At 45.8% G+C, this 71,890-nt stretch overlaps 3 protein-coding genes across 5 annotated transcripts; 2 read left to right on the plus strand and 1 right to left on the minus strand.

Annotated features, from left to right (window-relative positions):
• The first annotated feature begins 2,128 nt into the window (after positions 1 to 2,128).
• LOC144695836 (uncharacterized) lies at positions 2,129 to 21,945 on the plus strand. The gene is made up of 2 exons (XM_078566857.1): positions 2,129 to 4,374; positions 19,114 to 21,945. The coding sequence occupies exons 1-2, from the start codon at positions 2,605 to 2,607 to the stop codon at positions 20,212 to 20,214; spliced, it is 2,871 nt and encodes a 956-aa protein (XP_078422983.1). The 5' UTR covers positions 2,129 to 2,604; the 3' UTR covers positions 20,215 to 21,945.
• On the plus strand, positions 16,674 to 60,365 carry LOC144695815 (class I histocompatibility antigen, F10 alpha chain-like). Of its 3 annotated transcripts, XM_078566825.1 has the most exons (8): positions 16,706 to 16,724; positions 39,355 to 39,456; positions 44,853 to 45,113; positions 51,258 to 51,533; positions 51,648 to 51,926; positions 56,656 to 56,775; positions 59,666 to 59,731; positions 59,842 to 60,365. In XM_078566825.1, the coding sequence occupies exons 2-8, from the start codon at positions 39,405 to 39,407 to the stop codon at positions 60,018 to 60,020; spliced, it is 1,233 nt and encodes a 410-aa protein (XP_078422951.1). In that variant the 5' UTR covers positions 16,706 to 16,724; positions 39,355 to 39,404; the 3' UTR covers positions 60,021 to 60,365. The 3 variants fall into 3 exon arrangements, with proteins under 3 accessions (XP_078422952.1, XP_078422951.1, XP_078422953.1); XM_078566826.1 differs by lacking the exon at positions 39,355 to 39,456 and having other exon boundaries at positions 16,674 to 16,724; XM_078566827.1 differs by lacking the exon at positions 16,706 to 16,724 and having other exon boundaries at positions 39,247 to 39,456; positions 51,741 to 51,926.
• Positions 28,825 to 30,026, minus strand: LOC144695455 (uncharacterized). Its single transcript, XM_078566341.1, has one exon. It carries the CDS (start codon positions 29,692 to 29,694, stop codon positions 28,825 to 28,827), a length of 870 nt encoding a protein of 289 aa, XP_078422467.1. The 5' UTR covers positions 29,695 to 30,026.
• Positions 60,366 to 71,890: the final 11,525 nt, after the last annotated feature.

Consider the following 71,890-nt stretch of genomic DNA (forward strand, 5'->3'; position numbering starts at 1 on the left):
TAGAAGAATGAGAGGGGATCTGATTGAAACATATAAAATTCTAACAGGGCTAGACTGACTAAATGCAGGGAGGATGTTTCCCCTGGTTGGGGAGTCTAGAAGCAGGGGCCACAGACTCAGGATACAGGGCAGGCCATTTAGGACTGAGATGAGGAAACATTTCTTCACTCAGAGGGTGGTCGACCTGTGGAATTCTCTACTACAGAAGGCTGTGGAGGCCGGGTCACTGAGTGTATTCGAGAAAGAAATTGATAAATTTTTGGATATTAGGGACGTCAATGGGTATGGAGAGAAAGCGGGAATATGGTATTTAGATAGAGGATCAGCCATGATCATATTGAATGGCAGAGCAGGCTTGAAGGGCAGAATGGCCTACTCCTGCTCCTAGTTTCTATGGCTCTGATTAGGGGACTGGCTGTGTTCTTGATCCTGTCGAGACTTCAGTGTTGTAGATGTTCCATGCGTGTGAGTGGTGAATATTCCATCACACTCCTGACTTGAGACTTCTCGACAGTGGGGAGGATTTGAGTGGTCTAGTTTTAGGTTCTGTCCTTAGTCTACTTCCCTAGTGATGATTAACATGGTGAAATACTCATTCATCAGTTGGGAAGGGGGTGGCAGTTTTCCTTGAACTTGTTTGACCTGAAGCTATGAGACTCCATGGAGTCAATATTGAGACTTCCCCACCTGCCAGTGGGATGGGACATACCCAGGGATGGTGACGGAGGAGTCTAGGATGTTTCCAGATTGATACAATTCAGTGAGTATCACTGCTACTTGACCAGTCTGTGGGGCAGCTCTCCTGACTTGGGTACTTGTCCTCAGACCTTGGTAAGAGAGACTTTACAAATTTCACTGGGCTGAGATCACCTTAATCTTATTCTGACACAGTGCCAGGATTGTCCAGATCTATCTGATTTTCCTCGTATTATTGGACTTTGTAGTGATTGTTTATCATTGTTTGCTGGGCCACTTCAGAGGGCAGTTCAGAGTCAACCATATTGTGTGGGACTGGAGTCACACATAGACCAGACCAGGCAATTGTCGCAGGTTCCCTTCTCTGAAGGACAATATTCAGAATTCTAGGACAACCTGAAAGTTTTCATGTTTGCATTTTGATTTTATCCCACAAATTTCAAAAGGTAATTCACTTTCACAACATGGAGTGGTTGAGGTGAACAGCATAGATACCTTTAAGGGGAAACCAGATTAACACATGAGGGAGAAAGGAACAGAAGGATAAGCTGATCGGGTGAGATGAAGAGGGGTGAGAGGAGGCTCATGTGAAGCATAAACACCAGAATGGACCAACTGGGCCGAATGGCCTGTTTCTGCACTGTAATTCTATGTATGTAACTTTCAGTGGTTGGATTTGAACTCAAACTCTGGATTGTTAATCCAGCACCAGAGCAATTCGGTTGCCATACCTGGAGACACATTAATTGAAATATCTTTTAATGCCCCTTTAAAGATTTTCCCTGAGGCCTCAGTCTTTCCCAAAAGCCTGGGCTTGGATTTGATAGTTTTGCCCAGTGCTGTGGCTGATAGCTGAATTTGGAACATGCAGTCTGAGCGAGTGCAGTATATCTAATTTCCCAGGATAAACCGGAACCCTTCAATCAGCTACACTGAAGCAATATTTTCCTTAGCTTCTAGCACTTCCTGTCCAGTGTTTTCTCCAAATAATTTTGGAAAACAAGGGGAGAAATTTCAAAACCTTCATTGAATTAACATTTCTCCTGAGTTTTTTTATATTAAACACATAATTTAAAGGTAAAACTGGTCTTTGGTGGCACAATTTGAGCTCAAAGTGAATTGATAGCCCGTTTTACACTCCACCCGACAGTCTTTTCCATTGTCCTCACGGTGCCTGGGAAGATGGGGGTCTGGGTGGAGGAAAGAAAGTAGCCACGTTGTCTGCTCCTGGTCACTATCCAGTGTCCCTTCTGGAAACAGAGGGTGTGTGACAGTCAAGTGAGGGGGAAAAAATTGTATTTGATCTGCCACACAGAGGAATAGCAGACTGGCACTCACTGTGGAACAGTCTCTAACTGAGGAGTCAGTCCTTTCAGCAAAGGAGGAGAGGGAATTGGGTAAATCACATTTCCTTTTCCTGTTTTACAGAAGGATTGCACCGTACTACTCCAGAGAATACAGAGAGGATAGACACCACAGATAGATCCTGAACATCACCCAAGGAACAACTGCACAACTGTGGGAAGATATCCAGTCCCTTCACAGCATTGCTCAACACAGAGAAGGTTGGGCAGTGAAACCATCATCTGGAAATCGGTCGGGTCAGGGAAGCTTTGACATATCATTAGATCTGAAACTGGTCAGTGGTGTGGAACCTTCCATCAGAACCAACCTTTCCGAAGGTTCGGCTGTGGGTGATCAGTCAGGGTGAGGCTGGGAAGAAGTGTGAGTGGCTCCAAGTGTGGTGAGAGCTTCAATCATTCATCGAGCCTCATGAACCACTGACTCATTCCTACAGGTGAGAGGCTGTTCAAGTGTGAGGTGTTTGAGAAGGATTCCACGGGCTCATAAGATCCCCGAACACGCAAGGTGCATCTGTTGTCCCACCTCTAACACAAGGACTGCTACATGGAAGAGAAACCATTGAAGTGTGAGGTATGCAATCAAGCCTTCACACAGTCATCGATGCTCATGAACCACCGTCGCGTCCACAACGAGGAGAAGCCGTTCAAGTGTGAGGTGTGTAACAAGGGCTTTTCTGAATCATCAGCCCTGCTGAAACACTGGCGCGTTCACACTGGGGAAAAGCCATTCACGTGCAATGTGTGCAACAAATCATTCTCGGATTCATCATACCTCCGGGAACACAAGCGCATTCACACAGGGGAGAAACCGTTCACGTGCGAGGTGTGCAACAAATCATTCTTGTGGTCATCAGCCCTCTGTGTACATCAACGCATTCACACAGGGGAGAAACCATTCACATGCGAGGTGTGTGAGAAATCATTCTCGCAGTTAACAACTCTCCGCAGACACCAACGCACTCACACCGGGGAGAAACCATTCACGTGTGCGGTGTGTGACAAATCATTCTCGCGGTCATCGGACCTCCGTCGACACCAACGCATTCACACTGGGGAGAAGCCGTTCAAGTGTGAGGTTTGTGACAAGGGCTTTGCACAATCGTCAGCCCTGCTGAAACATTGGCGCGTTCACACTGGGGAAAAGCCGTTCATGTGCGAGGTGTGCAACAAATCATTCTTGTGGCCCTCGGCCCTCTGTGTACACCAACGCATTCACACCGGGGAGAAACCATTCACGTGCGAGGTGTGTGATAAATCATTCCTGTGGTCATCGGCCCTCCGCGCACACCAACGCATTCACACAGGAGAGAAACCGTTCACATGTGAGGTGTGTGACAAATCATTCTCAGTGTCACTGGACCTCCGCAGACACCAATGCATCCATGCTGGAGAGAAGCCATTCAAGTGCGAGGTGTGTGACAAATCCTTCTTGTGGTCATCAGCCCTCCGCAAACACAAACGCCTTCACACAGGGGAGAAGCCATTCACGTGCGAGGTGTGCGACAAATCATTCTCAGACTCATCATCCCTCCACGTACACCGACGCATTCACACAGGGGAGAAACCATTCACATGCGATGTGTGTGACAAATCATTCTTGTGGTCATCGGCCCTCCGCAAGCATCAACACATTCACACAGGGCAGAAACCATACAGGTGCCAGATGTGTGACAAATCATTCTCTGATGCATGGTCCCTCCGCGCACACCAGCGCATTCACACAGGGGAGAAACCGTTCAAGTGCGAGGTGTGTGACAAATCATTCTCGAGGTCACGAGCTCTCCGCGAACACCAACTCATTCACACAGGGGAGAAACCATTCACCTGCGAGGTGTGTGACAAATCCTTCATGCAGTCATCGACCCTCCGGGCACACCAGCGCATTCACTTAGGGGAGAAACGATTCAAGTGCAAGGTGTGCAACAAAGCATTCATGAAGTCATCGACCCTCCGCATGCACCAACGCATTCACACAGGGGAGAAACCATTCACGTGCGAGGTGTGCGACAAATCATTCTCGAGGTCTTCACACCTCATGCTTCATCAGAGGATTCACACGGGGGAGAAACCGTTTACGTGTGAGGTGTGTGAAAAATCATTCTCGGGGTCATCAGACCTCCGCGTGCACCAACGTATTCACACAGGGGAGAAGCCATTCAAATGTAAGTTCTGTGACAAAACATTCTCAAACTCATCGAACCTCCGTGTACACCAATACATTCACACAGGGGAAAAGCCATTCCGGTGTGAGGTGTGTGACAAATCATTCTCGCGCTCATCGAAACTCCTGGTCCATCAGAGGATCCACACTGGGGTGTAACCCTTCAAGTGTGAGGTTTGTGACATCTTCTACCCTCCTGGGCACCATCACACAGGGGAGAAACTCTTCAGGTGTGATGTTTGTGACAAGTCTTTCACCCACTCCTGAAGCACCAGTGGATCCACACTGGTGAGAAACCATTCAGGTGTGAGGTGTGTGACAAGGCTTTCACACAGACAGCATATCTCCTGGTCCGTCAGAGTATGCACATGGGAAAAATCCTGTTGATTTTGAGTTCTGTAATAAAGTCTTCACAGTTGTTGGACCTCCTTGGACATCGGTGAACCCACACGGGTGACAAACTCTTTCATGTGACGTGTATCAGAATTGTTTTACCCAGTTCTCCTCCTCTCTCGCCATACACCAACGCCTCCACACAGACTTAGAGCTGTGTCACCTGTTTCCGTTACACTGAGAGTTGTCTGTGTTGTTTACCCTCCAGTGCTCACACAGGGGAGCTTTCGTTCCAAAGCACTGTCTGTCTCAGCAGTGTCTGTCTCAAACCTCTCCCACCATCAGTCCAATTGTTTCAAGAAGGCCAATTTAACCTTTGACCAGATCACCAAACATCACCAAAGGAAGACATCTGTGTCTATGTCTCTGGGAGGATTTCCTCAGCTACAGGAAGTAGGTGATTCAGGAGAATGTGTATCAGGATTTTCCCTGCTCTGAACAAGAGGGAAATACCTCAATAGTTTCCACAGTGTGATTTATCTCCCTTCTGGAAGATAGTTACAATTGTCACATTCCTGTTGTCAGGAATGCATGGTGGGGGAGAATTATTTTTCCTTTCAAATCCATAGTGTATGTGGAGTTTTGATGTGAGCAGAAGTCCACCAGCTTTGAAGGCCTCAGCTGGAATACCATCGGGGCCACAGGCTTTGTCATTTTTCATCTGTTTGATTGTTTGTTGCAGCTCTCCCATCAATGGTGACTCACCCATGGATTCTACCACAGGCACAGGGGGATAGACTGGAGGATATCAGCTGTCACTGTGGTTTCATAGTTAAGGAGTTGTTCAAAATGTTATTTCCAGCGTTATGGATGGCTTCAAAAAACCACGGGTAGAATTTTCACCCTGTCGGGGGATTGTGCAGGGGCGGGCATGCGTAGACCCAATCGGCGCCCTTGATCAGGTCCACGCCGCCATTTTACACCCGCCCAATGTGACACGCACCGGGAAGCGCTGAGTGCTCCCTGTGCGGGCAAGGGGGGCGGTGGTTCCCTGAGTTGGGGCCTGCACTCTTTCACGCATGTGTGCGAAAGAGCACAGAAATCTCTCTGAAGCACAGAGGTGACTTAGGGAGATTAGTTTTAAGTTTTAACAGTTCAATAAAATGTTGAAAAAAATTTTATGACACGTCCCCTCATGTGAAACTGTCACATGAGCTGGGACATGTGCATTTCAATAAAAATGTTTGAGAAAATTTAAAATCATTCATGAAACCTCATCCCGCCCGTGGATGAGGTTCCATGAAAAGTGTGAAGGTCGCCTGGGTTCTTCACCTGCCCCCCAACCTTAAGGTTAAATGGGCAGCTCCGTTAATTATTTTAATTGTTAGTTAAATGGCCTTAATTGGCCTTTGACAGTTCGGCGGGTGAGCAGCTGAGTCGGCTGCATGCCCGCCGAACTGAAAATCTAAATGACGCGTGGTGACGTTGGGACACATGCCCGACATCACCCCCCGTCATTTTACACCTTGGCGAGCGGGCCCCGACACCACTCACCAAGCCGAAGAGTCTTCCCCATGTCACAATGATCAGCCTATTGTTGGATCTCTCGGGTTTTCCCTTCCCACTACGTTGTCTGGATTTTCTTTTGGGCATCAGCCTTGAGCTGTTGAAATGCTGCCTTCATGATTTGTGACCTTGGGTTGTTCTACCTGACAATGAAAGCTGATCGTTTTTGTTCCACAAGGTCACATGGTTGAGCATTATTTTCGTTGATGACAACAATGCTCAAATCCAATGGCCTGGGCACAGGAATTTAGTACAGCTGGCTTTCTTTAATCCCACTGTTTGGGAATTGAGTTGGAATTGTGACAATTTTCCAGGAGTGTGAGCGGCACCTGGAATTCCTCTCTTCGGTAGGCTGTTTTAGGGCTGAGACATTGATCTTCCTGTTCAATCTTTGGGCCTTGTGATGTCTTGGTGCTGGGTAGATGGTCATCACCGATCAAACAAGTGGATGACCTGTCCAGCAGGCATGGATGTCCCCCACATGGATCGAGTAATACAGGCATCATTTAGAACTTTGACTTGGCTTTAGATCTTCCAGAGGAACCTCCAACATGGTCTTTGTTTTCTGGACAAAAACAAGAAAAATATCGAGAACAACGCCAGGAACTCTTCATTACATTCATCAACGTGACCAAAGCATTTGACTCAGTAAATCGTGAGACTCTGTGAATTGTGCTCCAATGATTTGGATGTCCAAGAAACTTCATCACAATCCTGCAATTGCTTCATGATGATATGACTGCAACTGTCTTGAGTGGGAGATCTGAAACAGAAGCCTTCAAAATCCAGACTGGTGTCAAGCAAGGCAGTGTGATAGCCCCCATTCTATTTACAATCTACCTGACAGTGGCTATTCACATCCCATGAAAGAATAAAAAAAACTCAGAGTCAACAAAAGCCCCAGCACATAGAGAAGTTATCATCACCAGTCTCCTGTACTGCAGTGAGATCTAACTGTGTATCAGCAGCACATAAGAAAGCTAGAGAAATTCCCTCAGCAATGCCTCCTTCAAATGCTCCGGATTCAATGGTATGACCATCGAACACATGCCAGTGCCCTTCTTGAAGTCATGTTCACAAGCATTCAGGCAAAACTCCTGCAAAATCAACTGCGATGGACTGGACACTGTCTGGATAGCCAAAAAATAGTCAACCCCACCAGCTCCTACTTTCTCAACTTTCAAACGGACAACATTCCAGTGGAGGACAAGGAAAACATTTCCAAAGCGCAAGCAAATCCTGCATTCTGGATCCCACTATCCCCGCGGGACGTCCTGCCCCATGTGCCTAAAGATCTGTGGATTGAGAATCAGCCAGGTCGGTCACATGACACCCATGGCAGAAACTCACGACTCTGAATAGACAAGATCCTTGAATCGACGGACAGCTGACGGGGAGGAACAGATGACTAAAAGTTTGGTCAAAGAGATGGGATTTAAGGAGGGTGTGAAATGGGAAGAGAGACATAAAGATGCAGAGAGGTTTAAGGAGAGAATTCATGAGCAGGGAGCCTGGATGGCTGAAGACACAGTTGTCAATGGTGAAGTGAAGGAAGTGGGGCGGATGTACTAAAGGCCAGAATTGGAGGAGCTCAGAGATCTCGGAGGGGGATGCGACTATAGGTGACAGGGACAGGGAGGGGGAAAGGCCACGGAGCAATTTGTACTGGAGCATGAGAATTTTAAATTGGAGACACTGGGGGACTGGGAACCAATGTAGGTCAGCGAGCACAGGGTGATAGGTGTGTGAGTTAGGATAGAGACCGCAGAGTTTTAGCTGACCTGAAGTTTCTGGAGGGTGGAAGATGGGAAGCTGGACAGGAGAGCATTGGGATGGCCGAGTCTAGTCGAGAAGCAATAACAGCATGGATGAGGATTTCAAAAGCAGATGCACTAATGTAGGGGTGGGCGTGTTGGAAATGGGCGATGTTACAGAGGGGGAAGTAGGCGATCTTTGTGATGAAGAGATGGGGTCAGAAGCTCAATTGGAGGTTGAAGAGGATGACACTGACTAATTGTTGCTGGAGATGAGAGTGGAGAGGGCAATGGAGAGGAAGTTAAGGAACATAGGAACTGGAGTAATCTTTCAAGTTAGTTGTGTCATTCAATTAGATAATGACTGATCTGTATCTTAACTCTATCTACCTGTCTTGGCTCTGCAACCCTTAATCCCCCTGCCTAACAATAAACCTATCAATCGCAGACTTTAAATTTTCAATTGTCTTTCAGCCTGAACAGATTTTTGTGGGGAGAGAGTTCCAGATTTCCAGTCCCCTTTTTGTGAAGAAGTGTTTGCTGACATCGCCCCTGAACAGACTGGCTTGAATTTTAATGCTCTGCCCCCTTGTTCTGGTCTCTCCCACCAGAGGAATAGTTTCTCTCTAACTACTCTATCAACTCGTTTAATCATCTTAAACACCTCAATTAGATTACCCCTTAATTTTCTACATTCAAGGGAATACAAGCTCAGTCTGTGCAACCTATCCTCAGAATTTAACCCTTTTAGCCCCAGGAACATTCTGGTGAATCTACGCTGCTGTCCCTCCAAGGCCAATATATCCTTCCTGAGGTACGGTGCCCAGAACTGAACACAGTTCTCCAGATAGGGTCTAAACCAGGGTTATCCAACTGTTTTCTCACTCAAGAGCCAATGAGCAAGTTTCAGAAAGATGAGGTTTGGCAAACAATAAAAGTGAGTTTCAAAAAAAAGTTGTGATATTAAGAAAAGAAACAACCTGCTGAATAAAAAACAAAAACAATGTCAAAGCAATAAACGATAATTTAAAAAATTAAAGATGACCTTTCGAGTGAGAGTTTGAGGGTGTGTGTCCTGTTCACTTGCTTTCTCAGGGTGCTTACTCACCCGTACACCCACTGTGTGAGTGGGTGTGTTGATGTGTCGGGGTGAGGGCAAGTGAGAATCTTTAGACTGGGAGTGAGCCAGACATACATACACATACTCACTCTCTCATTGATACACACTCACACATGCACACACACTCTCTCACAGACAGACAGACACACACACACACACACACACACACAGTCTCTCAGACACACACACAAACACAGCCTTTTACAGACAGTCACTCTCATTCGTATACATGCACACTCACTCACACTCTGACACACACACACAGTCTCTCACAGACACACACACACAGTCTCTCAGACACACTCAGTCTCTCAGACACACACAGTATCTCTCAGACGCACACACAGTCTCTCAGACACACACAAACACACAGCCTTTTACAGACAGTCACTCTCTCATTCGTATACACGCACACTCACTCACACTCACAGTCTCTCAGACACACACAGTCTCAGACACACACACAGTCTCTCACAGACACACACAAAAATACAGCCTCTCACAGACACAGTCACCCTCTCTCTCTCACACACATACCTACTCTCGCACATACTCACTCACTCTCTCTCTGTCTCTTACACACAAACGCATACCTGCCAACCCAGGTGCTTTGGAGATTAAAACGCTGAGGAGAGCTTTGGTACAGCTGTAGGTTCTTTCCCCATCCTGTCCAACACTCCAGCTGCCCTGGGTCCTGTTGTTGCTGTTGACGCTCCGCCATCTTGGCTGCTTTAGGGGTCTTGTCTTCCCCCCAACCCCAGCAGTCAGTCACCTTTCTCTCTCCACTCCTTCACCGCACGGCAGGTAATCGCTCTTCCTCCCTCCCTGGAAAGCCTTTCTTCCACAGCAGATTCACTGCCACCATCGGTGTTCAGGCCTCAGGCTACATGAAACCTGTTTGCTGCTCCCCCAATCACAGACTGTTTCTCTCCCACTTCACCAGTGAGCCTATCAGAAGCAAATACAGGAGAGAAACAGCCTTTGTTTGGAGGAGCAGAATCATTCACTTCACTTACCTCTATTTTGAACAGTGAGTGTGCAGGCCAAATGTCTAAACAGAAATAAAAACAGAAATACCTGGAAAAACTCAGCAGGTCTGGCAGCATCTGTGGAGGTAGAAAGTGTTAACGTTTTGAGTCTATATGCGTTTTCTGTTTTTACTTCAGATTTCCAGCATCCGCTGTATTTTGTTTTTATCCTGTTCAGAGCTCTGTACAGCTGGAACATAACTTCCACAAGGACACAGTTGGTTTTGGGGAGGAGAAGTTGTGGGTTATCTTTTCTCTTCGGGATGATCCTGGAGTAATGAGCAGTTTTGGCAGAGGAAAGCAGGACCACTAGTGCTTGATGTGGTCCAGTCAGATCTGGTGATTGATGGCTAAACCAGCTGTGAACCAGATACGCTCAAATATTCATCCCTTGAATTTGAAAAGCAGGGAGATTGACCAGGAAGGAAGAGATTAAAGGTAAATTTTGGGAGCATGGGTGTAGAAGGTGGATATGAGGCAGTGGTTAAACCAGATTGATGGCTACAGGAGCATTGTGGTGAATGGAGGTCCAAAAAGGCAGAGAGTTGGGAATTTGAAAGTGCTGTCCAACTCACTGGAGGAAGAGCGTCTTCCAGGAGTGGAAACTGATTGATCCATGGACCCTCGTGACCACTGGATCTCTCTATCCATTGGTGGGTTTGTATGAGGGAAATGAGCTCCATCCTGTGTCAGTAAAGTTCGGTGTCATTTCTGACCATCGGAATTGGGAGCCAGACTAAAGCGCAGGGATTTTAAAGAAACCTCTGTCTGTAGTATTCTGAGAGTTTCTCCTGATGTGTGTGTGTGTGTGTGTTAGTAAAGTGAGCCAGCTCTCAGGAGTGGGTATAGGGTAGAATCAGACCCTGCTCTAGTCGGTGATGTGAACTATAGACAGATCCTCTTTTGGTGATGGGTGTTTGACTTAATACCGTGGGGAATGTTTGTACTCTCCTGTCTGGGAGGACAGCTATCCTGAGTATGGTGAGGGAGTGGGAGTGAGTCTCTACAGACCCGAGTTCCCTCAACCCATCATACCTCGATGTAATAAACATTACACTCTTCCAAGATTCTTAACGGGCAGAATTTTATGGCGGTGGGATATTATAGTCCTGCCGAAGGAAATGGACTTTTAAATGGCTTGCCGGATTTTACGGTCTTGCCCCAGCACCACAGAGTTATAAAATGCCACCTATTGTGATGCTGATTGTCTGCTGTTTTATCATTCCTCTGTATGGATTTATAACTCACAATAAATTCATTTATCTTAACACAAAATACTCAGCATGGTGTTCTTATTCACTGAAACGCTCTGGAGCCTACAGTGAGTCCTGTGCACAATAGGTTGGTCAATGTCACTGTGGGCTGGTTTACTTTCTCCATCAATGGGTTTATAATTTCCAGTTTACAGGAAGCATAATGTTTCCTGAAGAAAGAAACAAAGACTTGCATTTATATATCAACTTCTACAGACTCAGGATGTCCAAAAGCACTTTTACTGCCAGTGAAGTACTTCATGAAGAATAGTCACCATTGTATGGTAGCAAATGTTGAAGCCAATTTTTGCACAGTAAACTTCCACAAACAGCTATGTGATAATGACCAGACAATCTGTTCTGGTGAAATTGATTGTAGCATCCATAGACCAGAACACCAGTGATAGCTCCCCTGGTGTTCCATGACATGTTGTCATGCGATCTTTTCCTTTCACTTGAGAGAGCAGACTGGGCCTTGGCTTAACTCATGTGAGAGACAGTGCAGCACTCCCTCAGTACTGCGCAGGGGTGTCAGCCTCAGTGCTCAAGTCTCTGGAGTGAGACTTCAACTCACAACCTTCTGACTCAGAGGCGAGAGTGCTAAGTCACGGCTGATAATATATTTCTGCTTTATTAGGTTCAGTTTCTAAGGGGTTAAATCCCAAGGCTGTGTACAGAATGCTTTTCCCCTGTAAACTGACAGCCTGAAAGTTTGATTTGATTTAAAGTGGTAACTAGTTAGAGCTGCAGGTGTCAGTGTTGTCTTTGTGTCTGGGTTCCTGAAGCTGTGAAAGGTGGTAAAGTCCCTGGTGTCAGCTGGAATGGACATCTTTAGGGATTGTCTTCAATCAGTACTGCTGATTAACCATTCTGCTTTCATTCACTCATGAAAGTTCTATTGTTTAGGCACAGTTCTAACAGTCTGTCAGGAATAAAACTCGAGGAATAGCCCACTCTTCCCAAGAAAGCTCAGTGTTAGTTTTAGAGAGATTTTTGAGATTGTTCAAATCCCTCCATGGCCTCTCCCCTCCCTATCTCTGTAATCTCTTCCACCCCTCAGTCCTGCACTGGAGTGTCAGCCATGATCTTTTGTGCTGAACTCCTGGAGTGGGACTTGAACCCACAACCCTCTGACTCAGAGAGCAAGGTTGTGGGTTCAAATCCAAATCCAGATGGATTATTCCATGAACATGGATTAAAATTGTTGTCAGGGCCACACGAATAATTCCTCAGGCTCTGGGCTCCCTGTACAAACCCCAACCACCATTTATTGAAACACAAACATGTTGTAAAAAGAGTGAAGAAATTATCCTGTCGATGTTTACACACTGCATTGATCATGAAACCAATCAGATCACAATGTACCACCCGTGAATAAAACTGCTTCAGTTGGTCACAAACATTTTTAAAATGGTTGTTTTGAGTAAAACTCATTATAAACATGCAACCAGAAACACATCAGTTGCTGCTGAGTGTTTACACTCATTTTTTTTTAGCATAATCCAGTTCAAATTGACCATATCAGGAAGTTTAAATGTAAGTTACGTCAAGCGTAAATCGAACTTTTGTGATCGTTAACGCTGGCTTATTAAACATCTCCCAGGAAGCTGGTGCCAACCACAGAAATGACCACGGCCCCAGATGGGAATAATGAGAGTGGTGAGTTTCTGCCGATTGCGCCTGTTTGAGGCGGCTCTTCAAATTACACTCAGGGTTTCTGGTCATTCAGGCACCAACAGTCAGTCATATTCATGGCTCCAGTCTACATGCTGTGGCCAGCAATTACTACAGGCCCACAGATAATAGCTTACTTCAGATCTGTCATGTGATGTCAATAAATCATGAAAAGAAATCAAACTGTGTGTATCCAAACTTCATTCTTTTTTTGTTATTTTAAATTGGGCTTAGAAATTAGCTGCTACAGGTCACATGATTAAAGATCGGTAACTGGTCTGGAAGCTACCAACGGAGATTACAAGAACAAAAGAATTCCACTTTCATCCTTGTGTAATGTCAAACCTCATTGTAAGCCCACATCATAATTAGGATTATAATGTTATATTATAACATTATACACATTATAATTTGTTTTAGTTTGTAATTACCAAACTAGATGAATAACAGATGAACTGACACCCCCAGTCGGGGGATGACTACAAAGACAGACACATCAAAACTCGTTACACCCGACCAAGTGGTAACAGCCATCATTTTGCTCCTAAAGGAAACAACGGATTTTGGCCAGAAGCAAAGAAAATTGCAATGTTGCAATTAACTCATCAATGGGCGATGCTAAATGGCCCCATGTTAGATCGTTTTAATATTATATTTCAGGCCTCACAGCTCAGATTGCTGACTTAACATCAACCGGAAAGAACTCCTGACTAACCAGCTGCCCAACAACTCTCAACTTCTCTAAACCTGTTTGGCTTTAAAAGTCTGTGATTACTGCTTGCCAAACAGTTTAAGCATAGATATTCCATGATGCTACATCAACATTCGGTTCAAGGATTTTGCTGTTGCTGTCTACAAACAGAAGCTCATTTAGACTGAACTCCACACTAGCTGATATGCGCAGGATGTGTATGTGTGTCTGTGTGTATATGCATATGGGAGGGTGGAGGGATGGTGTGTGTGTGTTTGTGGGGGAGGGAGGTGTGTGGGGGGGGGGCGGGGGGATGGTGTGTGTGTGTGTGTGGGAGGGGAAGGTGTGTGGCGGTGGAGGGTGTGTGTGTGTGTGTGGGGGGGGGGAAGGTGTGTGGGGGGGGGTGGTGTGTGGGGGGGGATGGTGTGTGTGGGGGGGAGGATGGTGTGTGTGGGGGGGAGGATGGTGTGTGTGGGGGGAGGATGGTGTGTGGGGGGGGATGGTGTGTGTGGGGGGGAGGATGGTGTGTGTGTGGGGGCGGTGGTGTGTGTGGGGGGTGGATGGTGTGTGTGTTTGTGGGTGGGGAGAAGGTGTGTGTGGGGGGGGAAGGTGTGTGTGTGGGGGGGGACAAGGTGTATGTGGGGGAGGGATGGTGTGTGTGTGGGGGGGGGGATGGTGTGTGTGGGGGGGGATGGTGTGTGTGTGGGGGATGGTGTGTGGGGGGAATGGTGTGTGTGGGGGGGGGTGGTGTGTGGGGGGGGGCGATGGTGTGTTGGGGGGATGGTGTGTGGGGGGGGGTTGGTGTGTGGGGGGGATGGTGTGTGTGTGTTGGGGGGGATGGTGTGTGGGGGAGGTTGGTGGTGTGGGGGGGGATGGTGTGTGTGTGGGGGGGGGATGGTGTGTGGGGGGGGGTGGTGTTTGGGGGGGATGGTGTGTGTGTGTGTGGGGAATGGTGTGTGTTGGGGGGGATGGCGTGTTGGGGGGGATGGTGTGTGGCGGGGGATGGTGTGTTGGGGGGGATGGTGTGTGGCGGGGGATGGTGTGTGGGGGGGGGATGGTGTGTTGAGGGGGAAATGGTGTGTGTGTGTGGGGGGAGATGGTGTTTGGGGGGGGAAAGGAGATGGTGTAGGGGGGCAATGATGTTTGGGGGGGATGGTGTGTGTGTGTGTGGGGGGGAGATGGTGTTTGGGGGGGATGGTGTGTGTGGGGGGTGATGGTGTTTGGGGGGGCTGTGTGGGGGGGGATGGTGTGTGTGTGTGGCGGGATGGTGTGTGTGTGGCGGGGGGGGAGATGGTGTTTGGGGGGGGATGGTGTGTGTGTGTGGGGGGGAGATGGTGTTTGGGGGGGGGGTGGTGTGTGTGGGGGGAGATGATGTTTGGGGGGGATGGTGTTTGGGGGGGGATGGTGTTTGGGGGGGGATGGTGTGTGTGGAGGGGGGAGATGGTGTTTGGGGGGGGATGGTGTGTGTGTGTGGGGGGAGATGGTGTTTGGGGGGGGATGGTGTGTGTGGGGGGGGGAGATGGTGTTTGGGGGGGATGGTGTTTGAGGGGGGATGGTGTGTGTGGGGGGCGGGAGATGGTGTTTGGGGGGGGATGGTGTGTGTGGAGGGGGGTGATGGTGTTTGGGGGGGGATGGTGTGTGTGTGTGGGGGGGGGGAGATGGTGTTGGGGGGGGATGGTGTGTGTGTGTGGGGGGGAGATGGTGTGTGGGGGGGGGAGATGGTGTTTGGGGGGGGATGGTGTTTGAGGGGGGATGGTGTGTGTGTGTGTGGGGGGGATGGTGTTTGGGGGGGGGTGATGGTGTTTGGGGGGATGGTGTGTGTGTGTGGGGGGGGGGGAGATGGTGTTGGGGGGGATGGTGTGTGTGTGTGTGGGGGGGAGATGGTGTGTGGGGGGGGGGATGGTGTTTGAGGGGGGATGGTGTGTGTGTGTGTGGGGGGGATGGTGTTTGGGGGGGGATGGTGTGTGTGGGGGGGGGTGATGGTGTTTGGGGGGGATGGTGTGTGTGTGTGGGGGGGGGGAGATGGTGTTGGGGGGGATGGTGTGTGTGTGTGTGGGGGGGAGATGGTGTGTGGGGGGGGGAGATGGTGTTTGGGGGGGGATGGTGTGTGTGGGGGGGGGGAGATGGTGTTTGGGGGGGGGATGGTGTGTGTGTGTGTGTGTGGGGGGGATGGTGTTTGAGGGGGGATGGTGTGTGTGTGGCGGAGGGGGAGATGGTGTTTGGGGGGGATGGTGTGTGTGTGTGTGTGGGGGGGCGGGATGGTGTGTGTGTGGGGGGGCGGGGGTGCTGTGTGTGTGGGGGGGATGGTGTGTGTGTGTGGGGGGGCGGGGGTGATGTGTGGGGGAGGGGGGGGATGGTGTGTGTGTGTGGGGGGGGAGGGGAGATGGTGTGTGTGTGTGGGGGGGGGCGGGGGTGATGTGTGGGGGAGGGGGGGGATGGTGTGTGTGTGTGGGGGGGGGCGGGGGTGATGTGTGGGGGAGGGGTGTGATGGTGTATGGGGGAGGTGGGGGGGGCGGTGGAGCGCTGGTTAAGGAAGGTCCATTGGCGGTGGCTGCGATCCTGGTCCACGCCGCCCGGGGCTGGGATTTACAGGTGCGCACCTCATAATCCAGCCCCGCCCACGTGACTTCCGCTCGCACATCGCGCTTGCTCAGATTCGAACTCCAGAATATTGGACGCCAACCGCCGCTGCGCGCGTCAGAACGACAACCCCCAGCAGGCCTCGCGGGCTGGAATTCTCCTTGATTCAATTCTATTGAACCTCACTGAGCAGGCGTGGTTCCATGGGTGCTCTGTTTGCCCGCGTGTGTGAGCCTGTCTCCACAGCGCGTGCGTGAGCCTGTCTCCACAGCGCGTGCGCAGAACCCCCTAACGCACTGGGTCGATCCGCCGCACCCTTCTCTGTGATTGGCTGAGTAGCCTGATTAACATTTTTATTGTGGGCGGGTTTGTAATGTATTTCTGTCGTTGATTGGCTGCGAGGGACGTCAATCAGAGAGCCCCACCCATTCTGCCCATTCTCTCCTCTTCCCCTTCCACAGCTGGTTCACTTCCTGTAGGGACTGAAAACCAAGTGAGGAGATGGTGAGTGAAGGAACAGAATTTATAATAATTACATCACATAATATCCAGTTGTAATTCTTGACCAGATGTGGGATCACTGGTCACTGAGGATCTACACTGAGTCTACTTCCCTAGTGATGATTAACATGGTGAAATACTCATTCATCAGTTGGGAGGGGAGAGGTAGTTTTCCTTGAACTTGTTTGACCTGAAGCCATGAGACTCCATGGAGTTAATATTGAGACTTCCCCACCTGCCAGTGGGATGGGACATACCCAGGGATGGTGACGGAGGAGTCTGGGATGTTTCCAGATTGATACGATTCAGTGAGTATCACTGCTACTTGACCAGTCTGTGGGGCAGCTCTCCTCACTTGGGTACTTGTCCTCTGAGCTTTTCTTCAGTCTAAATGTCACAATCAAGCACAAGGATGGGTGAAATAATAGTGTTTTTTCATTTGGAGGTAAGATATGGATTGGTTAACTGGGAAACTACTGTGCACATGTTTTGCTCCTAGTCCTGCTGCTCATGTTCTTGACTACAAGTCACAGGCCTTCATATCCTTTGGAGGTTGAGTGACAGAATTGTAAGATGTATCTCCTTAGAAGTAAATGCATATCATAGAATAACAAATGCATATGACTACTATTTGATCGGATATGGGGCAGCTCTCATCACTTGGGGATTTGTCCGCAGATGTTGGTAAGAGAAACTTTCACTGGACTGAGATCAGCTTAATCTTATTCTGACATAAAGCCAGAATTGTCCAGATTTGCTCTTATTATTGGATTATTTATCATTATTTGCTGGCCACTTTGGAGAGCAGCTCAGAGTCAAACATGTTGTGTGGGACTGGAGTCACGTGTAGACCAGGCCAGGCATTTGTAGCAGGTTCCCTTTCCTGAAGGACAACGTGAAAGTTTTCATATTTTTATTTTGATTCTATTCCACAAATTGAAAAATTTAATAAATTCAGTTTCACAACATGGAGTGATTGAGGTGAATATCATAGGTGCCTTTAACGGAAAATTGGATCAGCACATGAGGGAGAAAGGAACAGAAGGATATGCTAATGGGGTAAGATGAAGAGGGGTGAGAGGAGGCTTGTATGGAGCATAAACACCAGCATGCACCAATTGGGCTGAATGGCCTGTTTCTGCACTGTAATTCTATGTATGTAACTTTCCGTGGTTGGATTTGAATTCTCAATCTCTGGATTGTTAATCCAGCACCATAGCAATTCGGCTGTCATACCTGGAGACACATTTATTGAAATGTCTTTTAATGCCTTCCTTAAAGATTTTACCTGAAGGCATCGGCCTTTCCCAAAAGCCTGGGCTTGGATTTGATAGTTTTGCCCAGTGTTGTGGCTGATAGCTGAATTTGGGATGTGCAGTCTGAGCGAGTGCAGTGTATCTAATTTCCCAGGATAAACCAGAACCCTTCAATCAGCTACACTGAAGCAATATTTTCCTTAGCTTCTAGCACTTCCTGTTCAGTGTGTTTTCTCCAAATAATTTCGGAAAAGAAGGAAGAAACTTCAAAATCTCAATTAAATTAACATTTCTCCTGAGTGTTTATTTTTATATTAAGGGGTAAAACTGGTCTTCCAGCATGACTCGAGCTCATAGTGGAGTGATAGCCCGTTTTACACTCCGCCCGACTGTCTTTTCCTCATGGTGCCTGGGAAGATGGGGGTCTGGGCGGAGGAAAGAAAGAAGCCATGTTGTCTGCTCCTGGTCACTATCCAGTGTCCCTGCTGGAAACAGAGGGGTGTGTAACAGTCAAGTGAGGAAAAAGAAAGGACTTGCATCTGATCCCCCACATAGGGGAATAGCAGACTGGCACTCACTGTGGAACAGTCTCTAACTGATGAGCCAGACTCTTCAGCAAAGGAGGAGAGGGAGTTGGAGTAAATCATGTTTCCTTTTCCTGTTTTACAGAAGGATTGTACCGTACTACACCAGAGAATACAGAGAGGATAGACACCACAGATAGATCCTGACCATCACCCAAGGAACAACTGCACAACTGTGGGAAGATATCCAGTCCCTTCACAGCATTGCTCAATATAGAGAAGATCGGACGGTGAAACCATCATCTGGGTCAGGGGAGCTTTGACATATCATCAGATCTGAAACTGGTCATTGGTGTGGAACCTTCGATCAGAACCAACCTTTCCGAAGGTTCGGCTGTGGGTGATCGGTCAGGGTGAGGCTGGGAAGAAGTGTGAGTGGGCTCCAAGTGTGGTGAGAGCTTCAATCATTCATCGAGCCTCATGAACCACTGACTCATTCCTACAGGTGAGAGGCTGTTCAAGTGTGAGGTGGGCTCCACAAGCTCATGAGGTCTCCTAACACACAAGGTGCACCTGTTGTGCAGCTGTTGACGCAAGGGCAGCCGAATGGAGGAGAAACCTTTCAAATGTAAGGTTTGCGACAAAGGTTTTGTGACATCTACGAGGCTCCTGATTCACCAGCGGATTCACACAGGAGAGAAACCCTTCTGGTGTGAAGTTTGTGAGATGGCTTTCACCCAATCCTCCCATCTCCTTTCACACCAGAGGATTCACACAGGGGAGAAGACCTTCTCATGCCGGGTGTGCGATAAATCATTCTCACAGTCATCAACCTTCCTTGATCACCAACGCATTCACAGTGGGGAGAAACCATTCACATGTGAGGTATGCAGCAAATCCTTTGCACAGTTGTCGACCCTTCGAGTACACCAACGCGTTCATACAGGGGAGAAACCATTCATTTGCAAGGTGTGCAGCAAGTCATTCTCACAGTCATCAAATCTCCGTGCACACCAACGCATTCACACTGGGAAGAAGCCGTACATATGTGAGGTGTGTAATACATCATTCTCATACCCATCAAACCTCCGCAAACACCAATACCTTCACACTGGGAAGAAACCATTCAAGTGTGAGGTGTGTGACCAAGCCTTCGCATTGTTAGCGACACTTGTGACTCACCAACATATTCACACTGGGGAGAAGCCATTCAAGTGCGAGGTGTGCGACAAATCATTTTCGCAGTCATGGACTCTCCTTGTACACCAGCGCATTCACACCGGGGAGAAGCCATTCATGTGTGAGGTGTGCAACAAATCATTCACGCGGTCTTCGACCCTCCTCCAACACCAACGTATTCACACCGGGGAGAAGCCATTCACATGCGAGGTGTGCAACAAATCGTTCTTACGATCATCAACTCTCCTTGAACACCAACGCATTCACACTGGGGAGAACCCATTCATGTGCGACGTGTGCAATAAATCATTCTCACGGTCATCAACCCTCGCCATACACCAACGCATTCATACTGGGGAGAAACCATTCGCTTGCGAGGTGTGTGACAAATCATTCTCAGACTCATCGAACCTCCGGAAACACCAACGCATTCACACAGGGGAGAAACCATTCACGTGTGACAAGTCCTTCTCAAGGTCATCGAAACTCTTGCTCCATCAAAGCATCCACATGGGAGTACCCCTCCAAGTATGAGATTTACAATAAAGCTTTCACGACATCTTTGACCCTGCTGGCTCTCCAGAGGATTCATAGAGGGAGAAAGTATTTTAAGTGCGATGTTTTTAACAAGGCTTTCACGTAATTTCTCCAATCTTCTAAAGCGCCAGAGGATTCACACTGGTGAGAAACCATTCCGGCGTGAAGTCTGTGACAAGGTCTTCACACAGCCAGCATATCTCCTGGTCCATCAACATAGTCACACAGGGCATGAACCCTATCAGTGTGAGTTCTGTAAATAAAGCCTTCATACAGTTGTCAGATCTCTTGGAACATCAGTGAACCCACATGGGAGACAAACCCTTCCAGTGTGACGTGTGCCAGGATTGTTTCACCTACTCCTCTCTCGCCATATACCAACGCCTCCACACGGACTTGGAGCCGGGTCACCTGCTTCCATTACACTGAGAGTTGTCTGTGTTGTTTACCCTCCAGCGTTCACACAGGGGAGCTGTGGTTCCAAAGCACTGTCTGTCTCAGCAGCGTCTATCTCAAACTTTCCCACCATCAGTTCAATCATTTCAAGAAGATCAATTTAACCTTTGACCAGATCGCAAGACATCACCAAATGAAGATAGCAATATGCATAGAAGCTCCTGTATAAACTCAGCATCCTTTCAGTGCAACGTCAAGTACAAGTCACTCACTGACTCTCACTCTGACCATGAAGGCAATCAGATACTCGGTGGTTAGAAAGGCTTCAGCTTCTGATCTACCAGCATAAGCACCCTGGAGAGGAGCCATTCCTGGGATAGTAATGGAGGGACTTCAGTTAGCCTTAGTATCTCTGGTCTATGGAGGGGGAGAGTCAGCCAGGAATCCCGTTCCTCATCGGTGACCCCAGCTGGGAATTCAGGGGGAGGGCAGGATGTGTCTCGGCTGTGACAGTCTCCATTGTCTCACATTCACTGTCTGGGTCTACACATGCTGAATGGCCACTCGAACAGAGCACTAGAGGCCAATCAATGTCCACAGTCTGTACTGCAGGTCAGTACCTTGAGGACTGGAGAGAATGTGAGATGGGAAAGAGGGCATCAACTCTTCAACAACAACTTGCATTTATACAGCGCCTTTTAATATAGTAAAATATCCCAAGGTGTTTCGTACAGACATAATCAGAGAAAAATTAACACTGAGACAAAGTAGGAGATATGAGGAGGGGATGTCACTGTGTCTCGGGGAGGATTTTCTCAGCTACAGGAAGTTGGTGATTCAGGAGAATGTGTGTCAGGATTGTCCTTGCTCTGGACAAGAGGGAAATACCTCAATAGTTTCCACAGTGTGATTTATCTCCCTTTTGGGAGATAGTTACATTCCTGAAGTCGGAGTTCTTTTTTCTCCAAAATTCCAAGGATGAGTTCACGGAGTCCTGATGTGAGCAGAAGTCCACCAGCTTTGAAGACCTCAGCTGGAATACCATCGGGGCCACAGGCTGAGCCTCTGTGGATTGTGCTCCAATGATTTGGATGTCCAAGAAACTTCATCACAATCCTGCAATTGCTTGCAACCGTCTTGAGAGGGGGATCAGAAACAGAAGACTTCAAAATCCTGGCTAGGGGAGGCAATGGCGTAGTGATATTGTTGCTGGACTAGTAATCCAGAGACCCAGGGTAAAGCTCTGGGGACCCGGGTTTGAATCCCACCACAGCAGATGGTGGAATTTGAATTCAATAAAAATCTGGAATTAAAAGTCTGATGACCATGAAACCATTGTCGATTGTTGTAAAAACCCACCTGGTTCACTGATGTCCTTTAGGGAAGGAAATACCTGGTCTGGCCTACATGTGATTCCGGACCCACAGCAATGTGGTTGTCTCTTAAATGCCCTCTGAGCAAGGCCAATTGAGCTGGCCTAGCCAGTGACGCCTACATCCCATTAATGAATTTTTAAAAAAAATCAAGGCTGCGTGATATCCCCAGAAAAGATTCACGAGAATGGCTCCAGGGATGAAGAACTTTAGTTATGAAGAAAGATTGAAGAAGTAAGGATGGCTTTCCTTGGAGAAAAGATGGCTAAGTAGATTTGACAGAGGTAGTCAAAATCATGAGGGGTCTGGACAGAGTAGATAGGGAGAAACTGTTCCCACTTGCGAAAGGTTCAAGGGTGAGTGGGAACAGTTTAAAGTAATTAGTAAAAGAAGCAAAAGCAATATGAACAAAAACTTTTTCACGCAGCGAGTGGTTGAGGTCAGGAATACTCTGCCTGAGTGTGTGGTGCAGGCAAGTTCAATTAAAGCACCCAGTAAGGAGTTAGACAGTTATCTGAAAATGAAGAATGTGCAGGCTTACAGGGAGAAGGTGGGAGAATAGCACGAACTGAATTGCACATTCAGAGTGCTGGTGCAGACATGATGGGTCGAATGACATCCTACTGCACTGTAACTATTCTGCGAGTATTAGTATTAGCCATTTATCACTTGATAGAAGTCTCCAGTGTTCTGAAGTGGGTTAATTGAGGATCTCCAGCTCAATACATCTGCTCTTCTATGTGTAAAAACATCTGCAATCAGGGGAGTTGGTGACCTAGTGTTAACATCACTGGACTAGTAATCCAGAGGCCCAGGCTAATGTTCTGGTGGCAAGGGCGCAAATCCCATCACGGCAGCTGGTGGAATTTGAATTCAAGTAGTAATCTGGAATTGAAAAGCTAGCTTCAGTAATGGTGACTATGAAACCATTGTCGATTGTTGTAAAAACCCATCTTGTTCATTAATGTCCTTTAGGGAAGGAAATCTGCCGTCCTTACCTGGTCTGGCTGGGACTGCAGACCCACAGCAATCTGGTTGACTCTTAACTGCTCTCTGAAATGGTGTGGCAATTCACTCAGTTCAAGGGCAATTAGGGATGGGCAATGAATGCTGGCTTTGCCAGTAATGCCACATCCCATGAAAGAATAAATTAATTTTAATAAAAGGTGATTATCCCAGAGGCAATGACTTGATTAAACTACATGCTGTAAGGGTCAATTTCCATTCAAAGTTCAGTGATCATCCTAATCGTTTCAGTTCAAATGTCAGTCGCTTCTACTTTGAACAAATCCATGTACAATACAATAATGCATCTGTTTGGTTAAAAGACATTTAAATATGAACATCTTTTGCTTGTGTAGAGAGTTAGTCCACATCCAAACCACCAAAGGATGTTCATGGAGGGGACGCATGGATACTCTTGGCCTTGGCTCGCATTGGTTAATATGTATGGTTATTTGGGATGCTTTATGAATAAAATTGGTCCTATTCAGTCACTGAATTAATGGCCCTGATATTTGTCTCAGCATGGCACTTAAAAAAGCATAGTATGACTAGAATAAGCCAACATGGTTTTCACAGTATCACAGTATCTTGACAGTGCCGAAGGAGGACATTTGGCCCATCGAGTCTGCACTGGTTCTCTGAAAGTTTTATAAAAGGGAAATCCAGTTTGACAAATTGATTTAGAGATTTTTGAGGATGCATCTAGTAGGGTAGATAAAGGTGACTGATAGAAGTATTATACTTGGATTTCCAAAAACACATTCGATGAGACGCCACATAAAAGGTTAATATGCAAAATAAGAGCTCATGGAGTTGGAGTGATATATTAGCATGAATAGAGGATTGTTTAACGAATAAAAAAACAGAGAGTGGGCATAAACAAATTGGCAGTTTAGTGCGGTGCTGCAAGGATCAGTGCTGGGGTCTCAGCTAATTGCAATCTATATTAACTTAGACAAAAAGACAGAATGTATTTAAGTTTGCAGATTGATTCCTGGGATGGCAGGATTGTCATATGAGGAGAGATTGGGTCGACTAGGCCTTCATGAAATTCTGACAGGGCTGGACAGACTGGATGCAGGGACGCTGTTTCCTCTGGCTGGGAGTGGTAGTCTAGAACAAGGGGTCACAATCTCAGGATACAGGGTAGGCCATTTAAGACTGAGATGAGGAGAAACTTCTTCACTTAGATGTGGTGAACCTGTAAAATTCTCTACCACAGAGGGCTGTGGAGGCCAAGTCACTGAATATATTTAAGAAGGGAATAGATAGATTTCTAGACTCTAAAGGCATCAAGGGGTATGGGGAGAGAGAGGGAGTATGGTGTTGAGATAGAGGATCAGCCATGATCATATTGAATGGCGAAGCAGGCTCAAAGGGCCGAAAGGCCGACTCCTCTTTTCTATGTTTCTATGATCCAATGCTAGGTAGAAATGCAAGCTGTGAGGAGGACACAAAGAGGCTGCAAAAGATATAGATAAGTTAATTGAGTGGGCAATAAGGTGGCAGATGGAGTATAATGTGGGGAAGTGTGAGGTTATTCACTTTGGTCATCAGAATAGAAAAGCAGAATATTCTCTAAAAGGTGTGAAACTTGTAAACGTTGATGTTCAGAGAGACTTGGATGCGCTCCTGCAAGGAACACAAAGTGAGCTTGCAGTTACAGCAAGCAATTGGGAAGGCGAAATCCTTTATTGTAAAGGAATTGGAGTACAAAAATAAATAAGTTTTAAGATGACATCTGGTATACTGTGTGCAGGTTTGGTCTCCAAATTTATGGAAGGATATACTTACATTGGAGGGGGTACAACAAAAATTTTCTAAATTGAGTCCCGTGATGAGCGGGTTGAGTAAATTGGGTCTACATTCTCTGGAGTTTAGAAGAATGAGAGGTGATCTCATTGAAATATTCAATATTGTTTTATATATCAGTATTGCTGGGGAAGCAGTTATAATTCAATGTTGAAGGCAATAATCCATTCAATGTCTTCAGCTGACACAGTGTGAATGGTTGTGACACCATCAGGAATGGATTGCTCAGGGCAGGAGTTCAGTATATGAGCAATAGTCTTTGGAGGACCACAGTCACAATCTGAACTGGTCCTCTTGTTCTGTTTGTAGAGCAAGTGGCCATATCTTCCGTGGCCCGTCCTCAAGCGGCTGAAGGTTGTCCACATTTTTCATGGCAGGTTGAAACCTGGGACTTCACCCACTCGGGTCGATTGCCAGGTTGGTGATGTTTGCAGACATCCCGGAGGTGTTCCTTCGAAAAGTGGGGCTGTCATCAATTTTTAGGGTGTGGGGTGTATTCCACTAGGGGCTACGGGATTTCACACAGGTGATGGGGGTTTTTTTGAGGTCCTGTGTCAATGGGAGTGCTGTTTGCTTCATTGGCTGTCAGCAGATGGTGTTCTCTGAGGAGGATGTTTTCCCTGCAGACATCAGGAGGTTCGATGTGTGTTAGCACAGGAAGACTCTCCAGCCTGAAAAGTCCCAGAATAATCCTCGTCTCTTCCCGGAGTTGAATATCTACCATGTTTGTGTGGCAGCTCCTGAGCCAGTTTGAACAGCAGTACTCTGTTGGGTAGACCAAGGCGAGTGAAGCAGATCTAGGTGGTACCATCCAGTTGCCATACGAGATCCACTCTCACCTTGACCTTGGCTGCGGTGATCTGGAGGTGTTGCTGGTGGGTCAATGTGCGATCAAGAGTGATGGCAAGATTTTTTGGCGTTCATGGGTGAGTGGTCGGCCACAGTACTGGACATGCAGTACTTCCCTGGCCTTCGAGTTGAAGGGAAGCAGCGGCCTTCAAGTGATCCTCTTGTTCAAAGGAAGTTTTCCAAATTGAAAACCTGCAAACGAATGTTATCAAAGAAGGCGACCAAACCCTGGTCACAGGGCTTCTGGTCCAAGCAGTAACAACACAAAGGAAAATTCAAGATTCTAAAGGGGATTGACAAGGTAGATACTGAGAGGTTGTTTCCCCTCACCGGGGAATCTAGAATTTGGGGGACATATCCTTAGGCTAAGAGGATGATCATTTCGGACTGAGATGAGAAATTTCTTCAGCCAAAGGGTTGTGGATGTGACACCATTGAATATATTTTAGGCTGAGATGGACAGATTTTTGATCTCAGGGAGTCGCGGGAAATGGGGAGCGGACTGGAAAGCTTAATTGAAGCCGATGACCATATCAAATAGCAGAGCAGGCTCGATGGGTCGTATGGCCTTTGTTCTTACTTCATATGTCCTTATGTTAATAACCTCAGCAGTGACTCACTCTGAACAATGTTACGTACAATGAGATCTGCCAGTGAAGATCTGCCAGTGAACATCTGCTCTCCATATAGGGAACAGCAAGATAGAATAATTGAAATCAGTGAAGGAGATGTTATCTGAGGAAAAATCTCCCACATTGGATACAGCTGGATGGAGTTGGTTTGATCAGGGAAGTAGAGTTAGGAAGTATTTTATTAACTGAGGGAAATAGCTACTTTCCATATTGGAAACAGCTGGATAATATCATTTGTCAATTAGGTGTTCCCTTATTTCTCATTATTTATTCCAGGCTGAAATAGGCAACAAAGCCAATTGCACACTATTATATCTATTTTCCCCACACTTTTCCCTTCCTTTCCAGCTTGATCTTGTTTCCTTTCCTCTGTTAACAGCTCTTCTTTCCTCACAGCCTGAGGTGTCAGCTGTGGCTCAGTTCATAGCACCCTCGCCTTTGAATCAGAGGGTTGTGGGTTCATGTCCCACTCCCGGAAACCAAGAACTGTGATTGTACTCGAAAGAGATGCAATCTGTGACTGTTGATAACTCGAAAGAGTTTCCTCACAGCCTTTGTTATTATTGCAACCTGTTGTTTGACTACATTCAGAGACTGAATTCTATTCAGATACCCAGGCTTGGCCTCCTTTATGAGACTGAATGAGCAGCTCAATATAACCTGGTGTTGATAATGGGTTTGCCCTGAGAGCTATTTCTTCAAGTTTTAAAATGCACTCAGATGATTTTTCAATCAGTTTGAACATAACGTCCTGAACATCAGTGAATTCCTGCTGAAGTTTCTCCATGATTTTCTCCAGTGTCATCTTTTCACCCGGTGCCTTCTCATACTTTTCTTTCAGCTCATTGTATGTCCTCTTCTCTTTTCTGATTTTATATTCAAACCTGTACTTTTGGTTGAAATGATCTGACCAGATACATTTATTAGGACATGCTGTGCAGGATCCATTGATGCACATCTCTTTTTATCACTATCATTAGGCATTTGACAGGGGTCGTGACAGGTGAAGTGACATTCCTGACAGCTGCTTATGTAATTACAGCTCCCACAGATATCTTTCTTTACTGCAACTGTGACTTCAACTTCACACCTAAAATCTTTATTTGCATCCTGTTATGGACAGGACGAGGCTTAATTTAAACAGGACTGATTTCGCCTCTCACCAGCTGTCCGTAAACAGAAAGCAGTTTTGATTTGTTTCCCTCTTTATAAGTGGTGGCATATTTCCCAGCCCTCAGTTTTGGTGCAATCCAATTTTCCATTAATAACCTCAGAGCAAACTTGATATAGGATGAACTCAAAGGGTTAGTTTATTTGCACAAACTCAAAATGCAGGAAGAGGGTTGCAATGTCACCACACTATGGGAGGTGGTGGCATAGTGATAATGTCTCTGGACTAGTAATCCAGAGACCCAGGATAATGCTCTTGGGATATGGGTTCAAATCCCACCACAGCAGCTGGTGGAATTTGAATTTGGTTAATAAATTTGGAATTGAAAGCTAGTTTCAGTCATAGTCATTATCATCGATTGTTGCACAAACCCATCTGGTTCACTAATGGGAAGGAAATCTGCCATCCTTACCTGGTCTGGTCTGCATGGGCCTACATTGCAATGTAGTCCTCTGAAATTACCTAGCAAGGGCAACTGGGGATGGGCAACAAATGCTGGCCTTGCCAGCGAAGCCACATCCTATGAAAGAATTTTTAAAAACTCAGACAGTAAAAAGAGGGATAGAGAAAAGAAGGATTTACAGCACAGAGACCACAGAGAAAATAAATATTGGTTCACATGGGTTCCAGAATCAAAGTCTAATGAGGTATTCCTTCACAAGCCAGAGGCCCATGTCACATGACTCCCACCTCTCCACACTGTCTTCGACAAAGGATATGTGTTTCTCATCTGGGTCCCCGGGATAGTTAAATGTCTCAACCATTAAGAATTCAAAGGAAGGTAGTGGGCCCCTTTGTCCTACCAGACGAGCAGACTCCTGTTAGCTGAAACAAAAACAGAAAATGCTGGAAAAACTCAGCAGGTCTGACAGCATCTGTGACGAGAGAAAAACAAATTTAACTTTGAGTCCGTATGACCCTTCTAACCCTGCTGTTAGCTGGCCTGGGTTATGAAATGCAGATGACCTTTGTATAGCTCTCTTTGAATTTGGTCTGCAAGTCGGAGGGGACCATTAGTGGATCTTCAGGGAAAACGATGTGCAAGCTTCCCCAATGCTGCCAGGTATCTTCTTTTGTTCGATGGCACAGATAGGCATAGCTTCGCCTATTTTAGGTTTTTGTCCAGTTTGAAGTTTTTAGAGAGATAGCAATGAGCATATCTCCATATATTTTATAGAAAAAAATATACAGGGTGAGGTCTTAGTCCCTAACAAGGCAAATCGACCTGGTGTTGGTTCAAAGCCTGCTGTATTCCTGATCTCCAGTTTTGTCAAACCCTCATTGATCTGAAGCTGCAATCCTTCTACTGCAGCCTCTAGCAGCTGACACTCCCTAAGCACCTCCTTTGTAAAGCTTCAACTCTTTGTTTCTATTTGGCTGCGAGCTCAAATTTTTTTTTCATACTGTTTGATCCCACCTTTGTGAACATTGCATCAAAGTTATCACCATTCTCTTCCTCGTCTTCATGATCATCAGGGCTCCCCTTGTTGGCAGAATTTCCAGAAGCTGAACTTGGAGAAAATATGGCTGAATTGTTGAACTTGAAGTGAATTGGAAAACCTTTTTTATCTTTGGGACGCAGTTCCTCAGCAACATTGATGGCCTCCAGAATGGTGGGAACCTGCCCACCTGCAAATGTCACCAGGATTTGGATGTTCTGTGTAATGTCTTTGCCAAAAATGGAAAGAATTGAATCAAAGACGTATTTCTGTGCATGAGTCAAGCGAGCCAAAGAGGCTTGAGCAACAAAACACATGGCGTCGATCTGATCAACACCAGCTGGGGAAGTAAAAAACTCTCGGATCTGATCAATGATCAATTTATCTCGGGTTATCCCCCTGGTATCTCCAAATCCTGGAGTGTCAATGATAGTGAGAGAGTAATCAATCTGGAATCCTTCTCGATGGTGGAGTTCATAGGCAGTGATTGAGGATGTCTGACTTTCAGCCTGGGATCTTCCCGTCCCTTCGTCTATTAATTTATATCTGAAGTTGTCCTCCCATTCCACACCCAGGATGTAGTTGATCATTCCATTGATGAGGGTTGTTTTTCCTGCTCCTGTTGCTCCAAGAACCATAATTGTCCTCACACTATGTTTTTTGGTAGGTTTTCCGAAGGAGCATTTTACACGGTGTCCATCCTTGTCAATTGTCTTCTTCTCTAAGGGGATTGTGTAAATGGAAGGGTTCCCTTTGAATGTTGATGTACTTTCTCTGCGAAGTTTCTCAGTCAGTCTCATTGGCTCATTTTCTATTTCTATTGATGCACTTCTCCACAGTCAGCAGACACTCGCACTCTGTAGTTTGTCTTGGGTTTCAGTCCCTCTAAAATGTAACGACATTCACTGTCTGTTGTCTTTATTTCCTCCCATAATCCATTCTCTGTGCTGGAGGTAATTGCCCTTCCCTCTCTATATTCTATCCTGTACTGAGCTATATCAACACCAGCTCCAATCTCAGTCGGCCTGTCCCAGGTGAGTATTGCATCATACCAGTAAGCCTGGAGTGGTAAAGATTTACCAGGTGGACTTATGGGAAATGTGGTAACACAGGAATTCTCACTGACCATGCTGACCCCTCCCTTAGTCACTGCTCTGTATTGGAATTGATACTCCTGGTCTGGCTGTAACTGAGATATTGTGTAGGAATCAGATTTATCCAATGTATCCACAGTTGTCCATTCCTCCTGTTGAGTAGCTCGGTACTCCACCTCATACCCAACAATCTCACCAGCACCGTATCTTGATGGCTGTAATTGGAGTGTCACACTATCACGTGTTGTTCCACTAACCACAGGTCTCTCTGGCTGTGACGCGAGTTCGAAGCAATGACTCACCACAATCCCTCTCCCATACAGGTAAATCGATGCTCCTACATTACTGTCATCCTGCACAGAAGCAACAATGAACTTTGTTTTCTCTCGTGCTCTGTTGGCTGTGAAAAAATCCAGGAATAATTGAGAGCGTTCCCTCATCTTCTGGGATACCGACACCGAGTTAAACCACTGCTGGTTGTGATGTTCTGCACTAACCCGGTTAGCAGGATTTGGTATCTGCATTTCCTCAGCTGTGAAAGATTGTAGGTAGCTGTCTGCTCCTGACAGATAGAAACCCTCTTGATGCAGTGATATGAATGTGAAGCAGACCACATACTCTGTCTCTGGATTCAACACTTCTCTATCCAACTCACTCCTTGATTTCACAACGTGTATATCTTTCATTGTTGTGAGAGAAGATCTCACCACATTCATTTCCCACTCCTTGTCATCCAGCCATTTGATCAGTGACTGGTGTTTGACTGGTGACTGCTCCTTGTTCTTCAGAATATCCACCAGTAACCCTCCCTCCTCCCCACCGCCTTGGTTAGATGGTAACACTCTGGCTAAAGTCTTCTGGAAAACCAGTTTGTACTCCCGACACATCTCTTGGAATTTCGTTATCCTGTTCCCAATCTCTGGAAATTGAACAGTGACACTGTCTCTCATCATATCATTGCATCTCATCACTGTCTCATTGAGCTGCTCCAGCACAGACTGGGAGCAATTGACCAGTCCGATACTTTTGTCTCGTACCAGCTGAGCAGCTTTAGAGTCCAATTTGTTGAGTGGGTAGAGCCAGACCCTCATGGGCACTGTGTGCTCTCCATCTGGTCCCAGTAATTCTGGGAAAGTTCTGTAGATTTTGATGGCATCTTGGAACGTGGTGGAATTGTTTTCCAGGGAGAAATCCCCATAAAAGGTGCTGCTGAATTTCTGAACATTTTTGCTTTGATCCTCATCTGCAGTCTCAGGAACTTTTTAAACCCCCCCACCCCAAGTTACCCTGAATATCCTGCAGGTTCTCTGTTGAAGTGACCTCTTGATCAAACAGAAAGAAAGCCTGAGCCCTGTAGAGCACTGCTGCAACCACATGAGTTGGTAGGTTACATTCTGTCGCCCTAAGTGGCTCGTTGTTGGCTGCTCAAACTTGGTTGTTGTTCAATACTGAAGGGTCACTCCAGCCTGTTGCTTCGATCTCTTGGTATCATTGAGATATTTTGCAGATCCTTTCACCTCTACCAATCCATCCAAGAAATTTGCTCTCAATGATCCGCTAACATTCAGTGCAAAGGCTTTTATCTCAATGGAGTCAAATGCAATAATGTGAAACTCTTATGCTGAGGCCTTGCATCAAGCTCTTTTTGTTGGGTCTCTAAGTCCCACGAAGTTATCCCTACAAACGAAACATTCAATAAATATATTAACAGTTCCCCACAAACGACTGAATAAGGTCAGAGAATGCAGAGTCAGGGGCCCAGTGACACAATAGATTGCTAGCTGGCCTCAAGTGGCAGAAGGTGGGAAGTGGTTCACAAGGATCAGTGCTGGGATGACTGCTGCTCAACTGATATTGCAGGGCTCCCTGAAAATGACCAATGATCAAAGCAAAAATGCCAAGAAATTTGCATTCACGATTTGGATATTGGAATGAAAAATACAAATTTCTAAATTTACAGATGGCACCAAAGTGTCGGGGGCAGGGGGGGTGGGGGGTGGAATTCAGCACTGAGGACGACCGTAACAAATTACAAGAGGATATCAATAAACTTGCAGAATGGGCAAATATTTAGCAAATGAGGTTCAATACAGATAAACGTGAGGCCTTATGTTTTATACAAAGAATAGGGAGGTTAATTATTACTTGGATGTTGCGTCAAAGTGGGGTAAAGAAACAAAGGGATCTCAAAGTACAAAAACATCAGTCATTTAAAAACTGTACCACTTGTTAGCATGGCCATATAAAAAGAGAAAGCTATTTCTGGAGAGATGCAATTGAAAAGTAGGGAAGTTATGCAAAGTCTGTTAAATCTGCTAACCTTGGTTAGACACACTTAGAATACAGCATGCAGTTCTTATTATTATTTGATGTAAAAGATATAGAGGCACTGTTGTGAGTGCAGATAAGATTTACTATGATGATAACAGAAATGCAAGCGTAGTATCAGGAAAGGATAAACGGGTTGGGTCTCTTTTTGGTTAACAATAGGTGGCCAAGGAGTGACGTTATAGAGTTTTTTTAAATTATGAAAAGTTTTACTAGAGTGAATACCGAGAAACTGTTCTGACATGTGGGGACAAGCATTACCAGAGGCCTTCAATATATGATAGTCATTAAGAAATCCAATAGAGAAATCAGAAGAAACTTCACCCAAAGAGTGAAGAGAACGTGAAACTCGCTATCACAGGGCGTGATTGAAGTGTATAGTATAAATGTATTTAAGGAGAAGCTAGACAAGTATCTGAGGGAGAAGGGAATAGGGGTTAGCAATGATATATTTAGATGAGAAAAAAATGGGAGCAGGCCGGAGGGCAGCATAAACACCGGCTTGCACTGTTGGAGCTGAATGGCCTGTTTCAAGCCGTATATACTATGTAATCCTATGTAATCAGATCATCTATTTGGACAGGATCACTGGCCTCTTACAGAAATTAATTGAAAATCTGATGGAGAGAATCACATGGCTCCTACAGAGACTTCCTTGGAGAAGGTTGAGAGGATATTTGATAGAGGTATTCAAAATTGAGAGGAGTCTGGACAGAGTAGATGGGGACAAACTGTTCTCACTCGTGAAAGGATCAAGAATGAGTGGGCACAGATTTAAAGCAATTTGTAAAAGAAGCAAAAGCGATATGAGAAAATCTTTTTTATTCCTTGGGTGGTTAGGGTCTGGAATGCACTGCCTGAGAGCATAGTGGAGGCAGGTTCAATTGAGGCATTCAAGAGGGAGTTAGATTGTTCTCTGTAAAGGAAGAATGTGCAGGGTTATGGGGAGAAAGTGGGGAAATGGCAGTAGGCGAAATGCTTATTTGGAGAGCCAGTGGAGACACAATGGACAGAATTGTCTCCTGCACTGTAAAAATAAAAAGAAAAAAATTTTGTTTAATCACCATAAACACCTCAATTAGATTACCCATTAATTTTCCACATTCAAGAGTATACAAGCCCAGATTATGCAACTTCTCCACATAATTAAACCATTTTAACCCCTGGTGAATCTATGCTGCACTCCCTCCAAGGCCAATATATCCTTCCTGAGGTGTGGTGCCCAGAACTGAACACAGTTCTCCAGATAGGGTCTAAACAGAGCTCTGTACAGCTGGAACATAACTTCCACAAGGACACAGTTGGCTTTGGGGAGGAGAAGTTGTGGGTTATCTTTTCTCTTCAGGATGGTCCTGGAGTAATGAGCAGTTTTGGTAGAGGAAAGCAGGACCATTTGTGCTTGATGTGGTCCAGTCAGATCTGGTGATGAATAGCGAAACCAATTGTGTATCAGATATGCTCAAATATTCACCACTTGGACTTGAGAAGTAGGGAAATCTACCAGGAACAAGGGTGAAGAAGGTGGATATGAGGGAGTGATTAAACCAGATTGACGGCTACAGAAGCATTGTGGTGAATGGGCGGTCAAAGGGAATTAGAAAGCACTGTCCAACTCAACCTGAGGGAAGAGTGTCTTCTAGGAATGGAAACTGGTCCATGGACCCACGTGACCGCTGGATCTCTGTAACCATCGGTGGGTTTGTATGGTGGAAACTAGCTCCATCCTGTACCACTAAAGGTCGGTGTCATTTCTGACCATTGGAATTGGGAGTCAGACTAAAGCACAGGGATTTTAAAGAAACTTCTATGTGTATAATTCTGAGGGAGTTTCCCCTGATGTGATTGAGCATGTGTTAGTAAAGTGAGCCAGCTCTGAGGAGTGGGTATGGGGTAGAATCGGACTCTGCTTTAATTATGTAAATTATAGACAGATCGTCTTCAGCAGATGGGTGTTTGACTAATACCGTGGGGAATGTTTGTACTCTACTGTCGAGGAGGACTACTTCCTGAGTATGGTGAGGGAGTGGGGGCGAGTCTTTACAGACCCGAGTTCCCTCAGCCCATCATACCTCGATGTAATAACGGTGTGATACGTCCACCTTACACTCTTCCAAGATTCATTTCATGTTCTGGGAAAGATCTTGAGTCATTTTCAAATGCTTTGTAATTTTGGTTGATTCAAAGTTTGATGTAAGCTGAATATTGTATTGTTTGTCTGCTGTTCTATCAATATTCTGTATAGATTTATAACTTCCAATATTTTTTTTTTCTTAGCTTAACCCAGAGTACTTGATTTGACAGCATGGTACGTTCCTATTCACTGAAACACTCTGCAGCCTACAGTAAGAGTCCCGTACACGATATATTGGTCAATGTCACTGTGGGCTGGTATACTTTCTCCATCAATGGGTTTATAATTTCCAGTTCACATGAAGCAGAACATTTCCCTGAGAAAGAAAGAATTGTGTTTCTGTATCACTGCTCATGAACTTGGGACATCGAAAAGCATTTCACAGCCAATTGAGTGCTTTTAAAGTGTAGTCACTGTTGTAATGCAACAAACATGATAGCCAATTTGCGCACAGCAAGCTCACACAAACAGCATCATGATAATGACCAGAGAATCATCTTAATTGTGACATCCATATCGGCTAGGACATTGGGGGGAGCTCACCACCTTTCTACAACGTAGTGTCGTGGGATCATTTATGGTGCCCTGAAAGGGCAGATGGGGCGTGGGTTTAACTCATCTGAAAGATGGTACCTCTGACAGTGCAGCACTCTCTCAGTACTGTACTGGAGTGTCAGCTCAGGTCTCTGGAGTGAGACTTGAACCCACAACCTTCTGACTCAGACTCTGGCTAACTAAATCACGGCTCTCAATTTAAATATGTCTGTTGTATTAGATTCAGTTTCTAAGTGGTTAAGTCCCAAGGCTGTGTACAGAATGCTTTCCCCCTGTAAACTGGCGGCCTGAAAGTTTGATTTGATTTAAAGTGATAACTAGTTAGAGCTGCAGGTATCAGTGTTGTCTTTGTGTCTGGGTTCCTGAAGCTGTGGAAGGTGGTAAAGTCTCCGGTGTCAGCTGGAATGGACATCTTAAGGGATTGTCTTCAATCAGCACTGCTGATTAACCATTCTGCTTTCATTCACTCATGAAAGTTCTATTGTTTAGGCACAGTTCTAACAGTCTGTCAGGAATAAAACTCAAGGAATAACCCACTCTTCCCAGGAAAGCTCAGTGTTAGTTTTAGTGAGGTTTTTGAGCGTGTTTTCAAATCCCTCCATGGCCTCTCCCCTCCCTATCTCTGTAATCTCTTCCACCCCTCAGTCCTGCACTGGAGTGTCAGCCATGATTTTTTGTGCTCAAGCCCTGGAGTTGGACTCGAATCCACAACCCTCTGACTCAGAGAACAAGGTTGTGGGTCCAAGTCCAAATCCAGATGGATTATTCCATGAACATGGATTAAAGTTGTTGTCAGGGCCACACGAATAATTCCTCAGGCTCTGGGCTCCCTGTACAAACCCCACCCACCATTTATTGAAACACAAACATGTAAATTGAGTGAAAAAATTACCCTGTAGATGTTTACACACTGCAATGATCATAATGCACAACCCTTAAATAAAACTACTTCAATTGGTCACACACAGTCGGGGGTGAGGGGGCAGGGGTACGGTAGAATTTGTCAACAGCATGCTACTCCCGATGGCGTAACCAGAAGTGTGTGGCATACATGGGAAACATGTGCGATTCAGCAGCAGGAGAAGCTTTTTGTGTCAATCTGTATCCAAGGGCTAGGCCGCAGCCACACGGGGAGCCCAAAGTCTCCACCTCTAGGCAGCATGCAATGTCACCTGCCTCATCAATCCCTGCCAACAGTTACTCCTTCCCAGCCTGCAGAAGGTCTGTGAGCAGATTCAGGAGCACAATCTGGTGAGCATACCACAGATACGTCCCAGCAGCTGAGGGAGGATGTGACTGCTAGGTCTCCAGATAATCGGAGGACTGCTGGGGATCGGGCCCCATACTGATGATGGCCTCTGGTTGTGACCACAAGGAGTCTGTAGCACATGCAGCAGAGGCTAGGGGAAAATATGGCGGAGTTGCCAGCAATTATGCGCAGCATTGCGTGGGATATGGAGGAATCCGCGCACATCATGAGTTCTGCCATGTCTCAGGCAGTTGAACACATGGCTTCATCCATGGAGAGGATGATGGCCACCATGGAGAATCGGGTCCAGCATTCGATCCGTAAGTGCTCGAACCTGCATTCCATCGCTCTAGCCATGGGCTTAGTGCAGCAGTGGCTAGATGAGATGGGGACGAGGCCCCTGGACCTCCCTCCAGGAGCCCCTTCCCCTCAGGGAGACGGGGAGTTCCCTTTGAGTACCCAGATGGAGGTGGAGCATGTGCCATCTGCCCCAGGACCTTCCTCTCAGGACACCCCCAGGATTAACAGTGTCTCCTCATCCCCTACACCATTGACCCCAATAGCCCCAGCAAGTGATACCGAGGGGGACGCCTCTGCACCAGTGCAGGAAACCCCCCAGTAGGCTGGGGCTCTTAAGGACATACACCTCCAGAGAAATCCCACCATGGTCATCCAAGGCAAGGGGGCATCATACTGAGCAGACTGCCTCCACCTCAGCTGCTGGTATTGGGGTTTCACCCAGTCGTAGTGGTAGGGTAAGAGAAGTTGAAAAAGTGGCACTAGTGATTTATCTATGTACTTATCACTTACACACAATATCCACCAAATCAGTGTGGCTGTATGTCCTGATAAACAATCTGACATACCCAGTGACTGTTTCCTGGGACACCCTCAGACACCTCTGGCATTATCTCTCAGACATCTGGAGGCAATTGGTTCTTGCCCTCTGGGTGGGTTGATGTGCCAGATGTCAATCTTTGCCGGTGCCTTCCCTGGATGTCATTTATGTTGGCGTTCATCAACATTGTGAAGTGTTGGTCCGTGTCATAGTTGCACATGTCACGGACATGGCACACCCCATATTTGTCACAATGTGATGGTTGCAGAAGAGATAGGGACGTAGACATTATTCATGAATGAGATGTGTTGCATTTTCATGCGTTCTTGATTGATTGTTCATGTCACATGTTACTTATGTGATGATCATTCTGTGGAACATGGCTTAAAAGCAGACATAGATGCCCCTTTCCTTCTATGCACTCTGCAGAGTATTAGACCACTTTACTCTCAGGGGCTATAAATGAAACCGGTACAGTTGCAAACAAAGTACTTTATCATTGGTACGGGATCAAAATAATTGGACAAGGCAGGCTTATACATGGTTGTCCATGTACTCCTAAGATGTCTTTGGTACCATCACTCACTAACAAATGTTTGTGACAAAGCTCCATTTCCTATCCTATCTTAGGTGGTAGAGATGCAGGTTTACAGTTAACTTCGCGAGGGAGGAAGACAAGGCTACGTCTACACCCCAGGAAGGTGATGGAATTCAGACGATGGAGCAATGGTCATGCAGATGTGTTATTGTTGGGTGAACTTTGTGTAGATCAGGTTGTCCCTGGCGTCCCTTGTACATCTCTCCATGGCCCTGGCATCTGTGAAAGGCTCCTTTGGATTATGGTCCCCTGCTCCCATTCCGACAAAACCTTGTCATCTGAGGAGGGTTGATGTTCCTCACACTCTTCTCCTTGCAACATCTGTCTGCATTGCAGCACCAGGTTGTGTAGTGCACAACAGATCACTACTATTCATCACACCCTCGGGGTGTGTATTGCAGAGCACCTCCAGACCGATCAAGGTAGCGGAAGTGCATATTAAGAAGTCCAATGGTGTGCTTTATGATGGCTCTGCTGACAGCGTGAGCTTGGTTGTAACGCTTTTCCGTCTCACTCTGGGGATGCCTCACTGGAATCACTAGCCATGTCTGCAGGGGATAATGTATTTGTATTTGTTTGTGTGTGTGTGAGAGCTGTGTGTGTATTTGTGTGTGTGTGTGAGTGAGCTGTGTGTGTATTTGTGTCCTTGTGTGAGCTGTGTTTGTATTTGTTTCTGTGTGTGTGAGCTGTGTGTATGTCTGGCTGAGCTGTGTGTGTATTTCTTTCTGTGAGAGCTGTGTTTGTATATGTGTTTGTGTGCGTGTGTATTTGCGTGCATATGCGTATTTGTGTGTGTGTGTGTATGAGCTGTTTTTGTATTTGTTTCTGTGTCTATTTGTTTCTGTGTGCATGTGTCTGTATTTGTTTCTCTGTGAGTTGTGTGTGTGTGGTTGAGCTGTGTGTGTATTTGTTTCTGTGTGAGAACTGTGTTTGTATTTGTGTGTGTGTGTGTGAGAGAGAGAGAGTTAAAGTAAAGGGGTGTCTAACTATATTGTAGTATAAACCAAGCCTGTCCAGAGCCAGATTAACAATCCCAGGGGAAGTGGGACCAGTGTCAATGTGTTTACTGTGATATGTTCCCTTTACACTGGACCTGCTGGTTGAGGCCTGTTCAAAACTCTGAGGGCTGAATTTTACACGGATGGGACATATTACTCACCATCTCGGAATAAATATCAGACGCCAGCCGACACATGACCACCCTGCAGCAATAACGCACTGCGCCAAAGGATGGGGGTGCCCAGGGTGATGGGTGTGGTTATCGCTGCCCCCGATGTGCAGAGAGCACCTCTCAAAGGCTGTACTCTGGGCCCTCCTTTCCCACCTTTTAAATATCTTGCCAAACAAAAACAGCATGCCTATTCCCATCTGCCTGCCCATGCCAATCATTTTATCAGCATGAGCAGCGTATTGTCTGGGTCAGTCAGCTTGATAACAAACTCAATTATAAAATCCAGCCCTTAGTTTCTGTTTCCCAACCTGAACTTGAGTTTGAACTTCCTGGTATCTAACAGCTAACAACTGTTTAATTGGTTATTTCTCTGAAACAAAGCAATGATTCACCATCTGGATCTGTATTTTGAGTTCCGGAAAAGACCAAATTTCGAAATAAGGAATAATGGAGTCTCAGTGGAGCTGTTTTTTTTTTGTTTTCTTCCGCTCCTCAGAGTGTTTCATTCCCAGTCCCTGATTGGAACAGGGACAGTGAATTCCCAGAATGTTGCTGATCCTTTTCTCCATCTCCCTGTGTATTTCCTGGGTTTCTCCCGGTAAGTACAGAATTCAGCCCTCCGTTCTCACTCTCGCTATCTCTCTCTCTCTTTCTCTCTCACACACGCACACACTTCTCTAGCTGGAAATTTCTTAGCATTTTATGGAAGTGAAAGTGTCAGTGTCTGTCGGGGATGTGCGTCAAGATATTATACTGACAGGGGGATTTACTGACCTTTGAGTCTGTCTCACACATTGTGTGTATGTGCGTGTTTGCATTTACATATCCCTTTTTCTCTGCTTCTGCATCTGTCTCTCTCAATCTCTGTCTCCTCTGGATCTCTTCCTCTCTCTTTCTTCCCTCTTTCTTCCCTCTCTCTTTCTTCCCTCTGTCTCTCTCTCTCTGCAACTCTTTTTGTCTGTCTCACTGTCTCTCTTTCTGTCCCTGTGTCCTCTTTTTCTGTCTCTGTCTGTCTCCCTCTCTCCCTGTTTTTTTTCTTTCTCTGATCTATCTCTCTCTCACCCTATCCCTCGCGCTGCTTGTCTCTCTCTCTCTCTCCCAGACTCTCTTTTTCATCATTGTTTCGGATTCTCTGTCTCTCTCTCTCTCTGCTTCTGTCTCTATTCTTATCTGTGATTGTGTCTCTCTCTCTCTCTATGTCGCTGTCTCTTTCTGCCTGTCTCTCTCTCTGCACCTGTCACTGTCTCTCTGAAATTTTACTAGAATTGGAGGCAAACAGCTGTTTCTTTCTCTCAATCTTTGTTGCCCACAAGATTTAAAGTGAGTTGTTGGTTTCTGAGTCCCGGTTATGTTCGATCTGAAAGACCTGGAAATATATTCCCGTTCCTTCACAGTCGCTGGGTCAAAATCCTGGAACTCCCTCCCTAACAGCACTGTGGGTGTACCTACACCACATGGACTGCAGCGGTTCAAGAAGGCAGCTCAGCACCACCTTCTGAAGGGCAATTAGGGATGGGCAATAAATGCTGGCCCAGCCAGCAATGCCCACATTCCGTGAATGAATAAACAGCTTCCAGAAACATTCTCTTTTCCAGAAGGGCAATTTTTGGTGTCTCCTTAGCTCTTGTCACTGTGAAGATTCACTGGGCTAGTCCTTCCAATCTCCAGATCGTCAGAGATGGGATGTAAGCTGGGGGATGCTTGTCAAGATCCTGTGGAATTCCTAATGCACAGATGTGCGTTATATTTGCCCGGGAAGTTTAAACTTCTGATGAGCTAGTTCCCGCTGCCTGGGCCCTCTGCGAATGTTTGCAACACAAAACTCAGTGTCAGGGCCTTGGGCCAGATACCTGGGACTTACCTGGACACTTGTCCAGGAAATGTTAGACTGTTGGATGCCTGATCTAACCCCGTGATTTGTTTACGGAACTCAGCTGAGCACCACGACCAACCCCTCCCTCAGTCACCCCCACCAACCACCCGACTTCTCCCCAGACACAACTTGACTACCTCCCAACTGCCCGATTACCTTCCAACTATCTGAAAGCCCCCCAAGCAGCTGACTAACCCCCACCTGACCGCACCAAGCCACCTGATTACCTCCCCCCCACAACTCAACCCAACTACCTTTCCCAAGCCGACTACCCACTCACACTGGGAGAGGCGGTGGTGTAGTGGTAATGTTGCTGGGCTAATAATCCAGGGACCCTGGGTAATGCCCTGGGGACCTGAGTTCGAATCCCATCACGGCAGATGGTGAAATTTAAATTCGATAAAAATCTGGAATTAAAAGTCTAATGATGACCATCAAACCATTGTCGAGTGTTGTAAAGACCCATCTGGTTCACTAATCTCGTTTAAGGAAAGAAATCTTCCATTCTTACCTGCTCTGGCCTATGTGTGACTCCAGACCAAAGTAATTTGGTTGACTCTTTAATGCCCTCTGAAATGGCCTAGCAAGCCACTCAGTTACTGCTAAAAAGTCTCAAAGGAATGAAACTGGACGGATCACCCGGCATGAACCTAGGCGCCGTAAATGACAATGTCAAACTCAGCCATGTCGATCCTGCAAAGTCCTCCTTACTAACATCCGGGGGCTTGTGGCAAAATTGGGAGAACTGTCCCACAGACTAATCAAGCAACAGCCTGACATAGTCATACTCATGGAATCATACCTTACAGACCATGTCCCAGTCACACCATCACCATCCCTGGGTATGTCCTGACCCACCGGCAGGACAGATCCAGCAGAGATGGCAGCGCAGTGGTATACAGTCAGGAGGGAGTTGCCCTGGGAGTCCTCAACATCGACTCAGGACCCCATGAAGTCTCATGGTATCAGGTCAAACATGGACAAGGAAACCTCCTGCTGATTACCACGTACTGCCCTCCCTCAGCTGATGAATCAGTGCTATTCCATGTTGAACACCACTTGGAGGAAGCACTGAGGGTGGCAAGGGCACAGAATGTACTCTGGGTGGTGGACTTCAATGTCTATCACCACTACTGACCAGGCTGGCCGAGTCCTAAAGGAGTCTGAGGCTCTGAAGAAGAGTTGTATGGACTCGCAACATTAACTCTGTTTTTTTTCTCTCCACAGATGCTGTTAGGCCTGCTGAGTTTTTCCAGCATTTTCTGTTTTTGATCCGAAATGACATAGCTGCTAGAATGGGTCTGTGGCAGGTGGTGAGGGAACCAACAAGAGAAAGGGACATACTTGACCTCATCCTAACCAATCTGCCTGCCGCAGGTGCATCTCTCCATGACAGTATCGGTAGGAGTGACCACCGCACAGTCCTTGTGGAGACGAAGTCCCGCCTTCACATTGAGGAGACCCTTCATCGTGTGATGTTTTACTACCACTGTGCTAAGTGAGATAGATTTCGAACAGATCTGGCAATTCAAGACCGGGCAACCATGAGGCACTATGGGCTATTAGCAGCAGTAGAATTGCACTCCACCACGATCTGTAACCTAAGGCCTGGCATATCCCCCACTCTACCATTACCACCAAGCCAGGGGTCAACCCTGGCTCAATGAAGAGTGAAGGAGGGCATGTTAGGAGCAGCACCAGGCATACCTAAAAATGGTGAAGCTACAATGCAAGACTACCTGCACACCAAACAGCAGAAGGAGCAAGTGATAGTCAGAGTTAAGTGATTCCACAACCAAGCTCTGCAGTCCTATCACATCCAGCCATTAATGGTGGTGGACAATTATACAACTCACTGGAGGAGGAGGCTCCACGAGTATCCCCATCCTCAGTGATGGGGGAGCCAGCACATCAGTGCAAAAGACAAGGTTGAATCATTTGCTACAACCTTCAGCCAGAAATGCCAAGTGGATGGTCCATTTTGGCCTTCTCCGGAGGTCCCCAGGATCACAGATGCCAGTTTTCAACCAATTTGATTAAGTCCATGTGATATCAAGAAACAGCTGAAGACACTGGATACTGCAAAGGTTATGGGCACTCACAATATTCCAGCAATGGCACTGAAGATTTGTGCTCCTGAACTTGCCGCACCCCTAGCCAAGCTGTTCCAGTACAGCTACAACACTGGCATCTACCCAGCAATATGGAAAATTACCCAGGCATGTACTGTATACGAAACCTAACCTGGCCAATTACCGCCCCATCAGTCCACCTTTGACCATCAGTAAAGTGATGAAAGGGGTCATCAATAGTGCTATCAAGCAGCATCTGCTTAGCAATAACCTACTCACTAATGCTTGGTTTGGCTTCCGCCAGGGCCACTCAGCACCTGACCTCATTACAGCCTTGGTTCAAACATGGACAAAAGTGTTAAACCCCAGAGGTGAGGTGAGAGTGACTGCCCTTGACATCAAGGCTACATTTCACTGAGTGTGGCACCAAGGAGCCCTAGCAAAACTGGAGTCAATGGGAATCAGGGGGAAAACTCTCCACTGGTTGGAGTCATACCTAGCACAAAGGAAGATGGTTGTGATTGTTGGAAGTCAGTCATCTCAGCTCCAGGACATCACTGCAGGAGTTCCTCAGGGCAGTGTCCGAGGCCCAACCATCTTCAGCTGCTTCATCAATGACATTCCTTCCATCATAAGATCAGAAGTGGGGATGTTCGCTGATGATTGCACAATGTTCAGAACCATTCATTACTCCTCAGATACTGAAGCAGTCCATGTCCAAATGCAGCAAGACCTGGACAACATCCAAGCTTGGGCTGACAAGTGGCAAGTAACATTTGCACCATATAAGTGCCAGGCAATGACCATCTCCAACAAAAGAGAATGTAACCATTGCTCCTTGACATTCAGTGGCATTACCATTGCTGAATCCTCCACTATCAACATCCTGGGGGTTTCTATTGACCAGAAACTGAACTGGACTACCCTTATAAATACTGTGGCTACAAGAGCAGGTCAGAGGCTAGGAATCCTGCAGCGAGTAACTCACCACCTGACTCCCCAAAGCCTGTCCACCATCTGCAAGGTAGGAGTGCGATGAAATACTCCCCACTTGCCTGGATGAGTGCAGCTCCAACAGCTTGGAAGAAGCTTGACACCATCCAGGATAAAGCAGCCTGCTTGATTGGCACCCCATCCACAAACATCCACACCCTCCACCACCGACGCACAGGAGCAACAGTTTGTATCATCTATAAGATGCACTGCAGGAATTCACAAAGGCTCCTAAGACAGCACCTTCCAAACCCATGACCACTGCCATCTAGAAGGACAAGGGCAGCAGATAGTTGGGAACACCACCACCTGGAAGTTCCTCTCCAAGTCACACGCTATCCTGACTTGGAAATATATCGCTGTTCTTTCACTGTCACTGGGCTAAAGCCCTGGAATTCCCTCCCTAACTGCACTGTGGGTGTACCCACACCACATGGACTGCAGCGGTTCAAGAAGGCAGCTCACCACCACCACCTCAAGGGCAATTAGGGATGGGAAATAAATGCTGGTCTGGCCAGCGATGCCCACATCCTGTGAATGAATAAAGAAAACTCCTCTCATTCTCTCACCTATTCACTCACTCACCCATTTACTAACTCACTGACTTACTGAAAGATGTTGACCTTTAATAAGTTACCTGAATATGCAGCTACTGTTATGCAAAGGGGACGTGTCGTCCTTTCTACCATATCTTCATAAAACCGATGATCTTCGCTGGGTTGTCTCTGACCCTTCGATGCTTCAACTGAGATCAAATGATATGGTTGCAAAATTGTAAAAAGGTTGGGTCACAGAAATCTTTGGCAGCGTCAATGCAATCAGCATCAACCTGGATGACCTGGGGCACTGTCTTCAGTACTGGTTTCAGCTACTTTTTGAGATATGGTAGATAGTTCCTGGTGCGAATGCACTATCTGGCTTTATTTCATAATTTCTGTCATTGATATGATTTAGGGGATTACTGGAGATTGTCACTATATGAGTGGGATTCACTGGAGCAGGTGGTTGTGTTTGTTAATGGCTATTAACTTGCCCCTTGAATTATTTGTTTTACAGATAGTAATGCCTTTACTGTAATGTATTTGGCCACCTCTGGTACTACTGATTTACCTGAGTATGTTGGTGTGGGAATGATTAATGGAGTTCCAGTAGCCTATTATGACAGTAGTACCCACCAGATTGTCTCCCGACAACAGTGGATGGCAGACTCTTTTGATGCAGAGTACTGGGAATATCTCACAAATCGAGGCAGTAAACACTGTGCCATTGCAAAGGAGAATCTGAAGATGATAATGAAGAATACGAACCAGACGTCCGGTAAGAACAGCGATGCACAATCTCCCATTTGTCCTTTTACCTCCTGTCTCCTCACCATCTAAGTTTGAATCTTTGGAACTCTCTTCCTCAAAAGGCGGTGGAGGCAGAGTCTTTAAACATTTTTTGAGGTGGTTAGATCCTTGATAAGCAAGGAGGTGAAAGGTTATCAGGGATCGGCGGGAATGTGGAGTTGAGGTTACAATCAGTTCAGCCATGGTGCTGTTGAATAGTGGAGGAGACTCGAAGGGCCGAATGGCCTACTCTTGCTCCTAATATGTTGGCCCCAAACACTCCTTCCAAGCGATACAGTGAATTACACGTACTTCTTTCAATTTAGTATACTTTATTCACTGCACACAATGTGGTCTTCTGTACACTGGGGAGACCAAACACAGACTGGGAGGCCACTTTTCAGGCCACCTCTGTTCTGTCCACAAGTGTAACCCTGAGCTTCCTGTCACTGTCATTGTTAATTCTCCACCTTGCTCCCACTCTGACCCTTCTGCCCTTGGCCTGCTACAGTGTTCCAGTGAATTTCAACATAAGCTCGAGGAACAGCACCTCACCTTTCGATTATGCTCTTTACAGCCTTCTGAATCCACGTAGAGTTCAGCAATTTCAGTCTGTAATCTCTGCTCCCATTTTTTTTTCTCCTCAAGTTTCATTTTTGCTCGCGTTTTCCTCTTTTTTTTGCTCTTTTTTTGCCTTCAACAGCTTCATTCTTCCAATCAAACTGCCTATAGGTTAATGTCAGTGGTAGGAACAACTCTGGAATCCTTACTAGAAAAGATAAATACAACAATGAATAGTCAGCATGGATTTCCAAAGGGAAAACCTTGCTTGACTAACATTATTGATCATTTCGAGGAGGTCGCAGAAGGAGTGGACAATGATAATGCATCAGAGATTTTTTTTCTGGATTTTCAAAAGGCCTTTGATAAGGTGCCCTGTAATAGATTAATGAATAAGGTCAGAGAATGTGGAGTCAGGGGACAAGTGGCAGAATGGATTGCTAGCTCTTCAAGGCTGAAAGCAGAAAGTGGAATAAAGGGCAGGAATAAATTCAGAGTGGCAGAAGGTGGGAAGTGGTGTTCCACAAGGATCAGTGCTGGGACAGTTGCCATTCACAATTTACATTAAAGATTTGAACTTTGGAAACAAAAACACAATTTCAAAAATTACAGATGACACCAAATTGTGGGGGAGGTGGGATGAGGGAATCAATACTGAGGACTGCAACAAATTACAGGAGGTCATCAATAAACTTGCAGAATGGGCAAATAACTGGCAAATGAAGTTCAGTACAGATAAATGTGAGGTAATACATTTTGGTAGGAATAGGGAAATAACCTATTACTCGGAAGGTGAGAGTCTAGGTTGGGGGCAACAACAAAGGGATGAGAGTACAAATACATTAATCATTAAAAGTTGCGCCACAGGATATAATAAAAAAGCAATCCAAGCACTAGGCTTTATTTCTACAGAGATCGAATTGCAAATAGGGAAGTTATGCTATACCCTTATCGAACCTTGGTTAGACCACGCTTAGAGTACTGTGTGCAGTTCTGGTTGCCATATTACAAAAACGATAAAGAGCACTGGGGCATTTGGAGAGAGGGCACAGAGGATTTACAAGGATAAAAGCAGAAATTTGTGAGTATACAGATCAGAAAAGGATTGACAGGCTATGTCTCTTTTCCCTTGCAAAAAGAAGGCTGATGGGTGACTTAATAGAGATGTTTAAAATTGTGAAAGGTTTTGATAGAGTGGACACAGAGAGAAGGTTTCCTCTTGTGGAGAACAGCATAATTAGAGGCCATCAATTTAAGGTAGACACCAAGGGATCCTACAGGGATCACCCAAAGAGTGGAGAGAATGTGGAACTCAGTACCACAAGGAGGTAACCACCCTTTATTCCCACCCTCTGCTTTCTGGTTGAAGCGAATAGTATAGATGCATTTGAGGGGAAGCTAGACAAGTATATGATGGAGAAGGGAACACAGAATTATAGTGATAGATTTAGATGAGGAAAGATAGGGATAGAGGCTTAAGTGGAGTATAAAAACCATCATGGACTGGTTGGGCCTGTTCTGTGCCATAAATCCTACGTAGTCCTTCACAAACACATCTTTTGTTTCTTTATTTGCCCTTTGGCTCAGCAACACCAACTCTTTTGTCACTTAACCTCTCCTGTCTTCCAACCTATCATTGATCTCTTTTGTTCCTTTCATACTCTTCCCCCAACCCCCCTTTCAGTTGCTCAAAACCAATTACTTTTCCCAGTCTGATGAAAGGTCACCAACCTGCAACTATTTCTCTCTCCGTGGATGCTGGCTGACCTGTGTTTTTTTTTTATATATCTTCCAATGATTGCTCCGTTTGATGATATCCAGCCAGAGTTGTATTGCGGTCTGTGACACTGGGATGTACAATATTTGGGCCACCCTGGCAACACCTATTATACAGGTATCTTGACATCTAAAAGGCAGGCTAATTCCACATTTTTTAATGCTTTCATGAGATGTGAGCGTTGCTGACAAGGCCAGCATTTGTTGCCCATCTCTAATTGCCATTGAATTGGTTGGCTTGCTAGGCCATTTCAGTGGGCTGTTAAGAGTCACAACCACATTACTGTGTATCTAGAGTCACAGTAGGCCAGACCAGGTAAGGTAAGGATGACAGATTTCCTTCCTAAAGGATATTAGTAAACCAGATGTGTTTCATGGTTTCAATACTGAGACCAGGTTTATATTCCAGATTTTATTAATTGAATTTACGGCTTCTTTCAGGCTGTGACCTGTGACCTCAGTTTGCAGTCAAACATTACATCAGGGAGGTCAACCAGGCTCTCTACGCTATGAGAGTAGAGTGAGGACGAGAGACTCACTAGACTTTACCCATATTTCAGGTTTCTCGATGGTGAAAGGTGTCATTGAGTTCACCTACATTCCACTGCCTCTCCCCATTGAACCCTGGGGGAGGGGTAGGGGGGAGTTTTACGGTCCCCTGCCAGTGGGTTTGAAGATGGGGTGGGGGGGGCTTCCTAAAATACAGTGCGCCACTTGCTTGCCCGCCATGACCTGTCACCCATTTTACAGGTGGCCACGGAGGCGCCTGGTGGCCCACCTGCCCTTGGGCCTGTTGAGGCCCTCGAGTAGCCAAATAATGGCCATTTAAGTGCCTCATCCCACTATTTTACCCACAGCATGGTGAAGCCCACGCAACGTGGGTAGACCAGCAGCTTTTACTGGGCGAGCCAATGTCGGGCAAGGAGGAGTGCTGGGGACCTCTTTTGGGGATCTCCTGTGCTCATTGAACCAACTCCCGCATCTGCAAGGTCATAGCCTGCCACAGCCCCGCACCCCCCCCCCCCACACTTAACTCTCCCCGTTAGCCCCTCAAAACCGCTTGCCATCAAGGCCCCGCTGACATCCTTGACATACCTGAACTCCGGCCTTCATTCACTCCCCCACTACAGAGACTGGCTGTACTCCTAGCAATGGCCGTCACTCAAACCTGGTGCTGCTGACACTACAGAGCTACAGCTCTCTAAAGCAGGACTTCCTCCCGATGGAGGTGCTGATGGAGAGCTTTAAATGACTGCAGGTCAACCCGTATGCATTCCCCGCCAACTCGTCGGGTGGCGGGGTGAGAATCCCCGCCAAGCGAAAACTCCTGCCCCGGAATATTCATCAATCTTTAGCGATTTCACTCCCTTGAATGTAAGGCTAGTTTGTGACCACAGGCAGCACATCACGCAGGTCTGTGCCTGCTACCCTGGCAGCAGTCCTGATTCTTTCATTGCTGTGCCAGTGCTCTGCATTGCCTTTAGTTCAAAGAGGTCATCGGATCACAGGCTGGGTGACAAGGGTATATGCCCGGATATGACTTGCCACTCCTATACGAAAGCCATGCATAACTACAGTGCAAATGTTACCTGGAACACTTCTTCTCCATGAAGGGAAGAGGATTTCCCTTCTCCTGTAGACCATCAAGACCAAGACATACAAAACGGTTTCTGAAAAGCAATTTGGAGATATTCACAGAAAATAGATTCTTTAATTGACACTTTCTTCAGCACTGCACATAGGCTCAGTTTTACATTAATAGCTGCCACTGTGAGATAACCAATGAAATAATCTATGCTGGTAAGCTCAAAGAAGGACCTGTTACTGCAATATGGATCATGCAGAGAGATCTATTACTGTAATAATGAGCTCACAGAGAGATCTATTACTGTAACACTGAGACCGCAGAGGGATCCATTACTGTAACACAGCCCACGGAGAGATCAATTACTGTAATACAGACCACGGAGAGATCAATTACTGTAACACTGAGCCCACAGAGAGATCATTACTGTAACACAGCCCATGGAGAGATCTATTACTATAACACTGAGCCCACAGAGAGATCCATTACTGTAACACAGTCCACGGAGAGACCAATTACTGTAACACTGAGCCCACAGAGAGATCCATTACTGTAACACTGAGCCCACGGAGAGATCTATTACTGTAGCACTGAGCCCACGGAGAGATCTATTACTGTAACACTGAGCCCACGGAGAGATCTATTGCTGTAACACCGAGTCCACAGAGAGATCTATTACTGTAACACTGAGCCCACAGAGAGATCCATTACTGTAACACTGAGCCCACAGAAAGATCCATGACTGTAACACTGAGCCCAGAGAGATCTATTACTGTAACACAGCCCACAGATAGATCTATTATTGTAATACTGAGCCCAGTGAGAGATCCATTATTGTAATAGTGAGCCCACAGAGAGATCTACTACTGTAACACTGAACCCACAGAGAGATCCATTACTGTAACACAGCCCACAAAGAGATCTTTTACTATATTACTGAGCTCACTGAATGATCTATTACCATAATACTGAGCCCACCGAGAGATCCATTACTGTAATACTCAGCCCACAGAGAGATCTATTGCCATAACACAACCCACGGGGAGATCTTTTACTGTAATACTGAGCCCGCAGGGAGATCTATTACTGTAATACTGAGTGCACAAAGAGATCTATTACTGTAACACTGAGACCACAGACAGATCTATTACTGTAACACTGAGCCCACAGAGAGATCTATTACTGTAATGCTGAGACCACACCTAGATCTATTACTGTAACACAGCCCACTGAGAGATCTGTTAATGTAACACTGAGCCCACAGAGAGATCCATTACTGTAATACTGAGTCTACAGAGAGAGATCTATTACTGCAACACAGCCCGCAGAGAGATCCATTACTGTAATACGGAGCCCACAGAGGTATATTGCTGTAACACAGCCCACAGAGAGATCTATTACTGTAATACTGAGCCCACAGGGAGAGATCTATTACTGTAATATTGAGCCCACAGAGAGATCTATTACTGTATTACTGAGTCCACAGGGAGAGATCTATTACTGTAATATTGAGCCCACAGAGAGATCTATTAATGTATTACTGAGCCCACAGACAGACCTATTACTGTAATACTGAACCCACAGGGAGAGATCTATTACTGTAATATTGAGCCCACAGACAGATCTATTACTGTAATATTGAGCCCACAGACAGATCTATTACTGTAATATTGAGCCCACAGAGAGATCTATATTACTGTAATATTGAGCCCACAGACAGTTCTATTACTGTAATATTGAGCCCACAGAGAGATCTATTACTGTAATATTGAGCCCACAGACAGTTCTATTACTGTAATATTGAGCCCACAGACAGATCTATTACTGTAATATTGAGCCCACAGAGAGATCTATTACTGTAATACTGAGCCCACAGGGAGAGATCTATTACTGTAATATTGAGCCCACAGAGAGATCTATTACTGTATCACTGAGTCCACAGGGAGAGATCTATTACTGTAATATTGAGCCCACAGAGAGATCTATTACTGTAATATTGAGCCCACAGACAGATCTATTACTGTAATACTGAGCCCACAGGGAGAGATCTATTACTGTAATATTGAGCCCACAGAGATATCTATTACTGTATTACTGAGCCCACAAAGCAATCCATTACTTTAATACTGAGCCCACAGAATAAACTGGCAATGTAATAAGGGACTTATTCTATTAACAATTGATTTTTATTTCTCTGCTGATCTTTGACAGGAATTCACATTTTCCAATGGATAAGGACTGTTGAGGTCGCTGAAGACGGCTCCATTAAGAGATCGATGCGATTTGGATTTGATGGAAAGGACTATATTAGTTTAGAGCCAGACAAAATGAGATGGGTCGCAACCAATCACATTGCAGTGAAGACTATGGAGAAATGGAATTCGGATGAATCCTGGAATAAGTATTGGAAATGGCAGTTGGAAGTAGAACTTGCTGAACGTTTAAAACTACGTTTACACTTTGGAAAGGAATACCTTAAAAGGAAAGGTATGTATTTCAGTTTGGATCTGTTCTGATCTAACTTCACTGGTCTATGAAAGCGTTCTCCCATTCCATTCAGTGTCTGTCTATTGTTTGTGTTTTCACCCTTTCCCATTACAGTTCAGCCTGAAGTGTTCATCTCCAGAAGTGATCCCAATAGTCAGTACAAGCCACTCACTCTCTCCTGCCTGGTTACTGGGTTTTATCCTGTAGACATCGAGGTGAGCTGGCTAAGGGATGGAGAGGTAATGTCTGAGACACTATCCTCGGGGGTTCGACCCAACCACGATGGGACCCATCAGATCCAGAAAGAGATTGAAATAAATGCTGGGGATGAGGGTCAATACTCCTGTCAAATTGAACACAGCAGCCTGGCAGAGACCCAGCTCTATCAGTGGGGTAAGGAACTGTACTGGATGTGTGTGTGCACGTGTGTGTGTGTATAGATAAAAGTGAAAGAGCCTGTGTGACTGAGAGGGTTGGATGAATGAAATATAGACAGTAACATGCAAGAGGAACTGAGACTGTGTCAAGGAAACAGATTCAAAATAGAATGAAAGAGTGAGAGCCTTGGAAAATTAAAATGAATCGCATCACCAAGCAAGTGATATATTGTCATGCTTTGGGATTTTCCCATGTTTGACTTCGGGAATTTTTGAGCTTATTTATATTGCTATGTAGCTGTTCAAGTAAATTCAACAGACAAATCTGGCTAGTCTTTGAAATGCTCCTGAAATTGACAACATAAGCAGAGGCTTTGAAAATCTACTTTGGAGAAAAAACTGCTCAGCTTTCAACCTCAAAAGTGTCAATCAATCAAAACTATTCAGAGTATCAAAGTCAAAAACTTTCATACGAACATATGAATTAGGAACAGGAGTAGGCCACTCGGTCCTTCAAGCCTGCTCCGCCATTCAATAAGATCATGGCTGATCTGAATGTAACCTCAACCCCACATTCCTGCCTACCCCCGATAACCTTTCACCTCTTTGTTAATCAAGAATCTATCTTGCTCTGCCTTAAAATTGTCAAAGACACTGCTTCCACCGTCTTTTGAGGAAGAGAGTTCCAAAGACTCATCTCTGTCTTAAATGAGCAACCCCTTATTTTTAAACGGTGACCCCCAGTTCTAGATTCTCCCACAAAAGGAAACATCCTCTCCACATCCACCCTGTCAAGACCCCTCAGGATCTTAAAGGTTTCAATTAACTCTTACTCTTCCAAATTTCAGTGGATACAAGCCTAACCTGTCCAGCCTTTCCTGAACATAACATTCCAGATGCGGTCTCACTATTGCTTTGTATAATTGAGGATAATTTTTCTACTTTTGTATTCAATTCCCCTCACAGTAAATGATAACATTCTTTTAGCTTTCCTAATTACCTGCTGTACCTGCAAATTAACCTTTTGTGACTCATGCACTAGTATGCCCAGATCCCTCTGAATCTCAGAGCTTTGCAATCTCTCACCATTTAGATAAATGCTTCTTTTTTATTCTTCCTGCCAAAATGAACAATTTCACATTTTCCCACATTATACTCCATTTGCTAGATCTTTACCCACTCACTTAACCCATCTATGTCACTTTGTAGCCTCCTTTCACCCTCTTCACAATTTACTTTCCTACCTATCTTTGTGTCATCAGAAAATTTAGCAGCCATTCCTTCGGTCCCTTCATCCAAGTCATTTATATATATATATTGTAAAAAGTTGAGGCCCCAGCACTGATCCCTTTGGCACACCACTCATCACCACCTGCCAACCAGCAAAAGACCCATTTATGCCAACTCTCTGCTTCCTGTGAGCTAGCCAATCTCCTATCCATGCCAATATGTTACCCTCTACACCATGAGCTTTTATTTTCTGCAATAATCTTTGATGTAGCACTTTATCAAATGCTTTCTGGAAATCCAAGTACAGTACATCCACCAGTTCTCCTTTAACCACAGCACATGTGACTCCTTCAAAGAACTCCAATAAATTGGTTAAACATGATTTCCATTTTACAAACCCTTGATGACTCTGTCTGACTGCCTTGAATTTTTCTAAGTGCCTTGTTATAACATTTTTATTATAGCTTCTAACATTTTCCCTATGACAGATGTTAGGCTAGCTGGCCTGTAGTTTCCTGCTTTCTGTCTCCCTCTCTTTTTGAATAAAGGAGTTACATTTGCTATTTTCCAATCTCATGGAACCTTCCCCGAATCTAGGAAAATTAAAACCAGTGCATCAACTATCTCACTAGCCACTTCTTTCAAGATCTTAGAGTGAAGTCCATCCTGACTTGGGGATGTGTCAGGCCGCAGTCCCAACAATTTGCTCAATACCACTTCCCTGGTGATTGTCATTTTCCCGAGTTCCTTTGTCCCTTCCATTTCCTGATTTATAGCTATTTCAGGGATATTACTTGTCTCCTTTATAGTGAAGACCAAAGCAAAATACCTGTTTAATTCATCCGCCATCTCCTTACTTTCCATTATCAATTCCCCAGACGCACTTTCTATAGGACCAGCACTCACTTTGTTAACTTTTTTCTTATTTAAATATGAATAGAAACTTACTGTCTGTCTTTATATTACTAAATAAAAACAAAAGTAAAAATACCTGGAAAAACTCAGCAGGTCTGACAGCATCTGCGGAGAGGAACACAGTTAACGTTTCGAGTCCATATGACTCTTCAACAGAGCTGGCTTTCTCTTGTACTCTAACTTTTCCCTCCTTATTAATCTTTTTATCATTCTTTGCTGTTCTTTATATTCTTTCCAATGTTTTGACCTGCCACCCATCTTTGCGTAATTGTATGCTTTTTCTTTAAATTTGATACTGTCTTTAACTTTTTTAGTTAACCACAGATGGTGGACCCTCCCCTTGGAATTTTTCTTTCTCATTGGCATGTATCTATTCAGTGTATTCTGAAATATCCCTTTAAATGTCTGCCACTAAGCCTATATTGACCTATCCCTTATTCTCATTTGCCAGTTCAATTTAGCTAGCTCCACTTTCATGCCCTCATAATTGCCTTTATTTAAGTTTAAAATACTAGTTTTTGACGAATTAATTTCTCCCTCAAAATGAACGTAAAATTCATTCACATAATGCTGCTACATATGGGTGCCTTCACTGAAGTTCTCAATTAATCCTATCTCGTTGCTCAATACAAGGTCTAGTATAGCCTGCTCTCTGGTTGGCTCCAGAATGTGCTGTTCTAAGAAACTATCCGGAAAACATTCCATGAACTCCTCATCTATGCTACCTTTGCTCACCTGATTTTTCCAGTCTACATATTGATTAAAATCCCTCATGGTTATTGCTGCACCTTTCTGCCAAGCTCCCATTATCTCTTCTTTAAAACTCTGTCCCATTATGTAGTTACAATTAGGGGACCTGTACACCACTCCCACAAGTTACTTCTTGCCTTTATCATCCCTCGTCACAGCCCAAACTGCTTCTACATCCAGGTTTCCTGAACTTAGGTCATCCCTCTCTAATGTGCTAATACTATTATTAATTAACAGAGCCACCCCTGCACCTTTTTGTAACTTCTGTCCTTCCTAAATATCACATACCTTTCAATATTCAGGTCCCAATCTATGTCATCCTGTTGTCATGTCCCTGTAATGGCTATCAGATCATACTTATTTATTTCTATTCACGCTATCAGTTCATCTGTTTTGTTTCGAATGCTATGTACGTTTAGATACAGGGCCTTTAGTTTTGTCCTTTTATTATTTTTATAGCGTCTAGCCTTATCTGCTGATGTACTCTTAGAACTGTACTCTCTGTTCCTTCCCGTCACAGACTGTTTATCATTTCCCATATTAATACCTTTCTCTCTTGCCTTGTCTCTACTCTTTGGTTTACTACATCTTCCTAAATTTCATCCCTTGCCCCACTATTCAGCTTAAAACCCTCTCTAATTCCCTAGTTATGTGGCTCACAAGGACACCAGCCCCAGCACAGTCCCAAATGTATAGATCCCACTTTCTCCAATGCTGGTGCCAGTGCCCCACGAGCCGGAATCCACTTATCCCATACCTCTTAATCTTGTGTAAATGAACTCAAAAGAATTGAAAGACCACATCAAAAAAAAGAATAACTTATTACAAGGCAATAAAGACGTCAATCAAACAAAGCTTGCACTCCCTGGTAAGCCGTGTCAACAGACCCCTGCTGAACTAAGTGCATTAGCTATTCTTGGAGCTCAGCCAAGCATTTGTAATGAGGCCATCTGAAGAAAGATATCTAGCCATCTGTTCTATTTCTGAAGAAAAGTCACAGCCTGAAACATTAACTCTGTTTCTTTCCACAAATGCTGCCAGAAGGGCTGAGCATTTCCAGCATTTTCTATTTTATTTCAGATTTCTGGCATCTGCAGTATTTTGATTTTGGACTGGGGTGAACTTATTCAAAATAGTGCCCTAAGTCCACTTGAGAGGACAGAGAGGCCTCATTTTCATATTTTGTCAAAAGATGGCACCTCTCACAGTGCAGTAATCTCTCAGTACTGCCCCTCTGACAATGCAGAACTCCCTCAGTACTTGCCCTCCGACAATGCACTGCTTCCTCAGTACTGCCCATCCGACAGTTCAATGTTCCACTAATAATGCCCACCTAGTAATCTCTCAGTGTCCCCCTTCTAACAGGGTGTTACAGTTTCAGCACTGCCCTTTTGAAAGTGGAGTACTCCCTGAGTACTAATCCTCTGATAGTGCAACACTCCCTCAGTACTAACAATCTGAAATTGCAACGCTCCCTCAGTACTGACCCTCTGACAGTGCCGTGCTTCCTCAGTGCTACAATGGAGTGACAGCTTAGATTTTGTGCTCAAGTCTCAATTGTGTCTCAAATGTGCTCACTGCTACCTCAATCCCTGCACTAACCCAGTGCTGTCAGGCTGCTAATTTGAGACCCAGGGTGGATTTTAACTTGCTGCTCATGTGTAAAGTTTGCTTTTATTTCAATGGAAATTGGGCATTTGCAATCAGCTGACATGTGAGAATCATCAATTCCATTGACTCCTGCGCCATACAGTGCAATCCTGGGAAAAACAACACAAACAGAATAAATCCGAACTGGAATGGATCCCGGAACAGTAAGATGATCCTGATGTTATTTAACTGTGTTTCAGAAATCCTGGAAAACAGTTGGGGACACTTGCATCCTGGATTTATAACAGGATTAGTGATCGCTGCCCTGGCTATTTTATTCGGGATAATCGGAAAAATCATCTGGAAAAGGCAACGGAGAGGTAAGAATCAGAGAGAGGGGAATGTGGAACTGAGGGGACAGAGTGAGTGTGGGGGAATCTCCAGTACTGGGAGTACAGGACGCTGAGAGGGGAGAGTGAGAGAGAGGGGAATGTGGAACTGAGGGGACAGAGTGAGTGTGGGGGAATCTCCAGTACTGGGAGTACAAGACACTGAGAGGGGAGAGTGAGAGAGAGGGGAATGTGGAACTGAGGGGACAGAGTGAGTGTGGGGGAATCTCCAGTACTGGGAGTACAGGACACTGAGAGGGGAGAGTGAGAGAGAGGGGAATGTGGAACTGAGGGGACAGAGTGAGTGTGGGGGAATCTCCAGTACTGGGAATACAGGACACTGAGAGGGGAGAGTGAGAGAGAGAGAGAGAGAGAGGAATTATATAGAATTTACTGAAAAGAACTGGGCCAACAGTTTTATGCCAATGTTTATACTTCACACACACACGCCTCCTCCTACCATACTTTATCCAAACCTTTCAGCATGTTGTATTATTCTTTTCTTTGTATTCACTATTGTCACTTTCCCCCTTAATGTCCACATGCTGTGTATGCCTTTTCCTTCGGTTTCAGATTTTCTCTTATTGCTTTATTCATCAAAACCCTGTCACTATTTGGTCATTTGTTCTTTTTTTAATTGAATTGGAAATGAAAATTCGATTTAAAGGATACAATGTGGTGACCATCACTGAGACTAGGTTAGAAACGGGACAGGACTAGGTGATGAATATATCAGGGTTTAGATTGTAAAAAGTTGAAGATCCAGCACTGATCCCTGTGGCACTCTACCAGTTACAGCATGCCAATCTGGAAAAAAACCATTTATCCCTACTCTCTGCTTCCTTTAATCCATGCTAATATGTTACCCCCTACACCACGTGATCTTACCTTGTGTAGTAACCTTTGATGTGACACCTTATAAAATGCCTTTTGGAAATCTAAGTACACAAATCTAAGTACCGGTTACCCTTTATCCGCCTTGAATGTTACTTTGTCAAAAGACTCTAATAGATTAGTTAAACACGATTTCCCTTTCACAAAGACATGTTGGCTCTGCCAGATCACATAGTGATTTTCTTAGTACCCTGCTATAACCTCCTTAATAATGAATTCCAGCACTTTTCTTATGACAGATATTAGGTTAACTGGCCTATAGGTTCTTGCTTTCTGCCTTCCTCCACTCTTGAATAAAAGTGTTTCATTAGCTGTTTTGCAATCTGCTGGGACTGTTCCATAAAATAAGGAATTTTGGAAAATTATAATTAATGCATCTACTATCTGTGCCCCTGCTTCTTTTAAGGTACAAAGATAGCACGGTAGCAAAGTAAGTTGTAAGGAAGATATAAAGAGTCTGCAAAGGGATATAGATAGGTTCAGTGAATGGGCAAGAATTTGGCAGATGGAGTACATTGTGAGGAAATGTGAGGTTGTCCACTTTGGCAGGAAGAATAGAAAAGCAGAATGTTATTTAAATGGAGAAAGACTGCAGAATGCTATTGTATAGATTGTTCTGAGTGTCCTTGTACATGAATCACAAAAAATTAGATTTACAGCAAATAATTAAGATGGCAATGTGAATGTTGACCTTTATCGCAAGGGGGGGGTGGAGTACAAAAGTTGTAAAGTTTTTCTACAACTGTATAGGACTTTGGTCTTCTCAATTAAGGAGGGATATATTTCCATTGGAAGCAGTTCAGAGAAGGTTCACTAGGCTGATTCCTCGGATGAAGGGGTTATATTATGAGGACAGGTTGAGCAAGTTGGGCCTACTCTCATTGGAGTTTCGAAAAATGAGAGGTGATCTTATTGAAACATTTAAGATTCTGAGGGGAGCTGACAGGGTAGATGCTAAGAGAATGTTTCCCATTGTGGGAAAATCTAGAAGTAGGGAGCACAGTTTCAAAATAAGGGGTCTTCCATTTAAGATGGTGAGGAAGAATTTCTTCTCCCAAAGGGTCATTAATCTTTGGGGTTCTCTTCTACACAAAGCAGTGAAGCCTGGGTTATTGAATATATTCAGTGCTGAGTTAGACAGGTTTTTGATCTAAAAGGGAGTCAAGGGTTATGGGTGGGAACCAGGCAGAAAAGTGGAGCTAAGGCCACATTAGATCAACCATGACCTTATTGAATGGTGGAGGAGGCTCAAGGGGCTCAGTAGCCTATTCCCACTCTTATTTCTTAGCATCGTGCATGCATTGGAGGCAGTACAGCGAAGGTTCACTGGATTGCTTCCTTGGATGAGGGGATTGTCCTACAAGGAGAAGCTGGGTCTATATTCTCTGGAATTTAGAAGAATGAGAGGCAATCTCATTGGAACATACAAGATTCTGAAGGGGCTTGACACGGTAGATGTTGAGAGGTTGTTTCCCCTGGCCGGGGAATCTAAGGCATTGGCAGGTCTTTGGGGGCGGGGTGGGGGGTGTGCAAATTCTCAGGATAAGGGGATGATCATTTAAGACTGAGATGAGAAGACATTTCTGCAAAGGATGGTGAATCTTTGGAATCCTCTACCCCAGACAGTTGTGGATGTTCCATTATTGAATACCTTTAAGGGTGAAATAGACAGATTTTTGGTCCGTTGGGGAATCAAGGGGTCTGGGGAGTGAGTGGGAAAGTGGAATTGAAGCCCAAGATCAGCTATGATCATGTTGGTTGGTGGAGCAGGCTCGACAGGCCGTTTAGTCAACTCCATGTTCCGGTTTCTCGTGTTCTTATGTTTACAGTTTTCTATCGTAACCTCTCAGACACTTTTTCCCAGGACGTATCACAAACAGAGTAAAAAATGTAGTTCAGTAGAAGATTCTCTAGAGTTATTACAACTCAGTGGGTAACATGTGGTGGAAAATTATCTTCAATTAAAGCTCCTTACTCTTGTCCATAGAAACTGATAAAACAGGAATCCCACAGCAACCATTCCATATGAATCCTGGGAAAGGACATCAAATCGGTGAGATTCCAAGTTTTACAAACTACTGTTTAAATTATTGGACTATTATTGTCCGCATTTACACTTTTCCTGAATATAGTGCAGTTGACTATGTTTAGTATTTTCATTAGTTTCAGCACAACCATTCCTGAAGATCGACCTCACTCACCACCACCCAGAAACCATGGATAATAATATGGAACTGAAGTTGACTGAATCCTACATACCGCTCACCACGGAATCTTTTCAGAGAGAGTCACAATCCGGAGCACATGTGGAAGGTAATTGTTCCTGTTCAGTTGTGGGTTAGAGATCAGTCCAAATAGACACTTCAAATCCTGCAAACAATGTTTCTGATGTAAACACAGTAAAATGTAATCTAGGTAACAACATGACAAAACTCCCAACAAACTATGAGGAAGGGGGAACAACACAGAGTTTACTGAGGCACTGCGATCCACGTTGAAAAAAGCCCTGGAAATGAATTATTAGAAAACTAATCAAGACCCAAGAGTTCGAAGAGACTAGCAGTCATTGCAAGGGACATGGGAACTGAAACAGATGTGGATGACCAGCTGTATTCACAAGATCTGAACACATTTACAATTGTATGAAAAGAGAAGCCATTCACCAATTAATACAAAATTGAAAAATATATCATTTGTCATATGTCATGTCATTGGTCTACCAGTATTCATTACAAGCCCATCGACTCTCACAGCTACCTTGACTACGCCTCCTCACACCTTGGTTCCTGTAAGGACTCCATCCCACTCTCCCAGTTTCTCCATCTCTGTCACATCTATTCCAATGATGCTACCTTCCACAACGATGCTTCTGACATGTCTTCCTTTTCTCTGAGCCAAGGTTTCCCCTCCACTGTGGCTGACAGGGTTGACAACCATGTCCAATCTGTTCCCACACTTCTGCCCTCACTCCTTCCCCTTCCTCCCAGAACCATGGTAGGGTTCTTCTTGTCCTCATCTTCCACCACACCAGCCTCTGTATTTAAAGGATCATCCTCTGGGATTGCCACCTGGCAACCTTCACTTTACTAGTAGCTTTCAGGTACATAGATGCCTCTTTTGCATACCTTGAACCGTGGTGATGAGAGATATTGGTGCTTCCGTAATGCTGTGCCAGGGCTGCTGCCTGGAGGCAATACCAGCAGGGAGGGGGAAGGCAGAGGCATGGTTAAGGGCGGAGAGTAAGTGAAACAAGGGAGGCAAGGGGAAAGACACAGGAAAGACTGGTGGTGGAGTGGGGTTAGTGAGTGGATCATGGGAGGCATGACTGGGGTGGGAGAGTTAGTGGAGCCAGGGAGGGAAGACTGGAATGCAGACACATGACTGGGAACGGGTTTCCAAAGGTACAGACAGTGGGGCTGAGGCCATGCTGTCAGGAACAGAATCAGAAGACAGTCCTGGCTAGAGGCCTCACTGTTGGGGCAGAATGAAAAGACACTCCTGGATCTGAGTGGGCCTTTCTAGAAGACTCTGCATGGCAGAGACGTCTTCTTCCCAGTCCTGGGAGTTGGAAGGATAATGCTTTCTGGACAGTGAAAGTCGGGCACAGCATGCTGTGCTGGGCATGGTCAGTGTGCCATAGAGAGGTTGGTGCTGGAGGTTAGAGGATCCATACTGGGAAGCAGCTGGTACAGTTATGGTCAGTGGAGGCTTCTGATCTGATAAAGTGGAGATGGTAAGTCATGAATGGGTTTTGGAAGGTCGCATGGTTGAGGGGGTGGTGGTGGGGTGGAGAAGGGGAGGGGTCAGGTCAACATAAGGCATTGGGACATCAACAGAAAAGAGTTCATGGGGGAAGGACAGGATTATCAACCACAATCGCTATTGGCTCCCAGGTTACAGGGGGAGGCAGGAGAATGATCAGAGGAAGGGGAATTTGGATGTGGTGAGGATGGAGGAGGACAGGAAGGGCTTGGAGGTAAGAGGAGGAGGCTGGACGCTGGTATCAAAGAAAAATTGCAGCACCACCCTCTCGAATAGGAGCTGGAATGACGCAGTTGAAAAATTAAGTTTGAAAAAATTATCTTGGGGGAGGTCTGAGAATGCTTGGGAGGAGTCAATGACTATAATTTTGGGTCAATTGAGGGGTCACCCCAATAATTTTCAACTCAAGTCCTGTTGTTCCTGGTTCACCTGTGATCTGTTGACATGTGTTTAATTCCAATTGAAGCAGTTTGGCACCCGAACTCATGGAGCGCATTCATGCTATCCATTAATGCTTGGGGAAACAGTTGATTTGATCTGATTGCCTACATGTCCGTAAAGAAGGCATGTAAAGAGGAAAGGAGGTGCAAACAATTAAGCTGTTGTACATAAGCAACAAGCTCTAGACAATGGTCCACATTATCATTTCAAACTCCACAGTGCAGAATTTTGCCCTTGTTGGGTGGGCTTGGCAGGGGTGGTGGGGAAGCCGCCCGCAATTGTGGCCGCACCGTGATTTCACACTGGCGGGCCAATTAAAGCCAGCCCAGCGTGAAGGCTCAGCGCTGCCTGTGAGGGGTGGGGGGTGTGGGGGGAAGGAGAACAAGCAGGGAACTTTGCGCGGGTGTGCACTGGAAAGGCTCCCTGAGGCACAGAGCTGCCTCAGGGAGATGAGGAGTTCCGAAGAACAAAAATAAAGAATTTTTAAATGTTAAAAAAACACGTCCCCTCTGTCACAAGAGCAGGGACATGTTGTGAATGAGATGTAAATTTTTTTATTTTATGCTGTTGGAAACCTCATCCCGCCCATGGATGAGGTTTCCTAAAAAGTGCAAAGGCCGCTTGGGCTTTTCACCTGCCCACCAACCGTAAGTTAATTAATACTTTAATGGCCTTAATAGGCCTTCTAATTGTCGGCGGGCGCGCTGCCGATTCCCAACATCATCACACGTCATTTCACGCTCAAGTGGGTCGGATGTGCGCCCGACCACCGAGGCGAAAATTCTGCCCATACAGTTCAAAGAATGAGAGGTGATCTCATTGAAACCTAACAAAATACTTAAAGAAATAGACAGGATTGATGCAGGCAAGATGTTTCCCCTGGTTGGAGAGTCTAGAACCAGGGGACACAATTTCAAAATAAGGGGGAAGCTACTTCGGACTGAGATGAGGAGAAATTTCTTTACTCAGAGGGTTGTGAATCTTTGGAATTCTCTACCCCAGAGGGTTGTTTAAGCTCAGTCATTTAGAATGTTTAAAGTCGAGATTGACAGTTTTCTAAATACCAATGATGTTAGGGATATGGGGATAGTGTGGGAAAAAGGCATTGAGGTGGATGATCATCCATGATCGCATTGAACGGTGAAGAAGGCTCAACAGGCTCGATGGGCTGAATGGCCTACTCCTGCTCATATGTTCCCATGTTCCTAATGGTCAGGCTTACAGGCCACAACGCTCGCAGTCATGAAATTGGAGCAAGGCTGGGCTAGCGTCTAGGCGAAAGGAAACAGGCTGACAGTAGCCTGACTAAGGGTAAGAGCACATGGCTGTATTCAGCCTGATCAAAGCCTCTTTGTGAATGTGCAGTCATGTTGGAGGGGGATGTTCAGCCACCTCTGAACCTTCAGCTGTCAGGGGTGGCCTGGGGATGACATGTCAGGAATGAGGGCAGGCCTAGGGCTTCATACTGGCTTCCTGTCTTGATCCATTACAATCAACCCCATCTGAAGCCCGCAACGCATTGTGGAAAGACTGGCTCGCCAGTCTCGAACAACCCCCAGCGATGGAAATTCTACCGGATGAAAGCCTTCACCCAGGAGCTAATTGCAACTGGGCAACCTTAACTGACTTAGGACTGGAGTAGGTCATTCAAAGGTGTCACTAAGCAAATGGGGATATACAACTAGCCCGACAACTTGTGAATGTGGAACTGAGCCACAGACTATGCAACATCTCCTGCAGGATAAGGTGCTATCATCTCTCCATTGTATTTGGCCAGAGATACAAGGAGGAGTGTAGAATGCTGTCTGTAGGCAACACTGCCTTCTTGATAGCTTTGATGTGAGTGAGGAGAAGAAGGCCCCGTCGCTATATGGTCGAGCTCAGGGAAGAGTGCTGCCCTGAGGTACAAGAGCCAGCGGGGGCTGAGGAAGACCCAGATGTTAGTGAGGAGGGACCACGTCCATGGAGGCCTTTAACACAACAAGGGTCTACAAAAGACACCTATCATACATGGGGATGAGTGAGAGACAGTGCCTTAGCTTGTCAAAGGATGGCCACATTCTCAGTGAGGATCTCACTCCGCATGGATTGTGAGGCCACCCAATGCCAATCACACTGAAGGTAACTGCCACTCTCTGCCAGCGGATCATTCCAGTGCTCCACTGGGGACCTCTGTGGAATATTGCAATCGTCCACTCATAAATGCATAAGGGAGGTGACCGATGCCCTTTTTAGTAAGGCACACAATTATGTTCAGTTCTGCATGGTTGAAGCCAACCAGGCTGCTAGAGCAGTGGGATTCGCAGCTATCTCAGGCTTCCCACATTCCCATTGACTGCACATATGTAGCCTCGGCAGCCAGTGAGATTTATCAATCGAAAAGGATGGCACCCTCTCAACATGCAACTGATCTGTGATCACCAAAATCAGATAATGCAGGTCTGCTTGAGGTACCCTGGGAGCTCCCATGACTCTTACATCTTGAGTCACTCGCAGGTGACACTGATCTTTGAGGACCCTCAGCACGTTCAGGGTTGCCTCATTGGTGATGAAGGCTACCTGCAAAAGATGTGGCTAAAGACATCCATTCGGCAGCCACAGAGTACGTCAGAGGAGAAGTGCAATGCGGCATGTTCTGCAACACAGTCCTTAATTGAGCAGGTCATTGGTACGTTGAAGATGTGTTTCAGATGTTTGGACCAATCAGGCGGTGCTCTCCAGTTCTCTCCACAGAGAGTGTCCTGCATCATCATGGTTTGCTGCGCGCTAAACAACCTGGTGCTGCAAAGTTGGGGGTTGGTGGTGGTGGTGGTGGTGGTGATGGGGGCTGTCGGGTGGGATGAGTTGCCACATGGAGGTGGTGCATACCTCCTTGGATGAGGAGGATGCAGAAAGGGATGACATCGAAGAAGGAAAGGATGATGACGCCCACAGGAAGAGGCCATTGTACAGGCATGACAGGGCAGATGTGCCCGTGAGACCCTCATAGCAACAAAGTTCCAGGGTGATTAAGGTTAAGAGTAGATCATCCGAGTGCATTTCTCCTGTCGCTTCAATGCAGAGTAGACATTAAGACTTTCTTTGTAATAGTCAACATCTCAATGAAGGACATCAATCTCAGAATGAATAGTCACAATTGAGCATAACGCTGGTCTCATCCATGGATGGCTGAGCACTCTTTGGAGCATGTGATCATTCTGTAATGGGATAAGAACTCCACCAGCGCTCAATCTGAAGCAGGTAGACGGGGTGATGTGCTTTAAAGCATTGCGCCAACATCTCACTGGCCATGGCAGCCTTCAAGAAGCAGGAAAGCCACTGCATTCCTGCACTCATTGTAGTATGGCAGGAGTATAGCAAGGTGCCTCAAGGAGGACAATCCTCAGTCACTGGTTATCGCTTGACCGCCTGAGGACTGATCTAAATCCAACAGCAGCATCTCTCCAAATGCCAACCCTCATGCATGAATAACACTCAGGCCTCATCCTGATGCTGAGCCGCCAGAATGACATCACTCTTCAGGGTGCTGTGATCTGTCACTCTACAGCATGAATGCCAGTCTGCGAGTCAGCTTACCTTTGTAAGGACATGGAGTGCTTCAGTGGACCATCACGTGATCATTGACAAACACTCATGACCCTGCCCTCACCAGGAGCTTCCCAAGTTCACGTCCAGCATTACCTTGGCAACTGGGAGAGCTGTAGCGCAGTCTCAACACAGCATTTATGTATAAATTAGTACCATCGTTAATGCAAAGACCACTCAGGAACTGTTCTGGAACTTTGCTCTCATCCCATTAGAGTCTCCACATTACAGTTACAGTCCTCCACATTTTCATTCTGCCAGATAGCAATATGTACGAGGAAGCCTAAAACACCGATGACACTGTCATGTTCAGAGAACCTTGGCGATTGCCCTTCTGAGACCTGGCACAGGGATTATGTCAAGCCGCGCTAGCCAGGCCATCAGGTGCAAACTAGCATCCTCACATGTAATATGCCGGCATCATGAGGCTAGGTACACACCTATAACATTGCAGACTCATTGCTGTCTCGCAGTCGATTCACGAGTCACCAAGTGCAAACTATTTCCATTGCTCTGCATCGTGCAGCATGTAGAGAATAGAAACTATTAAAGAAGTAATGTTCTGCCTTAAACAGGATAACGAGTTAACACTGCAGACAGGCATGAAGGGCTACGGTCCTCAATGATTAATTAAACTGTCACCCCAGCCTCGCAGTCATTACATGGAAGCCATTGAAAAGTATACTTGGTTGGAACGACTCTAACGCAGGTCACAATAAACAACTATAATATACACTGAGAACAGACTTCAGTGCAGCTATGTTAGAATAATCCATAACCTTCCAAGAACTACATTCATGAGGCCACATTATATAATCATCTGACAGGGGGTTTGCATTTGCACTGTCCAACCACCATGTTCAGATAGGAATTGGCTTTGTTCATGTCGCTTATGTGGACATTAAGGCGACTGACTGATCTGAGATTGAGTGAGGCAACATAGACCTGAGGGACACAATGGGAGATACTTGGGGTGGGGGGGGATGGGGTGAATGTGGGAGGGTGGGGTCGATGTGGGGGTGGTGGGGTGGATGTTGGGGGTGGGTGGGGATAGCATCTGTTACACTTGTATGACCGCGGAACATTGTATCACATGAAAGAACCACTCAGTACCTGAGACTTGGATGGAAACGAGAAAAATATATTTACAAAGGTGCAAAGTATATACAGTGATTGAACACCCGGCCACCATTGCAGTCTCAGTACTTCTTACTTTTTCTTACCCTACCACCACATCTAGGTGCATTCCCAACATCCACAGCAGAGGTGGAGGCAGCCTCCTGACTGCTTTTCCCTGTCGTCTGAGATGACCATGGTGGGATTTCCTCTGGAGGCCCGAGGTCTGGAGGACTCTGGCCTGCCATGGGTCTCCTGCTCTGGGATAGGTGCACCTTCCTCGGCGTGACCTGTTGGAGTGGATTAGGTCACAGGCCAAGGGGATTTTGGAGCAGCTGCACAACGTTGGAGGCTCCTGGGTGGATGGCCCTGGGGTTTCTGGCTGAGGCCCCACCTCCCCTTGGGTGCCTTGGGCCCCTCCCTGACTCCCTGAGGAGAAGGGGCACCTGGAGGGAGGTCGAGGTGCTCTGACCCCTCCTGCCCAGCCACTGGTGGACCACCCTTCCAATGGTGACCTCACTGCGCTTGCATGCTGGAGCCACAACACCAGACAGAACATGGATAGACCCATCCATCCTTCGTTCTAATCTCCTGACGGCCTCTGACAGCCCTGCCTGATGTTCCCCTGCCTGCCTTTCCATTTCCAACATCTCTCTGAGGACCGATTCCAGAGGCTCGTCACTGGACTCGGACACAGCAGGGGCCTGATGGCCAGCAGTCCTCCGAGTATCAGAGACCTCGCCTCTCACTGCCTCCGCATGCTGCGGACACGTTTCTGTGCTATATTCACTAGACTGTGACCCTGAGCCTGCTCTAGAACAAGGTCCCACCGAGGTGTGTGTCTCTGCACTGGTGGAGGGTGCAGGTGAATGCAGTGATGGGGCTTCATCAGATGCCTCCTCATCCAAGGTGCTCTGGGGGCTGGGGCTGATGTGCTGGCTGGTGTTCTCCCTCTGCCTTTTCTTGCTGGTGGCTGGAATGGAGAGAAGAGATTATTTATCATTGGCTAGACAGTCACCTACACTATAGGTCATTCAGAGTTATTGTCTCCGTATGGTTGATGTTTACTGCATGGACCCTCACGGGCTTTTTGGGAACACCAGTCTCACCTTCCGCACAGGAACAGAATCTGTCCCCACCAGCCAGGTCTCCCACCTGATCCTCGTAGGGAGAGAGTGGCCTCAACTCCGCATCCCCCTCCGGGCGTTGATTTCTCCCCTGTTGTTATGGGAGATCTTGTCCTGTAAAGACAGGTGGATTGACTGTGAGTACCATGGACGAAAGAGTAGATCAGAAGCGTGCACGTCTGCTATGTGGGCTGAGTGCTCCCCAGTAAGGGCTGAAGACGTGACTCATGCAGGATGTTACCTGAGATGGAGATGTTAAAGTGTCTGTCAGGCAATCAGAGCTGATGTCCCTTCTGCTGCTAGTGTGTGAGATCCCTGTGGACTGTAAAGCTCAGAATGCCTGATGGCCTTATGGTAGTGTCAGTTTGAAGTGAGGAGAAGGTTGACTTACCCTGGCGGAGCGGCTGAGAACATTCCTTCTCTTCCTGCACTGCAGGGCAGTTCTCTTTTGGGATCCACGGGCACTGACCTGCCTGGCGACCTCCTCTCAGGCCGGAGTGGTTAGGTTGGTAGACCTCCTACTGCCATCTCTGGGATAGAGGACCTCCCGCTAGTCTGAACTGCCTGGAGGTGTCTCTCCAGGGAGCTGTTGCTGAACTTTAGGACAGATGGTTCGAATCTTCTGGCTGCCATTTCCAATAGCTTCCCCACACACTTGTCGGGCAGTAAGTGAGTGTGCGTTCAGGCACCGTTTAAATATAGCGCCAGGACCTTTGACCCCCCATGAGGTAATGGCAGGGTGGACAAATCGCTGCTCATCCCACCACAGCATTCGATGAGCTCTCCGCTGATGCATAATGAGCTGAAAAGCAGATGACCAGGCTCAAGAAACCACCCATTGCCCAGCGGGAAACATGCCGATTTTCCCACCTGCCACTGCACTTAGTCTCCAGAACGGAAAATTCTGCCCATCATTACTGAGAAACAGAGAATTGTACAACAGGTATTGTGGGTGATATGAGTTTCACAAATAAATAAATACCAACTGGAAACTCTTTTCTCTCAAGAACTTCAGAAATCTCAAAGACCAGGACAGATGAATGTTGCCAGGGTTAGAAAAGTGTAGCTACGAGGAGAGGTTGGATAGGTTGGGGTTATTTTCCTTAGAACAAAGAAGGCTGAGAGGTGACTTGATTGAAGTGTATAAAATTATGAGGGGAATAGATAGAGTGGACAGGATAAAATTGTTTCCCTTGATGGAGAATTCTAGAACCAGGGGACATAGATTCAAGATAAGTGGCAGAAGGTGTAGGGGGGACATGAGGAAGAACTTTTTTACGCAGAGGGGAGTGGGTGTCTGGAATTCACTGCCCAAGTTGGTGGTAGAGGCAGAAACTCTAAACTCTTTTAAAAAGTACCTGGATCTGCACCTTAAGTGCTGTAAGATGCAGGGCTGTGGGTTGGGTGCAGGAAGGTGGGATTAGAAAGGGCACCTGGGTGTCCTCAGGCTGGCATGGACAAGATGGGCCGAATGGCCTCTTTCTGTGCTGTAACTTTTCTATGGTTCAATGGTTCTATGATGGAATATTCCTGCCGAAAACAGCATTGAAACAGAAAATAGAAAATGCTGGAAATACTCAGCAGGCTCAGGCAGCATCTGTGGAGAGGAACAGATTTAACGTAATAGGTTGTGACCTTTCATCAGACATGGGAAAGGTTAGAAATGTAATCGCTTTTATGTGGGTGAAATGGGGGAGGGGAGGGGGTGGGGGGGTGCGGGGAAGGACAAAAGGGAAGGTCTGTGATAGGGCAGAAGATGGGAGACATTAAGCGACAGAAGATTTAATGGGACGGAGCCAAATGGAGCCAGTAATGAGGCCAGTAAAGAAACAAAAGATTGGTCTAGAGGAGGCGTGAATGGCAGAATCATGAACAGCTGCCGTTCGAAAGCAAGAAGAAAAACAAGATTAAGGCTGACACGTGGTAAGAAAAGGAAACAAAATGGGGGAGCAGAAATTATGGTCTGAAATTATTGACTGAAGGATGGGTGTCTAACCTGACTGAGAAAATGTAATATTATTTTATTGCGAAGTGCTTCATAGATTTGACTCTGATACTTTCCTTGTGCCAAAGATCCATTAATGACCCTCCCAATCCTTACAAACTAGAGTTTGAATTTAAATACATAGTTTTAGAAATATGATGACACAGATACTGATCAGACCCACTTATTCTGGTCTTCAGCAAGTTGTAACAAGCCCTGGACTTTGAAAAGTTTGAGAATGTATATCCCATCAGACAGCAGTTTGTCCTATAAACTCTGAAGGAATGTTATCAAGAATAACAACTTACATTTAAAATTTGCTCCAAGGAAATAGGATTCACATTTCACTTATGATTTTAAAAAAGGAAGTTGATTATTTCTAGAAATTGCTGAACAATTTAATGTATAAAAAGTGAAGATGGAGGATGCTGCTTATTCAGGATAGTGAAACAGCACCATCTGGTGGCTGAGAGGGGCTGTAGTCACTTTCTTTACTTGGTGATATCATAAATCTGGAATGTGGGGAATCCAGAACTTAATTGCACCATTTAGATGAGGGGATCTGAGTATAAATCCACTTGAAAAGGAATCCTTCAGCCAAACAGAAGTTTGAGAAACGCAGGTCAGGCAACATATGAACTTTGAAAAGTTCTGGAATATATATCCTATCTAACAGTGGGCTAGACTATAAACTATGAAGCAAATTAATCCAGAACAACAACAACTTACATTTATATAGAGCCTTTAACTGGAACAGCTCCCAAAACACTTCACAGAGGAGTGATGAAACATAAAAGACACTGAACTGAAGGAAATAGCAGGAGGGGTGACCAAAATTTGGCCAAACAGGAGGATTTTAAAGATAAATGTAATAGTCTAATAATAATGGAAGACAGGTGGACAAAGAAATATACAGAAAAATTAGGAAAATGAGTAAAAAGCATAGAATAACAATCATGGGGAATATCAACTACCCTGATATTAAATGACTAGAAGAGGTAGGTAAAAGGGACACTGTAGTAGAGTATCCAACTCCCCATGTGTGAAAGGGTGGGGAGTTGGATGGGGTACAGTGTCTGTGTGAAATTTGGTGAGTTGAATGGGGTTCAGTGTCTGTGTGAAAGGTGGGGAGTTGGATGGGGTACAGTGTCTGTGTGAAAGGGTGGGGAGTTGGATGGGGTACAGTGTCTATGTGAAAGGATGGGGAGTTGGATGGAGTACAGTGTCTATGTGAAAGGATGGGGAGTTGGATGGGGTACAGTGTCTGTGTGAAAGGGTGGGGATTTGGATGGGGTACAGTGTCTGTGTGAAAGGGTGGGGAGTTGGATGGGGTACAGTGTCTGTGTGGAAGGATGGGGAGTTGGATGGGATACAGTGTCTGTGTGAAAGGGTGGGGAATTGGATGGAGTAAAATGTGGGCTTGTGCAGGCACGAGAGAACCCCTTTGGCTGAGTCAGGATGTGAATTGAAGTAGTTACCAAGTCAATTCCGAGTAAATCAGAGTGACATGGGAGCTGGCAATAAAGATCCAACATCCACCTCTGTTGCTGGTCAAGGGCAGGGGACTATTCACTGCCAACAGTTTGCACATGCTGGATTTGGGAGCTGGATTTCAATGTGATCCCTTCTGGATTCCACAGGGGTTTGTAAAAATTTTGGAACTCCTGTGGCTGAGTCAGGAGGTGAATTGAAGTATTTACAGAGACAGTGAAGAGTACATTAGAATGGCAAATGAGCAGCTTATGCAGCTTCACCATCCCACCTCTGTTGCTAGTCAAGGGCTGGGGACCAATCACTGCCAACAGCTCCAGCAGCAGCAGCAGTAACATCCAGAGCAGCACCAGCCACCTTCTCCTCAGCCACATGTAGAGGGAATTATCACTGAATTGCAGCTGGAAGGAAGTGATACCCCCAGTATGGGGTCTACAAGCAGAGGATCATTTCTCTTTGCATCTGTGCATCAGGAGGCTCAAATTTACAACACAAGTTGTGAATGATATCTGCAACATCCCAGAACAAGACCTCATTCTCAGTGAAGAGGAATAGACATTGCCAGTGGGTAACAAGGTGCTTTTCAATGGAGTCCAACCCAACCATCTCATCCCACCCACTTTGTTTCAGCCTCTCGACAAGCTGTGTGCTCTCTCCCCGGCAAGAAGAGAAAGCTGGGAGATGAGAGTTCTGGGAATGACATGTA

This window comes from Cetorhinus maximus, chromosome 21 (genome assembly GCF_964194155.1).
Source record: "Cetorhinus maximus chromosome 21, sCetMax3.hap1.1, whole genome shotgun sequence".
Classification (NCBI taxonomy): domain Eukaryota; kingdom Metazoa; phylum Chordata; class Chondrichthyes; order Lamniformes; family Cetorhinidae; genus Cetorhinus; species Cetorhinus maximus.

What these genes read in the sequence shown, in the direction of transcription:
- LOC144695836 (XM_078566857.1), top strand. Translation starts at nt 2,605, where the DNA reads ATGGAAGAGAAACCATTGAAGTGTGAGGTATGCAATCAAGCCTTCACA. An exon ending in ATCAGAGGATCCACACTGGG is followed by an intron (nt 4,375 to 19,113) that starts GTGTAACCCTTC and finishes AGCCGAATGGAG; the next exon opens with GAGAAACCTTTCAAATGTAA.
- LOC144695455 (XM_078566341.1), bottom strand. Translation starts at nt 29,694, where the DNA reads ATGAGACTGACTGAGAAACTTCGCAGAGAAAGTACATCAACATTCAAA.
- LOC144695815 (XM_078566825.1), top strand. Translation starts at nt 39,405, where the DNA reads ATGTTGCTGATCCTTTTCTCCATCTCCCTGTGTATTTCCTGGGTTTCT. An exon ending in GGAATACCTTAAAAGGAAAG is followed by an intron (nt 51,534 to 51,647) that starts GTATGTATTTCA and finishes TTCCCATTACAG; the next exon opens with TTCAGCCTGAAGTGTTCATC. An exon ending in TGGGAAAGGACATCAAATCG is followed by an intron (nt 59,732 to 59,841) that starts GTGAGATTCCAA and finishes TATTTTCATTAG; the next exon opens with TTTCAGCACAACCATTCCTG.